General features: G+C 40.6%; 3 protein-coding genes across 5 annotated transcripts in view; 2 read left to right on the forward strand and 1 right to left on the reverse strand.

The window, feature by feature from the left end:
- Positions 1–11,030, forward strand: part of znf608 (zinc finger protein 608) — an 11,468-nt gene extending 438 nt beyond the window's left edge. The window contains exons 1-9 of one of the 2 annotated variants that reach the window (XR_013800488.1): positions 1–353; positions 1,093–1,228; positions 1,779–1,866; positions 2,741–4,997; positions 5,325–5,718; positions 6,516–6,655; positions 8,322–8,477; positions 8,693–8,755; positions 10,331–10,352. The exon at positions 1–353 is cut by the window's left edge and continues 269 nt beyond it. Coding sequence is in view for 1 of the 2 variants with exons in the window: in XM_079637819.1 (XP_079493945.1) it covers positions 1–353; positions 1,093–1,228; positions 1,779–1,866; positions 2,741–4,997; positions 5,325–5,718; positions 6,516–6,655; positions 8,322–8,469; positions 8,693–8,755; positions 10,331–10,350 (3,599 nt within the window). In the remaining variant the exon portion in view is untranslated. Of the gene's footprint in view, positions 354–1,092; positions 1,229–1,778; positions 1,867–2,740; positions 4,998–5,324; positions 5,719–6,515; positions 6,656–8,321; positions 8,478–8,692; positions 8,756–10,330 lie in introns of both variants that reach the window. The other variant, XM_079637819.1, reaches the window with a different exon arrangement.
- A 3,122-nt stretch (positions 11,031–14,152) lies between these two features.
- Positions 14,153–52,120, forward strand: cep120 (centrosomal protein 120). The gene is made up of 20 exons (XM_079638910.1): positions 14,153–14,374; positions 15,204–15,360; positions 16,997–17,111; positions 18,364–18,499; positions 19,534–19,682; positions 21,551–21,748; positions 26,720–26,944; positions 27,884–28,187; positions 29,024–29,186; positions 30,296–30,445; positions 34,258–34,440; positions 35,760–35,853; positions 36,078–36,209; positions 36,590–36,679; positions 37,488–37,580; positions 37,658–37,819; positions 42,838–42,960; positions 43,476–43,574; positions 49,334–49,479; positions 51,531–52,120. Exons 1-20 carry the CDS (start codon positions 14,326–14,328, stop codon positions 51,733–51,735), a joined length of 2,973 nt encoding a protein of 990 aa, XP_079495036.1. The 5' UTR covers positions 14,153–14,325; the 3' UTR covers positions 51,736–52,120.
- Positions 52,121–66,579: 14,459 nt separating this feature from the next.
- prdm6 (PR domain containing 6) overlaps positions 66,580–72,089 on the reverse strand; it is a 48,198-nt gene continuing 42,688 nt past the window's right edge. The window contains exon 7 of one of the 2 annotated variants that reach the window (XM_079636606.1): positions 66,580–67,229. In XM_079636606.1, the coding sequence (XP_079492732.1) occupies positions 67,115–67,229 (115 nt within the window). In that variant the 3' untranslated portion in view covers positions 66,580–67,114. The remainder of the gene's footprint in view (positions 67,230–72,089) is intronic. The other variant, XM_079636607.1, reaches the window with a different exon arrangement.

The raw sequence follows: 72,089 nt of genomic DNA on the forward strand, positions 1-72,089 counted from the left end.
TCTGCAAAGAGCCCAAGAAATTCAAGCTGAAACGGAGGAATTGTGAGAGAGAGATTGTGAGCGGAATTCCTAAAGTGTGCGTCGGAAAGCGTCGCGAGGCTCAAGGACGCGTCGCGGAGATGAATTCAGCACCAGTGGACAGCAGCCCCGACGCGGGCGCAAGAGCGAGCAGAGACGCGAAGAAAGGCAAGACCCAAAGCAAAGCAGTGAGGAGAGAGAAGGAGCAGGCGAGGACGCGCAAGGAGATGCACGGGGACGAGTTCGGCCCGCTCCCCGAGAACGGAACCGAGAGTCTCGTGTGCAGAGGCGGAATGGACGCGGCGATTGCAGAACACATTGACGACACGAGCACGGTAGGCACACATCTGTCCTTCAGACATGTCAGTAAAACAAGCTGACGATAACAGGCAAGCCGTGCATGTGTGCATCCACCGTGATATTGAACTGATGGCGGATTCGTGAGAATGAAGCTTCTCCTCATGCACCAAAGTGCTTCTTTATGAGCGGCATGCACGTCTTTACGGGCTCCTGAACACCCTGAACACCATCCGCCGCATCGGCTGGTTTGCTTTGCAATCTCAGGTTTTCTTTTGTTTGTCAGCCATTTCCTTTGTTGTGCATGCAGCCCTTGTGAAAACCGTCATGTCTGTTGCTATTGGAAACCTCAGCAACATAATTCCCCCTGTTTGTTTTGGACAAAGACATACTGGCTTGTTTGAAGGCGAGATGCTTTTCGTGTGTTATTTACAGTTTAAAACACCGGGAGAGGCTCCGCCCCCTTCTGCTCTATTGTCCCTGTACACTTATCTAGAGAAGTCTTTTTCATTCTGCATTGATTCCAGTGCCATCGCTCAGCATTCACAGGGACAGGATGATGCTGTCATCGCCATTTGTGTGTTTTCCATGCATGAGGAGCATTAAGTGATCAATTGGATATTGATCAACATTATCAGAGCGAGTTCCGATCAAATTGAGCATCAAGAAACTGCATTTTACTTCAGCTGGCACTGTGTTTTCTCTCTCTCTCTCTCTCTCTCTCTCTCTCTCTCTCTCTCTCTCTCTCTCTCTCTCTCTCTCTCTCTCTCTCTCCAGTTGAGTGTTAAGACACGGTCAGTCGGAACAAACACACACGAAGCCGAGAAAGCGCTCGAGTCCAGCTACATGGAGCCATGTCAACCCGGAACGAGTGTCAATCTGGAGGGTATTGTGTGGCACGAGACTGAGGAAGGTGAGAGCTTTCTATCCATGTTATTCTGTGCAATATTCATACAGAAATATGTCATCTCGCTTCTCTTTTCACCACATTATGGCTGGATACGTGAGGGCGAGTTTGTCATTAGCTCCACAGGACTGCGTTTTCAAAAGCAGCTGTGAGACTGAATCATTTGAAGGAAGAGGAGACACTGGTTGCATATTGATTAAGCAAATTAAAATTGCAGACCACCATCTTAACTTCCATCACCGAGATCAAACGCTGAATGAATCCATTCGAAAATACAATAAAAGACCTACTCTTAAAAATAAAGGTTCTTTTATTGGCTCCATGAAGAACATTTACATAACATCCATGGAATCTTCCCATTGCACAAAAGGTTCTTTCGATTTATTAAAAATTTGGGGAACCAAAAATGGTTCTTCCTTGGCATCTTTAGGAACCTTTATTTCCAAGAGTGCACTTTAGGCTAAACCTGAATGCTTTTATTTGGTGATTGTGTTTTTTGCCCCTACACAATATTTCAGAGGTACTCATTACTGTGAATGTTTCTCTTTGATTCCAGGGGTTCTAGTGGTGAACGTCACATGGAGAAAAAGGACCTATGTGGGAACTCTCTTGGACTGTACCAAGCATGACTGGGCTCCACCACGGTAATACACCTTCCTTTCTGTCTTTCTTCTTGAATGCTTGACCTGCAGTGTACTGAAGATGCCAGATTTACTAAAGAGCGCAAATTAGTGTGAGACCGCAATCCTATAAAAGCGCAGATAGGAAAGTTCTGTAAGGTCAATGTACTGTAGGACAATGTGCAAATTAAAGAACACAGATGCAGCAGCTCATTGACATAAGGACCAACACTATCTACCAAGAGCAACACTAAGTAACTATCGCAGCATGGCGAGCGCAAAATGGGTTAAGACATGCTTTTTCGAGTGTTAAAGTCATTAATTGTATCCACAAAATTGACACATATTTGAAAGTTTTTTCCTAAAAAAAAATCTTGCCTTGAATGTAATTCGACACCCTTGCCTCATTTAGTATGTGTGGTTCTATGAATATGCAAATGAGCCCCGCCTCCACTCACTCACTCACTCAGAGATCCACTGGTGGACGATCACACGTTGATCTGATTGGTCAAGGTAGTGTGTGACGTCAGAAACACCAGCGATTTCAAACCGTGTTTTTGAGACTGTCTTTGGTTCACTGCAGTTTTAAGCAGAAAATACTCAGCAATGCTGTCCACTTATGAACTTACACATGGTGTGTGTTAAAGCAGATTAAAAACACCTCATAGACACATAAACAACATTAAAAGCTTTGCGCACTTTAAATAATGGCGCAAATACCAGTAAAGTTCCAGTAAAATCAAGTTGCATGATTTATTTAAAGATTTAATTTAAACACCAAAAGAGGGTTAGCGTGACTCAAGCTGTTAGTAAATCTGACCCTTTTAAACCTGTTTAGATTATTAATTTGAAATGTGTTTATTTACCTACACTCATGACTCCTTGTTGTTTTAACTAGGTTTTGTGAGTCACCAATGAGTGACTCTGAAATGCCTTGTGGACGTGGTCGTGGTAAACGGATGCGTCTTGGCATACCAGATCAACCAACTGCTGACCCAAGTCTTTCCAAGATACGAGGACTAACTCACAAGAGGCGTGGTGTGGGAATCGGCAGCAAAGGAAGACGGGGGAGTCTGAACCTCAGTGGCTGTAGAACACCTGGATACTACGTGGAGGACATGAAATCCAATCCACTTATATGCGGAAAAAGAAAAAGCAAAGCCCCAGCGGATCTAGATTTGAGCTTGGTCTCGGAGGACATCCGGAATGGGAATGGGAAAAGGATACGAGCTAAATCCAGGAGCGCTCCTTCCACCCCTCAGGGTAAATCCGACCCGGTGTTTCTTGATCAGGTTTGTGCCTCCCCAATGCTAATAGACTGTCCACATCCGAACTGCAACAAGAAGTACAAACACATCAACGGGCTCCGTTACCACCAGTCACACGCTCACCTGAACAATGACAGCAAGCAAGAGTTTGAGGTGGAAAGCGAAGACAGACTTTCAGATTTTGATGAAGCACTCAGCTCTGTACCTTTTGATTCTTCTGAGAACATCGTCTCCAAGAAGCCCAGAAGCATTTATAAACTCAATGCAGTCGGTTCTCCAAAGAGCAGGAAAGCATTGCTCAACAATGATAGCAGTCCCATGGCCAATGCAAAAATACGCCAGAACTTGACATGTAAGGATGGATCCATAGACGATCTGAGCAACCTCCCACTCATTTCAAACATGTCTGTCGTCCTTGAGAACTGCCTCATGACGGATCGTAACACATCTGTCGAGATGCCTAAGCTCGAAGCGGAGGGGGCTATTGATAAGAGGGACATCTGTAGCAAAGTAAAGAAAGAAAGTGGGTTCGCTGAGAGATGCTCGGCTAAGTCTAGGACCAATAGACTCATCAACGCTGCTCCTGCTCCTCCGAAGCTGACCGCTATTCCCCCCGCTGCATTTTCTACTAAAATCCCAGATGTTTCTTCTCATCAGGCCTCTCCAACTGTTACCCTCACAAAAGCCAAGAACCTCTCCCTGAAACCCATTAAGCCAAAGCTGGACATTATTGCACAAGTTAACATGGCTAACACCACCGCAGTCCTGAGCAAAGAGAGTAAGAGAAAGGAAAAGCATCGATTAAAGGACAGGAATTGCAAGAGTCCGAAAAGCGACCCGATTTACACCAAAACGGACGATCCCAAGAACATCGGGAAAGACTTTCCTGTAAGCCTCTTGAAAGAGCACTTGAGCAAGCAAGATGTGGTGAACGGGCCAGGAGAAACGCAGGAAAGCCGAATGGCGAGTATCAGAGCCGAGGCCGACAAGGTGTACACCTTCTCAGACAACGCACCGAGTCCTTCCATCGGGAGCTCTGCGAGAATGGACTGTGGCCCTCTTACAAACGGTGATGGAGTTGGAGTGACTGCTAAAACAAACAGTCCTGCATACTCCGACATATCCGATGCCGCCGAGGACGGTGGATCCAACTCGAGATCTAGAAGGAACTCCACACAAGACTCGAACGCCAACATCATTCCCAAAATTCCCAATGCTGGCACGGTGACCCCAGGAAAAGAGGTCCAGTCCACATCTCATGGCCATGGTTATGAATCCCATTGTATCCCGGGTTACATGCACTCTGGGCAAGCCAATTCCACATCGTTCCATAAGGTGGCCTCACCTTACGGTCGACCGAAGGATGACTTGAGAGATTCAAGTGAGGATGTAAAAAGCTCAGAATCGTCTAGCCACTCGAGTTCCCAATCGCAGATTCCGTACGAAACGCACACCGCGCTGGCTCAGTCCTTGTATTACGGACAGTACAGCCGGGGTGTTTCCGTGGACCAGAAGGTTCTGATGATGCCCAGCTCCCACAGGCCGCTCGGTGAGGCGTGCTGTGAGGAAATACAGTATAGCAAGAGTAGAGGTCAAGTTAGGCGAGGATCCGAGCAAAAGGAACGAACGAAGGATGAGCAAAAACAGTTTATGAGCTCTCCTCAGTCGATTCATAAGGGGGCAAACTCTGTTAAGATTAACTGTGCGAAACCTGGCTTCATCTATGTGGAGTTGGACAAGCAGCTGTCATTTCAGCAGCAGCAAGGAAAGCCGTCTCATATCCACGCCATGACTAAAGAACAAGGCGTCCTCAAGGAATCTGAAGACCTCAGTTTGGAGAGTTCAAACTCAAAATCAAATGTGGACACAAATGTAACATTTCTAAATGTAAGTTACTGATGTTACTTATCATTTACTGAGGAAATGTTCTTTTAAAGACATTAACAGACTTCTAGAAAAGTCCTTGGTTATGCTGGGATAACAGTCCAACGCATGTTGTTATGAGTGGAAATTCTGTATGATCCTTAATCATCAAATGATCGAATTGCCAGGATTTTTTGATGATTGAGATCATATTGATCCTTTTGAAATTTTCAATGAACGCATTAAACACAGGGCTACTGTTTCATAACAAAGGGCTTCCCTGTAAGGTGTGTAATTTCATTGGTTGTCAGAGCAGAAACTGTTTGACGGTAGATGTTCCTCTGGGTTTAGGCTTCAGAGTCTCAGTCCTGGAGCCACTCTTATCAGTCCAAATATGTGAAGCAGCAAAATCAAGAGGTCAACAAGATCTCTGAGGAAATGATTCTCAGTCCAGACAAGGGGAAAGACTGGCACATGCCTGTAGAGTCCGAGTCCAGGCTGGAGACCGAACTCCAGAACGTCAAGTGTGAGGCGGCGGCCGAGGTCTCCGAGGAAAGTACCAGAGCGGATGGGGACGAGACTGTGGACGAGATGTCCGAAGACTCGCAGACCGCGAGAGGGCCCGCGTCGTCACCCCAGCAATCCTTCCTGCAGTTCCAACACTCCTACCCCTATTTGCACCTGTGCGAGGCGAGCAGCAATGCGTACAGGGTGATGTCTCCAGCTCTGGTGCACAATTACCCAGGTAATCATCTGTAAATATGACAACACAATTGTGACCATGGGTGGAAGGGTACACTGTAAAAAATTATTGTGATTTTAACGGTAAAAGATTGGTTAACAAAGTTTCCGTACTATATACGGTGAATAACTGTGATAGATCTAACCGTACATTTAACAGTAAAATACAGTTAAATTTACAGTTTTTGGAAGTGAAAAAGGACAAGTCATTGTGTAATGTACAGTGAAAAAACGTAAATTGACATTCCCACAATTCCCTGCATGAGACTTCACATTTGATGTATTTTTGTTGAAATAACCGTTTCTTAGTTTTTTCTAATCAGATGTGTATATTAGGGTTAATGGTGTTAAATTAATGGGATGGTGTTAGTGTGTGTGTGTGAATGAATCTGTGCAGCTTCTATATATATTACTATAAACTATCTTGTGGAAAAGCTGCTTGTGATGAGCTTTGATTGATCATGTGACTCTCATCTCCACTGTGATTGGTGGTTGTCAGTGGTACAAAACAGATATCAGTACTTCAATAAGACAGTAAATTACCATCATATCAGATAATGAAATATGGCTTTTTACTGTAAATTTAAGTTAAGTCTGTAAAACTTTAACGTTATTTTTTTTTACAGTGTAGTGTCCATAATTATGTGGGGTTAAAGCATGTGTTCGCATGGAAGAACGGGGGTTACCGTACAAAGCTTTACAAATAAAGCATTGGCGTGTCACAGAAGTGTTCTGTCACTCGGCTCCTCAGAGGTTCTGGATTGCTTTTATTGAGAGTAAGCTGTGTGTTTTCCTTTCTAGGTTTCCATTACCCTCTGTATGGAAAGACGGCTGGGAGAGAGGATTCAGAAGCGGCTCAAAGCAGCAAACCAGTGACCGATTCGACCGCGTTAGAGCTTCTGTCGCATCCTCTCCTGCCGTATCATGGCAAATCTCCTGTTGTATGTATCCCGCTACTAAACCGCGAGTAAAAGACGGTTGGATCATTTATAAGTAAGGCGAGGCTGGCCACCACAGAGTCAAATATGGACCTAAACGTGTGAAGCTGAAGTTGAATGGATGTATAGTTACTAAATATAGATCCTGAACGGTAGAGGACATGCTGGCAAATTGTTGGCAAAGTGTCATTAATTGATTTAAAGGCACTATAAACAATTTCAGCTGTTTTGATCATTTCCCAGCAAGCCATTTTGTGTTTAAAATACGTCTAATAGCCGTCTAAACACAGCCATGACGTCTAGGCTAAAACAAGGCATTTGTTTGACAAAAATTTAGGCTATCAGTGAAAATTATATAGACATCTAAACCATAGCCCAAGATTAGACTAGTCATCAATTAGACACGTCAAAGATATGAAGCCAAACACCTTGTCATCACTATTGACTTTGCGTGATGGAATATCATACATCTCGCAAACGACATATAACCAAATCCAAGGTTATTTAGCCAGAAGCGGGTTACTTAGCCGAGCGATATCGGGTTTATAGTTAACCGAGATGGTTTGCTTGCTGGGTTTAGGATACGATAAGCTTCTGAATTTCTAGACCTTCAAGGAAACACCTAAAACTTTGTCCTCCAAAGACTTGTTAGCCAACCCGATGTCCCCAAACCTGAAGACGGAGGACTGAAGACGATCTTTGATTGGCTTTAAAGAGCAGACTCTTGTAATTCCTCTTCCTCATGTTGTTCCCCGTCAGACTCTCCTTCATCTTCGGGACACAAATGAAGATATTAGTGATTAAATCTGAGAGTGTCTCACTCCTCCAGAGGCTTCTGTTGTGATTGAAACTTGCCGGCCCAGAAAGTTAGTAAAGACGATGTTTAAAATAGTCCGAGTGACGACAGCGGCTCAACCTTCAGTTTATCAAGCGACCAGAATACTTTTAGTGCGACTTTATTCAACTCTTGATGTTCTTCTGTGTGTGTCTCTGAGTGAGTTCTGTAGTGTCACAGCGCAGCGCTTCTGGGGTGTACGTCAGAACGGAGGCTCACGATTGGCCAGCATCACACACATGACCAGCGTCAGCCAATAGTGAGCCTCCGTTCTGACGTACAAGCTCTCAGATTTAATCACAAATATCTTCATTTGTGTCCCGAAGATGAAGGAAAGTCTGACGGGGAACAACATGAGGGAGAGGAATTACTGACAGAGTTTACATCTTTTTTTTGTAAATTTACATCATTAGAAGGGTGAACTAACCCTTTAATGTGGTGCCTCACGGTGTAAATGTGTGTCCTGTTCGGAAATGTGCACTCTTAAAAATGAAGGTTCTTCTAAGAACCTCTAACATCCATTCCACAAAAGGTTCTTTATAGTGGGAAATAAATATAAGAAAAAAAGGTTCTTTGAAGAACTGATCACTGTCAGGTTCTGTGGGGAACCAAAAATGGATCTTCTATCCCAGACAGCAACACAGATCCGGCACATGTGGGATCACGGCGCACCGGATCTGGGCCGGCACTGGTGCTGTCTGGGATCGCATCGCTGGGAAAACCCCTTTCAGAACCTTTATGTTTAAGAGCGTACGGCTTCAAACCACGTAAAACACATGAAGAATGTCGCTGTGTTGGCAGTGTGTCTATGTTGTCGCTGTGTCTCCTCCTCAGCCTGGAGAACGGGGATCTCCGGAGCAGGAGCGGGACAGTGAGCGGGAGAGGGACGCGGTGCCGTACGGACGCCACCTCCAGACGCACCACCTGACGCACCTGGGCATGAGCTACACGCTGGTGTCCGGCCAGTACGACCCCTTTCAAGGTGAAAAGGTCAACAACAACCGAACTACACTACTACTACTTATTAATAACACTATTAATACTGCAGCTGAATACTTGAGCTTACGCTGCTAAACATGCTTTTCTTACTCGGTATTTTTGTCTTGTTTCTTGTATTTTTGTCTCAAATATATACACAATGTAAAGATGAAGTGTGTTCACTGGTAAGAGTTGATAGTAATGTTCTGTGATCTATGATCCTGAAGGTCTGAGCTCAGCGGCTCTGGTTGCGAACCAGCAAGTGACGACAACACAATCCTGTTCCAGCGGTGAGCAAACGAACCCAGTACACCAGTGCCGCCCACCAGGGTTTCTACTTTCTCCCATAGGGATTTATGACTGTGTCTTAAATTCGGTGTGCGTCATATTTTTGACTGCATTTTTATGATGTCATAATTATTACTTAGTATGTCAGAATTCTAACGTTTTAAATATACTTTTTATGTAATAATTTTAACTTATGTCATAATTTTGATAAATTAATGACATAAGTCAAAATGATTACATAAAATAATTTATTACATTTTATGTCATAATTATGACTTAGTATGTCAGAACTCTAACCTTTTAAATATACTTTTTACGTAATAATTTTGACTTATGTCATTAATTTATCGAAATTATGACATAAGTCAAAATGATTACATAAAAAGTATATTTAAAAGGTTAGAATTCTGACATACTAAGTCATAATTATGACATAACATTTATTAAATTAAGTCATAATTGAGTTTTTCAACATCTCATAAACGTAATAAATTAGAATTTTTATATCAAAATTATTACATTAAAGTCAGCATTTTACCTTTTTAATATTCTTTTTATATCATAATTTTGGCTTAGTATGTCATAATTTTGAGCTTTTTTTAATTTAATCTCATAAATAAACATACTTCCTTTATTTTCTTCCTATATTACAAGTATTTCAACTTTATATTAGAATTTCGACTCTAATTATGACTTCATATTTAATAGTTTAGACTTTTTGTTATCATTTCAACTTAGTATGTCATCATTTAGTTTTTATGTCGTAATCTTGAATTTCTGTCGTAATTATGACATTAATGTTTGAATTTCAACTTTTTATTTAAGAATATGACCTTTTTAGTCATAATTGCGACTTTGTCATATTTTTTACAAATTATTATGATTTTTTATGTCATAATTATGACATTTAAGTCAGAATATTTACTTTTTAATATATTTTTTATATCATAATTTCGACTTGTGTTAATATGTCAGAATTGTAACTTTTTAAATGTAGTTTTTATGTCAAAAATTCTACTTTTTAAGCCTAATTTAGTTTTCAACTTCATCTCATAAACGTAATAAATTCAAATTTTTATGTAAAAATGACTACATTAAAGTCATCATTTCGACTTGTATGTCATCATTTTTATGTGTATGTCATATTTTTGTCTTTTTATGTCATTTTTATGATTTTTGTCATAATTATGACTTTTAAGTCAGAACTATGAGAAAAATCATAAAAATGACATAAAAAGACAAAAATATGACACACATCGTTTTTGTGACTTTATTACGTCAGAATTTCAATTAATATGATACTAAATTAATGAGATTAAATTATGACAAATTTTCAAAATTCTGATGTAAAAAAAAATTTTTTGTCATAATTTAATCTCATGAATTTAGTGTCATAATTTAAATTTTATAAGTTGAAAATCATTTCGAGTTTCCAGTTTTTAAAAGTAAAAAAATAATAATATTGGAGTGTCAAGGGAACATTCCATTTGATTATGGATTACGTTTATGAAATGTTTACAACTATAATTCTCTGAAAGCCATGATTGTGTTTCTGACCGTCAGTTTAATCTCCACAGAAAACGAGGGTAAGATGTGAGACGTTCCCGACGCACACGAGGACTCACGCGCGCGCACACACACACACACACACACACACACCGACTCCGTGTGTCCTCCTCTGGGAAGAAGCGGATGGTGTCATGAATGTAGACGGAGGAGTTTGCAGTGAAGGAAGCCTGTAAATGCTCCATCTTGCTGTTTGTATGCACTTATATCGTTGTGTGATCATAATGTTGAATGTATTTGCTCTCTTCACCTCTAAAGGACGGGTTGCAATAGATTATAAGTGACTGTAAGTTCGGTGGCTCGCTCTGCATTGACTTATTAACATGAATATACGGTTATTAACGGCCATTACTCTATTGTATCGTGTAAAGTGGATGTTCATCGACTGCTCATCTCAGTGCCACAGTATTATCGTGATGTACAGATGTATATAGTTTACCGAAGCGACTATAACTAGCTTATGTACCTTTGTATTGATGAGTGCGATGTGTGGCCGCGGTGTTCCTTCAGTAGAGTGATGAAGATGAAGATGATGAAGATGATGATGATGATGATGATAACTCATCATGTTTACGAGAGGCTTTCTGGACAGAACGTCACGGTTCCTCAGCTTTTCCTCATGTCTGCCGGTCATCAAAACTGCAGTTGCTTTTTATACTGTCTCTGCCTTAACATGTTTGGCAATCCAAATAAACAGTCAAGGTTGTTTTTATCCTCGAGTTCTGTGGGGAATTATTACAATGTGGAGATTATACTGTGTGTGAAGACTGGAAAAATAAAACGCCTCATAATTATGAGATATAAAGTCATACTCGTGATATATGAGGTCATAATTATGAGATATAAAGTCATACTCGTGACATATGAGGCCATAATTATGAGATATAAAGTCATACTCGTGATATATGAGGTCATAATTATGAGATATAAAGTCATACTCGTGACACATGAGGTCATAATTATGAGATATAAAGTCATACTCGTGATATATGAGGTCATAATTATGAGATATAAAGTCATACTCGTGACATATGAGGTCATAATTATGAGATATAAAGTCATACTCGTGACATATGAGGCCATAATTATGAGATATAAAGTCATACTCGTGACATATGAGGTCATAATTATGAGATATAAAGTCATACTCGTGACATATGAGGTCATAATTATGAGATATAAAGTCATACTCGTGACATATGAGGCCATAATTATGAGATATAAAGTCATACTCGTGACACATGAGGTCATAATTATGAGATATAAAGTCATACTCGTGACACATGAGGTCATAATTATGAGATATAAAGTCATACTCGTGACACATGAGGTCATAATTATGAGATGAAAAGTCATACTCGTGACACATGAGGCCATAATTATGAGATATAAAGTCATACTCGTGACACATGAGGTCATAATTATGAGATATAAAGTCATACTCGTGACACATGAGGCCATAATTATGAGATATAAAGTCATACTCGTGACACATGAGGTCATAATTATGAGATATAAAGTCATACTCGTGACACATGAGGTCATAATTATGAGATATAACGTCATACTCGTGACATATGAGGCCATAATTATGAGATATAAAGTCATACTCGTGACATATGAGGCCATAATTATGAGATATAAAGTCATACTCGTGACACGAGGTCATAATTATGAGATATAAAGTCATACTCGTGACACATGAGGTCATAATTATGAGATGAAAAGTCATACTCGTGACACATGAGGTCATAATTATGAGATATAAAGTCATACTCGTGACACATGAGGTCATAATTATGAGATATAAAGTCATACTCGTGACACATGAGGTCATAATTATGAGATGAAAAGTCATACTCGTGACACATGAGGCCATAATTATGAGATATAAAGTCATACTCGTGACATATGAGGCCATAATTATGAGATATAAAGTCATACTCGTGACATATGAGGCCATAATTATGAGATATAAAGTCATACTCGTGACACATGAGGCCATAATTATGAGATATAAAGTCATACTCGTGACACATGAGGCCATAATTATGAGATATAAAGTCATACTCGTGACATATGAGGTCATAATTATGAGATATAAAGTCATACTCGTGATATATGAGGCCATAATTATGAGATATAACGTCATACTCGTGACACATGAGGCCATAATTATGAGATATAACGTCATACTTGTGACACATGAGGTCATAATTATGAGATATAAAGTCATACTCGTTACATATGAGGCCATAATTATGAGATATAACGTCATACTTGTGACACATGAGGTCATAATTATGAGATATAACGTCATACTCGTGATATATGAGGTCATAATTATGAGACGAAAAGTCATAAAAAGTCATACGTGTGAGGTTTAAAAGTCGAAATTATGAGATTGACTTTTTGACAGTGATATTTTAAGACAATTGTGACTTTTTATTACATGCCAGAATTTCAACTTTTCATTTAAGAATGACTTGATAATATAATTTTTACTTTTTGCCATCATCTCGACTTTGTGATAATTTTGTTTTTATGTCATATGCTTGAATTTCTATGTCAAAATTGTAACATTAAAGTCAGAATTTAAACTTTTTATTTAAGAATATCACTTTTTAAGTCATAATCTAGACTTGTATGTCATAATTTCAGCGTGAGTCATATTTACAAGTCATTTTTATGATTTTTATGTCAATTATGGCATTTAATTCAATTATGGCATTTCATTAAATTATGGCATTTAAACCTTTTATTTAAGAATTTAGACTTTTTAATAACATAATAATGAGGTCATAATTATGAGATGAAAGTCATACTTGTGACATATGAGGACATAATTATGAGCAATTCATACTTGTGAGGTTTAAAATTCTAAATTATGAGATTGACTTTTTTGTGACTTTATTACGTCAGAATTTCAATTAATATGACTTCAATATAATTTTTCTTTTTGTTATTTTAATAATCTTTTAATATTTTTGTTTTTATGTCATATGCTTGAATTTATATGTCAAAATTATAACATTAAATTCGGAATTTAAACTCTTTATTTAAGAATTTAGACTTTTTAATAACATAATTATGACTTCATATTTCATCATTTCGACTTAGTCATAATTGTCTTTTTATGTCATAATCTTGAATTTCTATGTCATAAATATGACATGAAAGTCAGAATTTTAACTTTTTATTTAAGAATATCACTTTTTAATTTTCGACTTGTACGTCATAATCTCGGTGAGTCATATTTTTTGACTGTCATTTTTATGTTTTTTATGTAATAATCATGACATTTGAGTCAGAATTTAAACTTTTTAATATACTTTTATATCATAATTTCGATTTACTATGTCAGAATTTAAACTTTTTAAATATAGTTTTTATGTAATAATTTTGACTTTAAAAGTCATAATTTAGTTTTCAACTTTCAAATTTTTATGGTAAAATGATTACATTAAAATCAGAATTTGAACTTTTTATTTAAGAATATGACTTTTAAAGTCATATTGTCGACTTGTATGTCATAATTTCGATGTGTATGTCATATTAAAAAAAAAAATGAAATCATAATTATGACATTTAAGTCCGCATTTCAACTTTTTAATATACTTTGTATATCATATTTCGGTTTAGTATGCCATAATTTTGACACTTGTCAATTTCGAGTTTTTTATTTATTTAATCTCATAAATTAAGAGTCATTATTTCATCTCACAAACTTGTATTAAATTCGACATAATTATGATCTACACCTGCCTTTCATCTCATGTGGCGGAAAAATAGCCTCCTTTCATTTATTTATCTCAAATAATGTGTGCATGTGTGATGTGTTCATCCGTCCTGCAGGGGGAGCGCGAGTCACACACAAACACGCTGCTGTTTCCGGCGGAAGTGACGGAGCCTGACAGTTACCGTCGTTATTTGAACACAACAGACGCGCTGAAAATAAACAACAGATGAAATCATCATGAGTGTGTTTAATTAACAGAGAGATGACATGGCGTCGAAAGCAGAGCAGCTGCTGATTGTCGTTTCCATTCTCGAAGGTAACCGGCTTATTACTCAAGACTCCTGCGATAAACAGTGAATACGGTGTAAATATTAACGATGAATGGTGTTAAATCATATCAGTCACGTGATCTCTCGAGGCATTACTTCTAAAATTATGTAAATGTTTATTTTGATGATAAATATGTAATTAATACAAGTACAATCGATGCGGTGCAATTAATATAGTAATACCATGGTGGTGTTCTCTAAAGTACGCTGAAGTAACGTTACCATGACTTTTTGACAGTGACATTTAAAGACAATTTCGACTTTTTATGACATTAAAGTCAGAATTTAAACTCTTTATTAAAGGAATATGACTTTTTAAGTCATAATTTTGACTTGTATGTCAATTTCGGCGTGTGTCATATTTTTGACTGTCATTTTCACGATTTTTTTTATGTCAATGATGACATTTAAGTCCGAATTTTGACTGTTTAATATCATAATTATGACTTCATATTTCATCATTTTAAATTTTATCATCATTTTGATTTAATATGTCATGATTTTGAATTTCTAAAGTCAGAATTTCAACTTTTTATTTAGGAAAATGAGTCAAATTCATTCTAAAATCACTTAGTGTATTTTGCTGATAAACGTCATTAATAAAAGTACATTCGGTGTAATTAACACGGTAATACCGTAGTATTCTCTGTAGTATGTTGATATGACTGTAGCCCGCACGGACACAACAGAGCTGGATCTGCCGGTTCTGCTGCTGTGAGGAGGTCTGAGTAGCGCTGAGCACCGGTGTGTGTGTGTGTGTGTGTGTGTGTGTGTGTGTGTGTGTGTGTGTGTGTGTGTGTGTGTGTGTGTCTCCAGGCCGCCAGTTTCCCAGAAGTCCTCGGCTCGCTCTGGTCGTCGAGGCCCGTTTCGACGGAGAGGCTCTGGCCACAGACGCGGTGGAGCATCGAGAACATCCACAGTTCTGCACTGAACTAGCCTGGGAGCTCGACCGGCGGACGCTGCACCAGCACAGGTGTGTGTGTGTGTGTTTCTGCACCAGCACAGGTGTGTGTGTGTGTGTGTGTGTGTGTGTGTTTCTGCACCAGCACAGGTGTGTGTGTGTGTGTGTGTTTCTGCACCAGCACAGGTGTGTGTGTGTGTGTGTGTGTGTGTGTGTGTGTTTCTGCACCAGCACAGGTGTGTGTGTGTGTGTGTTTCTGCACCAGCACAGGTGTGTGTGTGTGTGTGTTTCTGCACCAGCACAGGTGTGTGTGTGTGTGTGTTTCTGCACCAGCACAGGTGTGTGTGTGTGTGTGTGTGTGTTTCTGCACCAACACAGGTGTGTGTGTGTGTGTGTGTGTTTCTGCACCAGCACAGGTGTGTGTGTGTGTGTGTTTCTGCACCAGCACAGGTGTGTGTGTGTGTGTGTGTTTCTGCACCAGCACAGGTGTGTGTGTGTGTGTGTGTTTCTGCACCAGCACAGGTGCAGAAATCACAGGTACTGTTTATTTGCTTTATTTAATGTCAAAAGCGTGTGATGTGACTTTGAATATCAACTCGCCGTGAGACTCCGCCCACACACTGTTCTGATTGGCTGTGCACTCGCCGCGAGACTCCGCCACACGCTGCTCTGATTGGCTGTGCACTCACCGTGAGACTCCGCCCACACACTGTTCTGATTGGCTGTGCACTCGCCGTGAGACTCCGCCACACGCTGCTCTGATTGGCTGTGCACTCACCGTGAGACTCCGCCCACACACTGTTCTGATTGGCTGAGCACTTGCCGCGAGACTCCGCCCACACACTGTTCTGATTAGCTGTGCACTCGCCACGAGACTCCGCCCACACGCTGTTCTGATTAGCTGTGCACTCGCCACGAGACTCCGCCCACACACTGTTCTGATTGGCTGTGCACTCACCGTGAGACTCCGCCCACACACTGTTCTGGTTGGCTGTCCACTCGCCGCGAGACTCCACCCACACACTGTTCTGATTGGCTGTGCACTCGCCGTGAGACTCCGCCACACGCTGCTCTGATTGGCTGTGCACTCACCGTGAGACTCCGCCCACACACTGTTCTGATTGGCTGAGCACTTGCCGCGAGACTCCGCCCACACGCTGTTCTGATTAGCTGTTCACTCGCCACGAGACTCCGCCCACACGCTGTTCTGATTGGCTGAGCACTTGCCGCGAGACTCCGCCCACACGCTGTTCTGATTAGCTGTTCACTCGCCACGAGACTCCGCCCACACGCTGTTCTGATTAGCTGTGCACTCGCCACGAGACTCCACCCACACACTGTTCTGATTGGCTGTGCACTTGCCGCGAGACTCCTACCACACGCTGTTCTGATTGGCTGTGCACTCACCACGAGACTCCGCCCACACACTGTTATGATTAGCTGTGCACTCGCCACGAGACTCCGCCCACACACTGTTCTGATTGGCTGTGCACTCACTGCGAGACTCCGCCCACACACTGCTCTGATTGGCTGTGGGTTTTGATTGATTTCGAGCATCTCGCAGTCTAGTGTGGACAGACACATTATTTGTCGCTGGAATCTCATCGCGTCTGGTTAGCACACAGTGTCAGTCTTTAGAAGTTTAGTCTAGTTTATTTTTATTGTTTTGAAAGGCTAATGAAGTCCCGGCTTCTGTCTCGTCCCGCAGGCTCCAGAGGACGCCCATCAAGCTCCAGTGCTACGCCGTGGACTCCGGCTCGGGTGCCAGAGAGAGCGTGGGGTACGTCGTCCTCGAGCTGAGGTCCGTGCAGGAGAACAAGCAGGTGCGCGGAGCAGACACCAGTCCAACTGTGCTCGAGTCTCTTCTGCTCAGCAGGACTTTATCCTGTAAAAACTGTGACATTATTATCACTGTGTGAATATACAGTAAAGCGTAATTTATTCCTGTGATCAAAGCTGAGTTTATCATCATTACTCCAGTCTTCAGTGTCACATGATCCTCCAGAAATCAGTGTAATATGATGATCTGATGCTCAAGACACATTTATGATTATTATCAGTGTTCATATTTATCAGGAAATTCTGATGCACTGCTATTCAGAAGTTTAGGATAAGGAAGATTTAAAAAAAAAAAGAAAAAAAAATTATTTAGTAAGAATGCATTCAGTTGATCAAAACTGACAATAAACATTTTATTTCTCATGATTCTTTGATGAATAGAAAGTTCAAAAGAACAGCATTTATTTGAAATATAATCTTTTGTAACATTATAAATGTCTTTACTGTCACTTTTGATCAATTTAATGTCTTTGATGAATATTCATTTTCTTAACCTCAGACTTTTGAACAGTAGTGTATCCTGGTTCTACAAAAATATTAAGCAACAAACTTAAATAATAATCATGAATGTTTCTTGAGCATCAAATGTATAAATAATATTTTTGTGCTAAAGTTTAGAGAACATTATATCGACGTCACTAGATGAACGTTTGTTCATACTTCCAGAGAATCTTCTTGGTACAGAACATCCCCTGTTCGCTGAGATATAATATAAAACACTCTACAGTTCAAAAGTTTTAGGGTCAGTAAGAGTTTTTTTAAATAAATTAATACTTTTATTCATCAAGAACACGTTAAATTGATCAAAAGTGACAGTAAAGACATTTATAATGTTACAAAAGATTATATTTAAAATAAATGCTGTTCTTTTGAACTTTCTATTCATCAAGAAATCCTGAAAAATAAAATGTATCACAGTTTCCACAAAAATATGAACACTGATAATAATCATAAATGTGTCTTGATCATCAGATCATCATATTACACTGATTTCTGAAGATCATGTGACACTGAAGACTGGAGTAATGATGCTGAAAATTCACAGGAATAAATTACACTTTACTGTATATTCACATAGAAAACTGATGATTTACATTATAATAATATTTCACTGTTTTACTGTATTTTTGATCATATAAACGCAGCTTTGATGAGCAGAAGAGACTCTCAGTGTGTGTGTCCCGTGAAGTTCTCCTGGTCTGTGTTTGTGATCGTGTGTGTGTGTGTGTTCTTCAGGCTCCTAAATGGCATCCTCTGCTCAGCAGCAAGTACACGAAGCTCAAGCCGGCGCTCCTGATCAGTGTGAGCTTAGAGAGCGACACCAAGCTAACCGCGGAGCCGTTCAAGGCTAAGCAAGCTCCGCCCAGAGCAGGTACTGGCGCTCATCTGATGCTCCTGGTGTGTGTGTCCTTCCCGTTTCCCTCATGTTCTCGGCTTCTGTTGATGGGCTGCAAAGCTTCATGTCCTACCAACCCTCACTCACACACATGTGACCCTGAACACAAACCCAGTCTGGAGCCGCACGGGTATATCTGTGGCAATAGCAACTATACATTGTATGGGCCAAAATTATCCATTTTTCTTTTATGCCAAAAATCATGAGGATATTAAGATCATGTTCCATGAAGATATTTAGTAAATGTCCTACCGTCAATATATAAAACATGTATTTTTGTGAGTGAATGCAGCACAATCGTGAACATAAATGCACAACTTTAAAGGAGATTTTCTCAATGTTTACATTTTTTTATTTTTTCTGTCAAAATAATGGAGTTAAATTGCAATTATTCAGCTTTTAAGAACAAGCAGAAGATATTCCTGTTTCTCCACTAGTGGGCGGAGCTAAAGCACAAACGGCAATCTCATTGGCTGACACTCGTCTATTACGTCCCTGTTCAGCAAATCAGTTCGAGCGAACGCTGACAACGTGATTAATATTCATGAACCCAACAGCTCATCCATCCTTAGTGCGTTGTATATTGTTATTAGTATCTTTTAATAATTACTATTATCAATTTTTTTCACAATAAAACTGAATGACCAACAATATCTTAAGCTCCACCAGCAGTCCTGACTTCAGTTAAAATGATAAATAGCCTATGCATTCATACATGGTTACCAAGTTCTAATTAATAAAGTTCTATCATAAATTAGTGCTTCATTATCATAATATAATGCTTGGTTGACTGATGTTAAAAGTGTACGTTGAAATATTTTAAAAGCTGTGCCATTTTACAAAGATAAGCTGATTTATATATATGTATATAATAAACATGATATATCATGAAACAAATCAACATGAAATTAAAATGTAATTGTGACTGTTTGGTGAAAGATTCATCAGTGCATTTATTCCAGAAAGTACAATAATTGTTTCTAAAATGTGAATGCTGGTTAATCCCGCAGGCTCTCCAGCGCCGGCTCCTCCAGAAGCTGCTAAGCTCACAGCGGTTCTGAACGAGGAAGAAGCGTTTCATCAGATCGGGCCTGCAGATCTGTGCGCTGACGTGTTCGTGCTGTCGGTAACGGTCGCGTTTGCTACTAAACTGGAGCAGGTACATGAATCATCACTGTATGTGATGTGTTAAAGAGGATCTATTGTGCTTTCCTCATGTTCATCTCTTCAGTGTGTGTGTTCCTGTTGATCATGTAAAGCTCCAGCTAGGGGGCGATATGGCAAAAATATCATATCACGATTTTTTTCAGGAAAATCACGTTTTTATCACGATTCCTTTTCATGTTGGTTTTACTATTTTGCAAGTGACTTGAGCATTACTGCCAAACTAATGTCCCTATTTTAAAAACAAAGCCTTAGGTAACAAAATATAAAATAAAAAAGAATGTCAGACATTTAGGCCAAAGTGGCGAAGATAAAAAATATTTGTCATTGTCTTTGTTATTAAAAATTAAGAACAAAGATATACATACACAACTTAATATACAAATAAAAAGGAACAGTGCTTTATTTTTTCAGCTACAGGTGTATTTAACAGCATTGAAGAAAGTAATTAAATGAACAAATATGAAAATAAAACAACTTAGACTTCACTGTATAAATTGTACATTGATTCTTATTAAAGCTGCTATTAAAGTTCTCAGTCAAGAGTGAGGGATTTGCTCTTTGTATTTTGTTGGGATAGTTCTCCCAAAACATTTAAAATTGTCATATTTTACTCTCTCAAGCCGTTTCAACCCCGAATAAGTTTCTTTCTTCTGTTGAAAATAAAAGTTATTTGGAAGACTGTGGGTAACCAAACAGTTGATGTACCCCAGAGACTTCCATAATAGTTCTTTCCTACTATGGTAATCAATGGGGACCAGCAACCGCCCGGTTAGCCACACTCCTCAAAATATCTTCTTTTGTGTTCAGCACAAGAAATACATTAATAAAGGAACAACATTAGAGTGAGTGAGTAAATAATGACATCATTTTTACTTTTTGGGTAACTATCCCTTTAAGGACAAGCGGCAGCATGTTACTATTAGGGCTACTGTCACTTTAAGATCTGCCCGCGACGAGTCTAATATACACGCATTTGACAAGCAGATTTTCTCTAAATTTGTTCTATTGTTCTTTCACTTTAGACATAACCAACTTTGTTTATGTAAACCTTGTGTGTATTTTACAGTATTAGCGCAGTAAGACTCGAAAGATAACTTAGTCCAGTAACAGCGCTGTTAGACAGGCTTTAGTGCATGTGCGCGTCGGGTGTAATCGCTCGTTAGAACAGCGCATCAGCAGCGAATGACATGTTTAATGGCTTTAAAGCACATGCAAATAATTAATTTTAATGAACTACAGAGTCCCGTTCCTCTGCATTTCATGTGGATATACGTCGCGCTGTACAGTATGTTGAGACGGAGGCGCCAGAACTGCAAACTAATAGAATGCACGATCCTACGATATTTCTTCAAAAGCAGATCGTGGAGACATTTTAATCGTCATTTAGACGATCAAAAATCGTGATATAGCAGTGATCGCACACCCCTAGCTCCAGCTCTTCTCTATATCAGTGTCAGTGTTTCTGAACTCCTGAAACGCCTCCGTTGTAGTCTCGAGTTTCTTCCGGGAACGAACACGTCAATATTCCTCATTATAATAATTAATGTGCAGAATAAAGGGGCGGGGCCTGGTTGAGTTAGTTAGTAGTGTGTTAAACTGGTGGTTATGGTAAGGGGCGGGGCATTTCCCAAACACACTCGACCAATCACAACACACTGCTCCAGCCGACCAATCAGAGCACAGTGTGCTTTTCATAAGGAGGGGCTTCGTAGAGACAGGAAGTAAACAGAGCGTTACTGACAGACTGGGAAGAGAGGAGCCGCAACAATGGAGAATATGAGGAGAATAATCAACATTCCAGCAGGAAAACCTGTTCTAGTCGAGCCTGAAACATAATACGACACATTTTCTGTCCTGCAGTTGATCTCCAGCTCGACTAAGCTGTCCGTTGAGGGGTCCGAGTTCTTCTTCTATTACACTCTACTGGGGAACGACGTCACCAGCGAACCGTTCCAGAACCTCATCAGTCCAAACTTCGAGCCGGAGCGAGCGTCCGTACGCATTCGCAGCAGCGACCGGGTCCTCCGACTCTTCCTCAGCCAGCAGCCGTGTCTCCAGGTGAGGATCATACACATTTACACCTGTGGGGTCGGGTATCGTTTCAGTTTTAACGATTCCTATTTCCATTCTGCTTATTGATTCCTAATTTCAATTCCAATGAGGAAAAGAAAAAACGTAGATATCATTCACTTTTAGTCTTATAGCTAAATATCATGAACACAAATCAACAGGCTAAAGAACTCTGTGGTTTAAAAACACCATAGAAAAACAACTAGCTGAACTAATGTAAATTTCAAGCATTATTAAAGTCAAGTAAACACTCAGTAATTAAAAACTAACTAATAAAAAATTAGCAACAAAGATTTGATTGAAATAAACTGTTTTAAGATTTTCAGGTTCAGAAACTGTAATCAAATGTAAAATAACACAGCACTTTATAAATAAAATACATTACAAATATAGTTATGGAAGTTATCTTCAAGAGTTGCCCAGTATTACACATGGAAACTCATATTGAAATGCTCACATAGAAATTGATAAGAGGAAGAGAAATTTTTAATTTTAATAATAACAATTATCCGATTCCTGACCTCAACTATTCGATTCCAGAACTGGAATAGATCTTCAGTTCCCAACCCTACAGACCTGGTGATTAATCACATCATATCTGTATCTCCACTACTGCTCGATGTTGAAGAAAAGAGTGATATGCGATAACTCATTTAATAGTGTGATATTCAATATGCGATACGATAATGCTTAAAGTGTGTCAAATAAGGTTAAATTATCTTTAACCCTCAGGGGTCTGAGGTGTTTTCTGGGTCCTGGAGGTGTTCTGACATGCTCTAACATTTGTGCTTATTTCTGTTACTTGTGACATTTTCATGACTAAAGTATTATTACACTGCATTCAGCACAAACTCTGCTACAATAATATGTCAGCAGCATGTATGTAAAAGTTTGTAGTTTTGAGATAATAACATTTATGCGTGGTTTGTGAAAATGACCAAAAAAAAAGTCACTGAAATAATGTCATGAAAGACAAACTAATTATTTTGTCGCAAGGCTTTTGAAAATTGTATCACGTAGCCTAGAATATTTGCTCCAAAACTATGTGAAAATCATCCTGAATACTCATTCAGATAAGACAATATATTGATTTAAAATTTGTATGACATGTTTTGTGTAAGAAAGCTTTATGCGAGGAGGCGTTAACCACCATGAATATTGAGTGTTTCACACCTGAGAAAAGACAAAGGCCCTCCCATAATGGCCCTATTAGGAGCTCTCAGGCACTATCATTACATTACCTTGCACAAAGAATGAGGAGATTTAAAAAAAAAATGGCTTTTTGATTGTTTGAATTTATTTACAACACAACATAATCCAAAGATACACAACAAATGGCAAAAAGCACATTATTTAACACACTGAACTAAAGACAGAGACTTAACCAGTCACACACCTTTCCTTTCCTGAAACAGTGCATACCTGTCATTTCCAAGGTGTTTGATTTTTCACTTTACCTCCTCATGCTCATGTTGAAGTCAGCAGGACGGGTAGCTACCTAAAAAAAATATATATATATATAAAAAAGCTGTGAGCATGCTGATATCAAGAAGAAACCAGGGCTGCATGATTGTGGGAATACATTTTAGATTTCTGGTGAAAATTCCTTTTTAAAATTTACAAAATACACACACACACACATATATATACCTGCACTGCAAAAAATGATTTTCTTACTTAGTATTTTTGTTTTGTTTCCAGTCCAAATATCTAAAAATTATTAAATCAAGAAGCATTTACTAGAGAAGTAAAATGACATAAGAAATTCTATTTTGTTTTAAGATAAAAAGAAAGTAATTTAAGTAATTTTTGCTTAAAACGAGCAAAATTATCTGCCAATGGGGTAAGCAAAAAAATCTGAATTCGAATAGAAAACAAGAAAAAAAATCTTAATTCAAATGGAAACCAAGAATTTTTTGCTTACCCCATTGGCAGATAATTTTGCTCGTTTTAAGCAAAAATTACTTAAATTACTTTCTTTTTATCTTAAAACAAAATAGAATTTCTTATGTCATTTTACTTCTCTAGTAAACACTTCTTGGTTTAAGAATTTTTAGATATTTGGACTGGAAACAAAACAAAAATACTAACTAAGAAAGTATTTTTTGCAGCAGGGCTGAATCAAATAATAAGAACAATAGTATAGCAGGCATAGTTAAAAAGGAACACTTCAGTAACACTACACTAGAGAAAAACATATTGATTATCATATGTTACTTCAAATGTTTACATCGATATGACGTTATGAAATGAGATTGGAGTAAAATCATGGTTTGCTTTTCAAACGCACGTCTCGCGACTGCGTTTTCAAACTCTCACAGCGCGTGCAGGGGACATTCACTGAAGCATCGAGCAACAGTTCAATGGCAATATGAAGTTTATGCAACAATAACACTAACTAATATAATTCAGGATTATTTCTTACCTTAAAATCGTTTGCCGCTTTGGATTTTACCTTAAAATCGTTTAAAAAGTTTGCCGCTTTGTTGTTGAGGTAATGGGGGCGTTCGCGCGACACGTGGACGATTTGCATCTCTATATGTTTTGCGCGTGTGGGTGTGGTCACATTAAAACTAATGAGGAAGGGTTAGAGAAACTGAATATCTTGTTGGTTTTATACAAATTACTTAAACAGAGAATATTTGTTTTCGTTTTGAATCAGATAATTTAAAACTACACACTTAAATGATTATAAATATATAGAGCTCACAAATGTGTGACAAGTATTCGCTGAGTATTTAAAATGTTTACTGACGTGCTCAAGAAAAAAAAGTTCACGAGATGGAGAGGCAGAAAGCACACCCTGTTTAATTTCTTTATTTTACAAAAGCACAACGTTTTGTTTTGATTGTAAGTGGACACATACAAAAGTAGACATCTCACAGATTCTTTTTTCATTTTTATTAAGTCTGTATGACCACAAATGACGGAGTATTTTAAGTTTATTCAGCTGCTATGTGAAAAAAAACGCGCAAATCACGCCGGCGTGATTGCCGACCCCAGGGGGTTAAAGGGGCTATGTGTAGTTTTCTACTAAAATGAATCCACTTTTTATTACCTGTGTGTGAAGGGGTTGTAGTCTCACAATAAAATGATCCACTTGGCGGGTTTTGCTATTACCTCTGAAAGCAAGTATTCCTATTTCTATGTGATGCTCCGGGTCGGATTTGAAGTGACTGAGACCTGCATGCGCTCCCGAGCCTCTCGCCTCGTCTACTGACTGTGCACTCAACAGCGACGACACTGCAACTTTATGACATGGAGTAGGGCTGGGCGATATATCGATATATTTGTAGATGCGATATGGAATTAGACCATATCGCATATATTGCGATATAGTTCAAAATTGCGCTGTGATCTTTGCTACAAGCTGCTGTGTGCTTTTGAAGCAGTCTGCGTCTCAACAGCCCAGTGTACAACGCGACAAATACTCACATTAAATGTTTACACAGAGGAACAGGACACTGCAGTTATCAAAAGTTCATTATTTGCATGTGCTTTAAAGCCTTGCCGGTTAAACATGTCATTCGCTGCTGATGCGCTGTTCTAACATGCGCTTATCTGAGCGCAAACACCCGACGCGCGCATGCACTAAAAGCCTGTCTAACAGCGCCTGGATACTGGACTAAGTTATCTTTCGAGTCTTTTTGAGCTAATACTGTCAAATACACTCAAGGTTTACATAAAGAAAGTTGGTTATGTCTAAACTGAAAGCAAACCGAGAAAATTGAGAGAAATCTGCTTGTCATATGCGTACATATTAGACGCGCGCTTTCAGGTCTTAAAGAGACAGTAGCCCTTATAGTAAACATGATGCCGCTTGTCCTTAAAGGGATAGTTCACCCAAAAATAAACGTTTTGTCATTCTTTACTCACTCTAATGTTGTTCCAAACCTGTATTCATTTATTTATTGTGCTAAACACAAAATAAGATATTTGGAAGAATGCTGGTCCCCATTGACTTCCATAGGAAATAAATATAGAAGTCACTGGGGAACATCAACTGTTTGGTTACCCACATTCTTCCAAATAACTTCAACAGAAGAAAGAAACTTATTCAGGTTTAAAACAACTTGAGAGAGTAAATGATGACAATTAAACATTTGGGGAGAACTATCCATTTAATGTAAATAAAACAACAAAACACAGAGGACATCACACACCGCTCTTGACTGAGAACTTTAATAGTAACTTTAATAAGAATCAATGTAGAATTTATACAGTTAAGTCCATATTTGGCTTTGACTTTGACTGAACATTTGCTCTCATTTTGCGGAAAAAATATCGAGATATATATCGCATATCGATATTCAGCCGAATTATATCGGGATATGACTTTTGGTCCATATCGCCCAGCCCTAACATGGCGTCTGCTAATACTAAGAAACGACCAGCACAACACAGACTCCAACACAAACTCCACATAATAATAAAAACAAACAAAAAAGTTGCTTGCTTGTAAACATATTGGTTGCAATCTGAAACGTCACCGATGTCGCTGAAAACTCCACATAGCCCCTTTAAGATATATTTTGAATGATGTAACCTACATATGTGTTTCACATTCTTTAGTGGCAAGAGGACGTCCTCCAGCTTCTGCAGTGAACATCAGTGTTTTACTGTAGATAAGAAGAGTTATTTTAACATCAGTGTAACCCACGGCTTCAGGATATCCTACATTACGGTTATTAACTACAGAAACTCTTTTATTTCAAAATTAAACACTGTTTAGTTTTCACTGAAATATATCCCGATTCTCATTAAAGCTGCTGAAGTTATTCAGCCGAGAGCACGAGTGGTTTTCTCTGTCTCATGACCCAGTTATTGCAAGCCGTTGTGATATACATATTGTGATATATACATCTGTAATATTTCGATCATTTTTATATATTGTACAGCCCTAATCTTCACTAATAGTGGTGACTGCACCGGTTGTGACGTAGCTTGTGTTTGGCACAGATCCATCTCTGCTGTGGAAACCAGTCTCTCGGCAGCACTGGCGTCAGTCTGGCCGGGCTGATAAAGAGCGGCGCGGATCTGACCAAACACTCGGCCACTATAGAGGGCGCTTTCATCCTCCAGCCGCCGGACCGCGTGAAGCCGGGCCTGAAGCCGGTCCCGCCGGACCTCCAGCCCACGGTGGGCGTCTCGGTGACGCTGAGAGCCGAGGACATCACTCATCAGGTGAGCATACGAGACGCATCATCTGCACGGGACAAACCTACATTACTCACATCATCAGTTTATTCACTATAGTTTATAAAATGGTGATAAAATATGAGCAGAACTCAGTTGATATTTGACAGGGTTTGTCCATCCTTCTGTTAGACTGTCACACACACACACACACACACACACACACACACACACTGTTAGACTGTCACACACACACACACACACACACTGTTAGACTGTCTCACACACACACACACACACTCACACACACACACACTGTTAGACTGTCTCACTCACACACACACACACACACACACTGTTAGACTGTCTCACACACACACACACACACTCACACACACACACACTGTTAGACTGTCTCACTCACACACACACACACACACACTGTTAGACTGTCACACACACAGACACACACACACACACTGTTAGACTGTCACACACACACACAGACACACACACACACACACACTGTTAGACTGTCACACACACACACACACACACACTGTTAGACTGTCTCACACATGAATTATGTTGAATATCTGTCAGCTGGTAAATTGAACTACATAATTAGATAATACCAGTTTAGCTCCACCAGTGACCAAGCAATGCTTCATGTGTTCAGTGTGTGTGTGTGTGTGTGTGTTCAGTGTGTGTGTAAGAAGAGCATTAGCAGTTACACACACACACTTCAGCAGAACATGACCAGCTCACAGTGTCCCGATCAGTGTTACTGGTAGTCTCTGTATGAAGAATATCTGGGTATAATATGTCCCAGTTTACTGTATTCTGCTCTCCTCACGTACAGAGATCAACTATAGTGTCCTGAGCACACTAGTGGAAACATATCAATAATCATATCTGGAGTCTGAATGATGTTTGGTTTGATAAATCTTATAATTTCAGTGTTTTAACAGATCTTTTTTTAAACAGTTAGACATTGAAAACGGACCTAAAACTCCAGTGAAGAAAGGCCCTGTTCCAGCCGGCCATCGTGAACGTCCCTCAGAGGAGCACAGAGTCCCGAGGAGCCCGTCACCCGACAGGAAGTCACATGACCGGCCTCTTCTGTCTCCGGCTGCTTCTCCTGAGCACTCGGAGAGCGAGGCAGAGAGTCTGACCAGTGATGTCAGACAGGCTCCGCCCACAACACATGACCGACAGGCTCCGCCTACAACACATGACAGACAGGCTCCGCCCACAGATCATGACAGACAGGCCCCGCCCACAACACATGGCAAGTTTTCACGCCAAGCGGCAACCTTCCGGTCTCTTGAGTTCAACACTGAGAGATTACACTGCAGTTCCTCCACTGGCCACTAGAGGCCGTCTAATTTTTTATAACGCATCCGTTTAAACTATATCAAGCCTTAAAGTTCTGCATAATTAAGGGCGTGGCCACTTGAGTGACAGGTGGATTGCCTCTGATGTCACTACTAGCTGTTTGTCTGCTGTGTGTTAGCGTCACGTCACCTCAGCGAATCCGCCTCGCCGCACGTTTACGTTTATCCGCGAGTGACGCGCTAACAAGATGGCGACGGCCGGCTCCGCCCACTTTGGGCTTCAGAAACGCTCTTCAGAAACACTACGAGTGATGTCACGCACACTACAAACATATTTATTTAGTCTATGGTTCACGCACGTGTCGAGTCTGGGATGAAATGGCATTACTTTACACCACAGTTTCAACTATACACTATTTCCTGCAAAAATAAGTTCATTTTAATCAAATTTAAGGTCATAGAATCCTATTGTGTGTTCTACAGGCTCATAGTTTCAGAGAGAGAGAGAAAGTGTGTGTGTGTGTGTGTGTCATCAGTGTGATCGTAATAACACCGCATCATTATGTGTGTGTGTGTGTCATCAGTGTGATCATAATAACACCGCATCATTATGTGTGTGTGTGTGTGTCATCAGTGTGATCATAATAACACCGCATCATTATGTGTGTGTGTGTGTGTGTGTCATCAGTGTGATCGTAATAACACCGCATCATTATGTGTGTGTGTGTGTGTCATCAGTGTGATCATAATAACACCGCATCATTATGTGTGTGTGTGTGTGTGTGTTCAGATGTTTCTGCTCGTGTTGCTGAAGCCGATGCCACGGACTCCTCGGTGTGTGTTTCTGCTCCGAAGATCTCGATCCCGGCCTCGGCTCATCACTTCTGCTTCTCTCTGGACCTGCGCAGCGTTCGGGATCTCCGGACCAGCGCCCCGGTCAACTGCGTCCTCAGGTCCACTCGAGTCTCCTTTATTTATACAGCACAGAGTGTGTGTGTGTGTGTCGCCTGTAACCCAGGTGTGTGTGTGTGTCGCCTGTAACCCAGGTGTGTGTGTGTGTCGCCTGTAACCCAGGTGTGTGTGTGTGTGTCGCCTGTAACCCAGGTGTGTGTGTGTGTCGCCTGTAACCCAGGTGTGTGTGTGTGTCACCTGTAACCCAGGTGTGTGTGTGTGTGTCGCCTGTAACCCAGGTGTGTGTGTGTGTCGCCTGTAACCCAGGTGTGTGTGTGTGTGTCGCCTGTAACCCAGGTGTGTGTGTGTGTCGCCTGTAACCCAGGTGTGTGTGTGTGTCGCCTGTAACCCAGGTGTGTGTGTGTGTGTGTCGGCTGTAACCCAGGTGTGTGTGTGTGTCGGCTGTAACCCAGGTGTGTGTGTGTGTGTGTGTGTGTGTTTGTCGGCTGTAACCCAGGTGTGTGTGTGTGTCACCTGTAACCCAGGTGTGTGTGTGTGTGTCGCCTGTAACCCAGGTGTGTGTGTGTGTCGCCTGTAACCCAGGTGTGTGTGTGTGTGTCGCCTGTAACCCAGGTGTGTGTGTGTGTCGCCTGTAACCCAGGTGTGTGTGTGTGTGTGTCGCCTGTAACCCAGGTGTGTGTGTGTGTGTGTCGGCTGTAACCCAGGTGTGTGTGTGTGTCGGCTGTAACCCAGGTGTGTGTGTGTGTGTGTGTGTGTGTGTCGGCTGTAACCCAGGTGTGTGTGTGTGTCGGCTGTAACCCAGGTGTGTGTGTGTGTGTCGGCTGTAACCCAGGTGTGTGTGTGTGTGTGTGTGTGTCGGCTGTAACCCAGGTGTGTGTGTGTGTCGCCTGTAACCCAGGTGTGTGAGTGTGTCGCCTGGAACCCAGGTGTGTGTGTGTGTCGCCTGTAACCCAGGTGTGTGTGTGTGTGTGTGTCGCCTGTAACCCAGGTGTGTGTGTGTGTGTCGCCTGTAACCCAGGTGTGTGTGTGTGTGTCGCCTGTAACCCAGGTGTGTTTGTGTGTGTGTGTGTGGTGTCGCCTGTAACCCAGGTGTGTGTGAACGGACTCTCCTGTTAACACTCGTGTCGTGACTGGTTTCCTCTGGCTGCAGATACGCGTACCAGTTCTTCGGCAGTGCGTCCCCCATCATGACGAGTCCCGCGGTGGAGGTGAAGAAGAACACGGAGGTGTTTCTCCCACAGTCCTTCTGTGCCTTCGACTTCGCCGCTCTGCCCAGTCAGCTCCAGGACACCTTCCTCCGGTGAGATCAGAAGCTTGACAACCGCATCACCACCAAAACTGTGTTTTTTGTCCATGAATGCGGTTTCACAAGAACATTATGACACGAGTGCAGCACAGAGCTGTGTTTACAAAAGAGATAATAAGTTAGCTTACATTGAAGCCAAGGAAACATTTGGATTCGTGCCGAATGCGAGAGGCCCGTCACGTGAGCCCATACATCTAAGCTTCGTCTGCTTTGTGTTATGTTGTGTGATCTGGTCACCCGATTATCAGCTAATTTAATAATATTCAATTCCAATATCTTGTTTCTTTCCCCAAATCTTCGCTCACGTCTCGCCCATTTTCGCAGGGAACCCCTCTTTTAATTTGTCCCACAGTGTTTTTTATTCTACTTTACCACAGTAAAACATGTGAATATAATAGGCCTGATATACCTTTTTGCCTGCACAGCAAATTCTATTTAACACAGTTTGTGCTTCTTATTATGGTGAGGCGCGTCCAGTTTATTTGTATATCGCGTTTCTCACACACACACACACACACACACACACACACACACACACACACACACACACACACTTGGAATTTGAGTTTCGCTTTCTGTGGCAACACAAAATCAAATATAATCGAAATGTCTTGAAACTGCAGAAGATCAAATTTGCATGTCAGACTTTTACAACAAATGTTGCTTAGAACATCAGGAGAAAACATGCAAATATTAGACAAGAGAACGACTGTCTCTGTCCTGCTCGTCACTATTACAGGGTTCCCACGGGTCCTTGAAATCCTTGAAAGTTTGTGAATCGGAAAAAAAGATTTCAAGGCCCTGGAAAGTTTTTGAAAACGATCATAATAGATACAAGTCCTTGAAAGTGCTTGAATTTATTTTGTGCAAGAAGTTTTCTGGGAAAAAATCCATATTATTCCCTCCGGTCCGCTAATGTGTTACTTCGGCAACACTTTGTGGCCTATACGTACTAGCTAGCTTGATTTACATTAGTTAAGGCTGATTTATACTTCTGCGGCGGGTGTACACCGTGGTGTACGTCGTAGGCGACGCCGTCGTGAGCATTAATACTTCTGCGTTTGTCTGCGTTGCTCTGCAGTTACATCGCCGAAACGCTAGTTGGCGGGGGCGGGTTTTAATGTTGCACTGTGTATAGATTCCTCGTGGCTGTTTTGATTTGGCTACTACAAGCACTGGCGCTGAAAGAGAGCGGATCATGTCGGAGATGGAGCTTATCGAGTTGGAAAAACAGTCAATTTTAGAAATTTCTGAATTAAAAAATGGCGGGCGGTGCAGAAGAACACGCCGGAAACGCGTAGGAGGAACCGCAATGCTACCAAGCCGACCAATCACAGATCTTGCGGTCCGCGTCGTTGCGACGTGTAGTTACATTTTTGAGGAGGTGCGCGTCAGGGTACGGCGAAGGGTACGGCGTATGGTACACGTCTATGCGTATGCTACGCCGTACCTACTGCGCGCACCCGATGCAGAAGTATAAATTGGCCTTTACGCGCATTTACGCGCTTCGTTAAAAGAGAAGTTCACTTGAAAATGAAAGTTAGCCCATGATTTACTTCTCCTCAAGCCTTCCTAGCCTTTATATAGGGAGCTATACAGTTGGTTACAGGACATTACAAGTTTTTATTTTTTTAACGCCTCCAAATGACACTTTTCTCACTTCAAACTTTTTTTTAAAGGCTTCCACTTTTAATGTGAATTGTGAAAATAAAAATATATATATTTTTATATATATATATATATATTAGTTCAAATGGAAAACAAATAGCTCATAACATTTTTATAAATATTGCGTAGTATCATAAAATCCCTTCAAAATTCTAAATAATCAAAAAATATTATTGAACAAAAATATATTACATTGGTTTTCCTGGGGGGGGGAAGAAGTTGCATGTCAAGGCTTCGGTCACTTTTGACCGCGACAGAGCCAAGTGTGACCCCTAAATGAAGATGACCAGAGGGTTAGGTCCTTGAATTTTAGGCTATTGGACCTGGAAAGTCCTTGAAAGGTCCTTGAATTTGAGGTTAACCAATGTGTGGGAACCCTGCTATTAAAGCGCAGAGCGGTGATGTATGACGCTAGCTTGGCTCCGCCCTCCTACGTACTTCCGTTCAATTTCCATTATCCTTCAGTACTAGGTCTGGGATTGTGGTGTATTCTCCAGTCAATTTTTTACCGGTCCAATCAGTGAACAGAGGGAGAGGTTGAGAACGATGACGTTGAGGTCGTGCGCTAGTTCGAGTCGTCATACATCACGACCAAACGTTAGCGATTGGAAGATCCAATAGTTTTAAACTTCAACAGATGCTTGTCAATGGAGAGAGGCCAGACTCTCTGTACAAATGACATGTATAAGAGTCTGGTAGAACCAGGCTAATGTGACGCATCTTTGTCGGGAAATATAAAACTAATATTTTTTAAATAATATGTAACTTCATATATTATTTAGGTTACCAACTAAACATTTAAATATCATCTTACTAAGACATATTATTGACAGAAATGTGTATTTATATGCATTTTATGTCAGTATTCTCCTATACTGTTATGAAGATCTCATTTATTTACATTACAAGCATCAGAATTTCATAAATATCAGGATCTGCAGCATATTTTTGCTCAGTTTGAGTCTGAATAAAACTAAGCTGTTTTTTCCTCATATGAGCCATAAAAACTAGGGCTGTGCGTTAACGCAAACCCATTTTAACGGCGTTCATTTTTTTATCGCGAGATTAACGCCTAGCAAACTTTGTCGTTTTTTTCACATGCTTTTGCAACAACTAGTAACGTTATTAAAACTACAACACCACACCGGATCTAGCGAGACCAGAAACAAAACAACAGGCGCCGCACACACTTGGGCTTGCGAACCGGCCAAAGAGCGGACGAGAAGCGCAGCGCCGCGTCTAGGACAACTCGTATCCCACATCGGACGCACACTTTCTCAGTTTATGGCCAGCAATAAGAACGCAGAATGGCGCCGCCGGTGTGTGTTCACTCATAGAGAATAAGCGCTTCTCTGTGCGTTTCCTTTAACGTTACGTTTTGAGTGGATGAGTGATGAGCGCGAGATGCCGAAAAAGATTGCCAATAAGATTCTGAATGGAAAGTTTACTTTTAAAAAGTTGACAAATGGTTCAATTGACAAGACCAAAGTGATCTGTGTGTGTTGTTGTGAACTGAGCTATCATCGTCCAGTCTAAACATCACTTGATGGTCAAGCACACACACACACACACACACCGCTGATGCGTTTCTACGCCCACTCGTCAATATCAGTAACGTCACCTCGTCAGTATTTCTTTCACCCTTTTATTGATGGACTCTGTTACATTGTGTGAGAGATTATTTGCTCAAGTGAGAATGTTAGTGTGAAATTGAACACAGTATATGTCAATGTCACACAGCAAGCCGATCCACTTTTCCATGTTGATAAGAGCATTAAAATGAGAAAAAAATAATTGAACAAAAAGGAATCAAGAGACATTTAGAATAGATAAAAATGTGCGATTAATCGCGAGTTAACTATGGCATTAATGTGATTAATAGCGAGTTAACTATTTTAATCGTTTGACAGCCCTAATAAAAACACATTGTTGATTGGTTTCAGTGTGAGTTGTTGATGTTCTCTGTGAAAAATATGATCTTTTTACTCTTTTAATTAATTTACTTGCTTTTATTTTGTGATTATTTGAATTCCTTTTTGTGTAAAGCACTTTGAATTGCCATAGTGTATGAAATAACTATAAATGAACTTGCCTATGATGAAAACACTGGATGTTTGAGTTGTGGTGTGTGTGTTCAGGGTTCCTCTGCTGGTGGAGATGTGGCACCGAGAGCCCAGTTCTCCGGATGTTCTGCTGGGCTCTGTCAGTATTCAGCTGTCTCGTCTCCTCAGCTCGGAGAAGAGCCGGTTCCTGGACGCGGCGGGCCGGCAGCACTGGAGGCAGAGCTGTACTGAGAGGATTCCCATCACTAAAGCACACGGGTCTGTGTCATCTCAATACACTTTATCCTCAGGGTCAGTTCAGCCAAAACTCTGTCAGTAATGAGTCTCTCCTCATGTTGTTCCCCGTCAGACTCTCCTTCATCTTTGGGACACAAATGAAGATATTAGTGATTAGATCTGAGAGTGTCTCACTCCTCCAGAGGCTTCTGTTGTGATTGAAACTTGCCGGCCCAGAAAGTTAGTAAAGACGATGTTTAAAATAGTCCAAGTGACGACAGCGGCTCAACCTTCAGTTTATCAAGCGACCAGAATACTTTTAGTGCGACTTTATTCAACTCTTGATGTTCTTCTGTGTGGGCCTCGCGAGAACTGAGAAGATGACAGAATTGTCATGTTTGGGTGAACTAACCCTTTAGTAGTTGTAATTCATGAATGCTTTGAGTACAGACCTAAGGTTGTGTGTAATTTATGCATGCCGATCAAGTTAAACATACTTGTATATCCACCGGGCGATTAATATGATGGTTTACAGGACTATGTTCAGTTGTTGCTCAGTCCCCGCAGCGCACGGCTCTCACCTCTAGATGGCGGCCTCGAAACACACAATGTGAAATATCTCAGTGTGGCTGCATTTCTCTTAAAGGGACAGTTCACCCAAAAATGCACATCATTTCTTCTTTTTCACGGCACAAAAGACAACGTTTTTGTATAATGTTGGCAGCCAGAGAACATTAGACCCGTTGACTTTCAGTGTATGGACAAAAACACTGATGCATTCTACTGGGTATCTCCTTTTGTGTTTAGCAGAAAGTAAGTCATACAGGTTTGGAGTGACATGAGGGCGAATAAAGGATGATGTTTTTGGGCGAATTATCCATTTAATTCCTGTAGTCAATAATTGGATCCCTTAAAACTCACCAATATGACATATTTAAGTTTTTTTCTTTGAAGAAAATTCCTTAAAATATCTTGAATGTAACTCGACACCCTTGCCTCATTTAGTATGCGCGGTTCTATGAATATGCAAATGAGCCCCGCCTCCACTCACTCACTCACTCACTCAGAGATCCACTGGTGGACGATCACACGTTGATCTGATTGGTCAAGGTAGTGTGTGACGTCAGAAACACCAGCGATTTCACACCGTGTGTTTGAGACTGTCTTTGGTTCACTGCAGTTTTAAGCAGAAAATACTCAGCAATGCTGTCCACTTATGAACTTACACATGGTGTGTGTTAAAGCAGATTAATAACACCACACACACACATTAAACGCTGGATTTACACCACAGGGGGACTTTAAACTGATCAGTGTATTTAGATGAAGTGTTTCCAGGCTGAACTGAACTCTGTCTGCAGATCTGAGAAGTTGGCTGAACTCTGCTATGTGAGCGTCCTTGAAGATCTGGGTTTTGTGAAAGCTCAAGAAATCCTCGTCTCTGAATCCTCACAGGTGATGTATCAGATTTACATTACATTTATGCATTCGGCAGACGCTTTTATCCAAATCATTTCAAGCTACACATTTACATTCTCATCAGTTCTTGCTTTCTCTGGGAATCGAACCCATGACCTCGGCGTTGCAAGCGCCAGCGCTCTACTGTCTGAGCCACAGGAAAGCTGTACAGTTTCTGGAGTATATTGAACAGGGGAATTCTGGGTAATGTTTGTGTGCAGGCAGCAGTGGCTCCTCCTCAGGGTCACGGCGGGTCAGACACACTCACGCGACCTCGAGAAACCCTGGAGTACAAGGCGGCGCTGGAGCTGGAGATGTGGAAGGAGATGCAGGAGGACATGTTTGATGATCAGGTATCAGTTCTTCAGTCACTCGCTCAACTTAAACCTTTAGTCTGTGGCTGTTCAAGTTACCGTCATGTGTCTGAGATCAGCACTGTAATGCTGAGGAGAAGCTTTTCAAACACTCGTTTAAATCATATATATGCATACGATAGATGAGAAAGAGTTATATAGTTTGCCTTTCTATTACTAATAATACGATATGATAAAAAAAATTATACCGTTTTGCACATGAGTATCACGTGTTTAGTCTATAGATATGTGCGTTTGAACTTTACAAAGTGACCTCAACAAATAATTTGTCTGGCTTTAATTTATAATACAGAATTTTTTTAGTACTTTACATTTACTTTACTAATACTTTTTTGTATACCGTGTGTGTGTGTGTGTAGCTGAAGCAGAAGGAGTTGAGTCACATGCAAGCGCTGGCGGAGGAGTGGAGAAGAAGAGATCAGCAACGAGAGGCTCTCATCAAGAAGAAGGTACACACACACACACACACACACACACACAGTTAGATCCACTGTTATGATCCTGCATGTGCTTCTGGCAGACGCTTTTATCCTTTGCATATCAAGCTACACATTTACATTCTCATCAGTTCTTATCAAACGCTATAATTATCTCTATTACTAATAATAGAAATGCAAACACTTTGTTGTATACCCGGTCACTTTGTTTAACCGTTGTCTAATATTTCATTAGATAGATTTGTTAAATGTTATGAAAGCTTGTTTCTGCCATGAAATAAAAAAAAGGAATTCCGACTTTTTAAAAATGAAAGTTCTGACTTTTGCAATTGCAAGTTTATATTTCACAAAGCTGAAAAGTCTGAATTGTGAGATATAAACGTGGAATTGCAAGGAAAAAAGTCTGAATTGTTAAATATAAACTCAGAAATACGAGGAAACATTTTGAATTGTGAGATATAAACTTTGAATTGTGAGGATAAAACTTGGAATTGTGAGATATAAACTCGTAATTGTGAGGAAAAAACTTTCAATAGTGAGATATAAACTCAGAATTACAAGGGAACAAGTCAGAATTGTGATATAAACTTGTAATTGCAAGAGAAAAAACTGCAATTCCCTTTTTTTTTGTATTTCTTCATGGTGGAAACAAGCTTCCATAAATCAGAGGCAGAAAACGAACCAAGATGGAGAAGCGTTCTCAGTGCTGTCAAAATAAAAGTCCTGCTTTTGATGCCGATAATTACAAAGATGCTCAATAATGACCTGAATGAAATGGCCAGTTTCGTCTCACTGAGGTCTCTGAGCTGCTGTGTCCTAGGAAGTGGAGTACAGTCTCCTGGAGGAGCAGCTGCAGAAAACCCTGTGTGATCTGGAGACGAGAGAGAAGGCGCTGGCTCACGCTGAGGCCGAGGTGAGGCGCCGCCGTCCTGTAAACCTGAGCCTGTGAGCTTCAGATACCTGAGTCTGACTGTGCGTGTGCTGCTGTAGACACAGAGACTGCAGCGCGAGATGCGATCCGAACACGAGTTCAGCATGCGAGAGCTTCAGGACAGCAGCCGGCGTCTGCGGGAGGACTGCGACCACCAGGTGGAGCTGGAGAGGTCAAAGGTCAGGCAGCTCGAGGATCAGCTGACCCGGCAGCGACAGCAGGTAAACGCAGCAGACGCGATCTCTGCCCTTCTGGAAGCGTGAGCTGGGAGGGGCCCGGTGACCCCTGGGGTCGTGAGGTCAAGAGGTCACGCCTGCTGATGTCAGCACTCGCTGATCCACCCTTCCTTAAGTGAAGTGGTTACTGGTAATCTAGTGGTATAGAGCTGTGGTCTTGAACTTTACACTCTGGGTCGGCGTTTGTCAGTCTTGTGATTTCTGAGAAGTGACGTGTAGCTACATTTACATTAGCCCCGCACAATATATCGAAATATCGCTATATGTATATCACAATGGCTTATGGGTCATGAACCACTCGCTGCTCTCGGCTGAATAACTTCAGCAGCTTTAATAAGAATCTGGATATATTTCAGTGAAAACTAAGCAGTGTTTTATTTAGAAATCAAACAGTTTCTGTAGTGAATAACCGTAATGTAGGATATCCTGAAGCCGTGGGTTACACTGATGTTAAAATAACTCTTCTTATCTACAGTAAAACACTGATGTTAAAATAACTCTTCATACGCCACAGTAACATTGTAAAATACGGCAGGCACAAATATATACACACATTTTTTGTGTTTTTAATCAAATAAATGCAGCCTTGGTGAACAGAAGAGACTTCTTTTAAAAACATTACAAATCTTTCCGATCAAACACTTGTGCGTGCGTGTGTGTGCGTGTGTGTATATATATATTAGGGATGTCCCGATACCACTTTTTCACTTCTGATACCAATGCCGCAGCTTTGGCTATTTGCCGATTCCGATATTTTATATATTATAACTTAATGTACTGATACCAGTTTTTTCCAGATCCGGTCCGACACCAAAAATTCTGAGTATCGACCGATACAGCGCAGTTTTTTTTTTTATCAAGTAGAATATCTATAACTCTGTGTGTTGAACTGATAATCACTCTTTTGTTTGTTAAACACAATCTACTTAATACAGATAACTTCATTATCAAGAAAAACAACAAATTAAAAAAATATGATCATAATCTATGAAATGATCTTATAAAATGCTTTATTATTAACTAGATTAGTGGATAATTCAGCTGTAAAAATTACATGTGCACAATAATTGTATAAAATCTGAACATTTAGTGGAAAAAACATTATTTAGTGGGGAACAATTAAGAGACACTGGGTCTCATTCATGAAACACGAGCAGAACTCATTCTTGTGTAAATCGTGTGTAAAGTGGTTCTGGCGTAAATTTTCGGATTCATTAAAATGTTCGTATTTTCCAAATGTTAGTCGGTATGAAAGAGACCTGCTCCCAGCCACGCGTGAATATGCGTTTAACATCCGAACGTTTGCTCATTAATAAGGCTGCATTTTAATTCCCCTTAATCGGGGACATATTTACACAGCATTTTGAAAAAATATGATATATAGTAATTACATTCGGTTTTTCTTTTTACTTTTATTATGAGAGCCAGTGATAGCATCTGCAAACGGAACACTTTAATCACATAATTAATTGCTCAATACGGCTGGATATATTTTTTCGAAGTGAACTAATTCGTTTTTTGCAGTCGAGCTTCATGTCGAACCATTTTCTGTTCACTTCTGGGACTGTTCGATTAACAGATGAAACTCCAGTAACTGCGTCTGTAATATCTGCCAAGCTTCCTTTTTTTAGGACCTGATACGCCACTATGTACGCTTGGAAATAAAATGTGGCGTTTTGAATGAACTTCTGATAATAAAACTTAAATTTATGCATCTGAGAAATTGTTCTTTTCCATTCGCTTTTGAGAAGACATGTTGAAATCCTGCGTTTGGTGTCATAATATGATGCCCATATATGGCTGTCAGTCGGATTTAATGGGCGGGGTTTATGGTCCCCTATCACATCTGACGTTTATGAAATATTTGTGAGTCAGGAGAAGAGTTTTCGGGAAGGTCTCTTTACACGCAGATCACTCACATATTTACTCGAAGATTTACGAATGATTCATGAATGAGACCCAATAAGTGTAGTACTAAATCTGTTAAACCATTAGACATTGCTCTTTGTATTGTTGTAAAATATACATTCATGAAAAACAAGATCAAAAAGATTTAAAAAATGTAGGCTATATATCCAGAATCCAGAATCGGTCTGTCTTCGCCGGCCAAAGATGGTCAGCGCAGACCACAACGATCTGCCCAGGTCTGTCGGTCCTGGGCCAGCCCCATCCAATTGTGTCCCAGATCTTGCCGTAGCGAGTCGCGCCATCGTGTTGCAGGGCGTCCACGTGGCCGCTTGATGTCAATCGGCAACCAGATGGTGACTTCGCGCGTCCATCTTTCGTCCGTCCGCCGCATCAGGTGCCCGGCCCAGCGCTTCTTGGCCTTGGTGGCCAGGTCCACCGCGTCGGCCACCCTGGTCATGGCCCGCAGCTGCTCGTTGCGGACGTGGTCGATCTGTTGGACCCCGATCATGCGGCGCTCGATTGCGCGTTCAGTCACGGCCAGCTTTAGCCGGTCGGCCGCCGTCGTTGTCCAGGTCTCGGCCCCATAGAGCATGGCCGGCAGGACGGTGCTGTTGAATAGGGCGGCCCTGATGTCTGGGTCAATGGCTCTGTTGGTGGCCGTCTCGGCAATTGAGCCAAAGCTGACCCAGGCTGCTCGGCGTCGTCGTGCCAGTTCTCGGCCAATCTTGTGGTCGGTGGTCAGCTCCTGGCCCAAGTAGATATAGCTGTCTACTTGCTGGAGCTGATACTGGCCGACATAAAGGGTAGTGTCGGCCACCTGGTCGTTGCACATCCACTTAGTTTTGGCCAGATTGATTTTGAGGCCAACCCGGGCGCCAGCCTGATTGAGCTGGTCGAGCCGCTTCTGTACATCGACCGCCGAACAGCCTATCAGCACGATGTCATCGGCAAAGCGTAGGTGATTGAGCCAGCGTCCGTTGATCTTGATGCCGACCTCGTCCCAGTTGAGCTGCCGGAAAATTTGCTCGAGGCAATATATAGCCTACTATATATATATAGCCTACTATAAAATTAAGAATCTTTTATTTATTTATTTATTTATGTATAGCGCTGCTGTTTAATGAGGCAGCAACATAAGAAAGGAGGACAGAACAAGAAAGGCTATTAATAATCTTTCATAGCGCAAAAGTATTATATATATACTGTATATGTATATGATAATAGTGAATGTTTGTTATTGGCATGCTTCAGACGTGTATAATGTTCCCAGAGGTTCTCGTTATCGCTGATGTAATTAATCACTGAACAAAAAGCTGAGTTTTCCGCCGTGAGATCCAGCGTCTGCTTCCTATATAATGTGTGTGTGGAGAACGTCTCCAGCGCTGCTCAGACAGCCCAGAAATACTTCAGCCTGCCGTCTCATTTCTTCCCAGAAAACATCTGGCCCGCCACAGCGCTAACAAATCAAGCAAAGTAGGTTTCTGACATGCGAAAGAGAAGATGAGAGCGCCCCGCCGTACGTATCGCCTTCCCTCCGGTGTCAGGAACGTGTAAACACACATTTGTCCCGCGTCGACACACACTAACCGGTTTATCCGGCAGAATCCTCCTCTTTCTGGACACACACTCCTCGTTTGCGAACACCAAACATGGAGTGTCAGATCTGGCAGCGTCTGCGTTCTGTCAGAGGAGCGGGGAATGGAGAGCGCTTGTAGGGTTTTAGTTGGACTCGACGCTGTCTAACACTCTTGAAGTGTTTCAGCGGTAGCGCTCGCGGGCTGACGGACGGAGACGTGCCACACACACACACACACACACACACGCTGCGGCCCTCAGTTTAAACTTCACCTCGGAGCTGAAGTGAGCCTGTGGATCATGTCTGAGGATTTCATCAGATTTTAACCACTGAACGCTATAAAGCTGCTGTATTATATTAAATACACACATTTCTACGGTCTCTAAATGATCTGATAAACCTGTCGCACACAATCTCCTCCAGTCCTCCTGTCTCTGATTGGTTAGACTCTTTTATCAAGTAAAAGTCTTTAAGTGTGACTGCACAAGCGTCCTCCTCCAGCTCGAGCTTCTCTGAACTGATTTTATCAAGTAAACGCAATAATAACGTTGATATTGTTAGTGATATTTTAACTCAACTGAAGCAACTTTACTTGATTATAGAGTAACAGACTGGTGTAAGGAAGGTTTATTTCTTTATCTCTCAATCATTGTTTTGCATTACATTATATTGTTTTACAGTAATCAATAATTGTATCCCTTAATACTGATCTTTGATCACCAAAATTACATATTTAAGTTTTTTTTCATTGAAGAAAATCTCTTCATGCCTAAAAAAAATAATATTGTGTGTGTGTAACTCGACACCCTCGCCTCATTTAGTATGCGCGGTTCTATGAATATGCAAATGAGCCCCACCTCCACGCACTCACTCACTCAGAGATCCACTGGTTGACGATCACACGTTGATCTGATTGGTCAAGGTAGTGTGTGACGTCAGAAACACCAGCGATTTCACACCGTGTGTTTGAGACTGTCTTTGGTTCACTGCAGTTTTAAGCAGAAAATACTCAGCAATGCTGTCCACTTATGAACTTACACATGTGTGTGTGTTAAAGCAGATTAATAACTCCACATACACACATAAACTACAGTAAACACTGGACTTACACCACAGGGGGACTTTAAAACTCAAGCATTTAAATATCTTACTAAGAGATATTGATATGCATTGTATGCAAGTATCTGCTGTACTGTATAAAGATCTCAATGATTTACATTACAAGCCATTAGAATATAAATATCAGCGTCTGCACCAAATTGCATTTTTTTGCTCGTTGCTATCTTTGCATATTATTCCTCTGAACATAACGAGATGTTTTTTCCTACATATTCTCACTATATCAAACAATATGAGCCATAAAAGCCTATCTTAATGTATTAAATATGATTAAAAAAAGATTTATTTGTTTATTAAGGTTGAGAAATAATGTTTTTGGACTATATGTCCAGCTTAACTTGTGTGACACTTTTCCCCGTTTGTCTTTTGCCGAATGCTCATGTTGTCTTCACTCTTAAAGCTGCAAGAGTCTGAGAATAAACACAAGCTTCTGGAGAAGGAGTTCCAGCAGTTCCGGGATCAGCAGAGCGTTCGGCCCGAGGCCCGTCTGCAGTCCGAGATCAGCCTGATGACCCTCGAGAAGGTCAGAGACACTGAGACACGCCACACACACGTGACCCTGAACACACACACGTGACCCTGGATCCCAAACCCAGTCTGGAGCCGCACGGGTATATCTGTGGCAATAGCAACTATACATCGTATGGGTCAAAATTATCCATTTTTCTTTTATGCCAAAAATCATGAGGATATTAAGATCATGTTCCATGAAGATATTCAGTAAATGTCCTACTGTAAATATATAAAACATGTATTTTTGTGAGTGAATGCAGCACAATCGTGAACATAAATTTTCTCAATGTTTACATTTTTTTGCTCCTCAGATTCCAGATTTTCAATAGTTGTGTCTCGACCAAATATTGTCCTATCCTAACACACCACACATCAGTGGAGAGATTATTTATTCAGATTTCAGAGGATGTATAACTCTCAATATCAAAAAATGTACCCATGTGTCTGGTTTTGTGGTCCAGGGTCATATATATGTATATACATAAGTCTGTTTTGGGATTCTACTCACACGTTTTTATTATCAAGGTGGAACTGGAGAGGAAACTGGAATCGGCAACTAAATCTAAACTCCACTATAAGCAGCAGTGGGGACGGGCCCTGAAGGAGCTGGCCAGGTTTAAGCAGGTAACACACCTGTAAACACACTGATGATGATGAGGTAACACACCTGTAAACACACTGATAATGATGAGGTAACACACCTGTAAACACACTGATGATGATGAGGTAACACACCTGTAAACACACTGATGATGATGAGGTAACACACCTGTAAACACACTGATGATGAGGATGATGAGGATGATGATGAGGTAACACACCTGTAAACACACTGATGATGATGAGGTAACACACCTGTAAACACACTGATAATGATGAGGTAACACACCTGTAAACACACTGATGATGATGAGGTAACACACCTGTAAACACACTGATAATGATGAGGTAACACACCTGTAAACACACTGATGATGATGAGGTAACACACCTGTAAACACACTGATGATGATGAGGTAACACACCTGTAAACACACTGATGATGATGAGGTAACACACCTGTAAACACACTGATGATGATGATGATGATGGGGTAACACACCTGTAAACACACTGATGATGATGATGATGATGGTCGATGTGTTCATGTGCATCACTAGAGAGTGTGTAGTCTAGTAGTTTGACAACTTTTGTAAATGATACATGAACACTATCAGACATGCTGTATTTTTAAACCCTCAGACGGGATCAGATTATTTTGTGCATAATTATGAAAATATGTATTGAACTGGGCCAATCTCATGACAATGTGTCCCCAAATCTCACACCAAAAATATATATATTTTTTTACTATTCAAGTTATTCTAAAAATAATTGTACAAAGAAATATATAAACACTTAAATTGTTTTAGTATAACTTGAATGTAGCGTTTTTTATTATACATTTATATTTTTTAAAGTATTCAAGCTATACTAAAAAATACAAATATTATAAATATATAATAAAAAATAATACATTCAAGTTATACTAAAAATACTTTTAGAATTTTACAAATATTATAAATATATACATGTATAAACTATTTTAGGCTATTTTAAGTTATACTAAAATACTTGACAAATATTTTTTAAATATTATAAATATATTCAGACATTTTTACTGTATTCAGGTTATACTAAAATACTTATATAATTTTTACTGCATTCAGGTAATACTTAAAAAGAATTGTAAACATATTATTATGCTTTTTTTACTGTATTCAAGTTATACTAAAATACTTAAAATATATATATTTTTTAATATAAATGTATTTAAATCTTATAAAATAAATATTTAAATCAGCATAAACTCATTACAAGAGTGTAATAGTACATTAATTCTTTAGCATTTAAATATGTTTTTCCCATTGATGAGAGGGTCATGAGAATTGGGTGTAAATGTGTCATGAAAATAATGTCCCGATGTAAAACATCTTAATGGCTCTAAAAATAGTCTTGCGTTTGAGCTCTGGATCCAGTCAGACCCGACGCGCTCCGAGGAATAATGCTCTAAACCAGACGTGAATGTGAGTTCTCATGGAAAAACAACACTGGGAACCGGTGAGCTGTCACGAGCCGCAGTGACACATCACCAGTGAACCCAGTGCGGGACCAGTGCAGTGTAAACAGAAGCGCTATCAGCCTGCTAATAACTGTTGCGGACACTAGCCAGCTGGAGCGTCTGAAGCCTCGCTCTCAACTGCCAGACATGTATAAAGAAAACATCTGATGATTCATGCCGCGCTCAGGCCTCATAACTTAATATGATATTGAGCTATAAATCAGGCCTGTATTATGCTCAACATTAAACATCTGAATATCCAGTTGGCCCGTTGGGAGATCGATGGGTGAGTTTAAGTGCGTCGTCTTTCACTCAGTACTAGAAACACTACATGTACACGACCAGTCGAATGTTTTTAATGTTTTTAAAAGAAAAAACTGTAATATTGTGGTATATTATTATAATGTAAGTCATCAGTTTTCTATGTGAATATACAGTAAAGTGTAATTTATTCCTGTGATCAAAGCTGAATTTATCATCATTACTCCAGTCTTCAGTGTCACATGATCCTCCAGAAATCAGTGTAATATGATGATCTGATGATCAAGACACATAATAATCAATGTTGAAAACAGTTATTTACATTTTTACTTCAGGATTCTTTGATGAATAGAACGTTCGAAACATTAAACACTACCGTTCATAAATTTGGGGTCAGTAAGAATTTTTATTATATTTTGGGGGGGAAATAAATAAAATAAATCAATACTTTTATTCATCAGTGATTAATTAAATTGATTGAAATCTACAGTAAAGAAATGTATAATGTTACAAAAAATTCAATTACAAATAAATGCTGTTTTTTGTACTTTCTATTCATAAAATGATCATGATTTTTTTTACACAACTTTTCAACACTGATAATAATCATAAATGTGTCTTGATCATCAGATCATCATATTACACTGATTTCTGGAGGATCATGTGACACTGAAGACTGGAGTAATGATGATAAATTCAGCTTTGATCACATGAATAAATTACACTTTACTGTATATTCACATAGAGAACTGATATTTTAAATTATTATTATTATTTTGTATTTTGAATCCAATAAACGCAGAAAATACTTATTTTAAAACCGTTTGACTGGTAGTGTGTGTGGCAGATGTGTGTGAGACGACAGCGAGCACAAGTTCTCATTAGATAAAGTTCTTCAGTGGAACGGCCCAATGTTCCCCGTCAGGACGAGTGCAGAAAACTGTTCTTGAGCCGCGCCGAGACGGGTCATTCACTGGTCACGCGTGTGTTTACACAAGCCATCCTCAGCCTTTATCTCACACACACACACACACACACACCTCGACGAGGACTCTGGGAACGGGTAGCGAAGGAAACTCTTCAGGATAGTTCTGTGTTTCCCTTCAGCAGATTTCTGGCTGTAAGTCAAGGCCACGTCTAAGTGTGTTTGTTGTTCTTGCACTTCTCCAATGTTTTGCTATGATGTAGCGCGTCAGGAAAACTGCTAAGCGAATGAGATTACCTCAAACACATCATCAATAACAGCAGATTTCACGTTTCCTATTAAAACGGGAGATTTAAAACCATTGATTGAAAAAAAATAAAAAAGTCCTATAAAAATAATACTCAATTATTTTAGGAGTTAAGGCCCATTCACACCAAGAATGATAAATACAGTGATGTAAGTTCTGTTATGAAACTCTAGATGATCGGTCCTTAACTCAACCAATTTGGACTAGGAACTCTTCTGGAGGAACTAAGAGTCGGTCTTTTGTACCGGGCAGTTCTAGGATCTGGAGAACTGATGGTTCCCTCAGGAACGTTTTCCTGGTTGCGTTCGCAGCGCCAGGAGGAACTCTGAGTGACGAGAGACTTTTATTGTGACGGCGCTGAGAACGCCACAGCCTGAGCAAACACACAGCGCTCACATTCTGCTGTTCAGTAGTGTACGATCTAACAGTCCTCTCTCATACGCGATTATATAGCACTGTTATACGTATAAAGTAGAGCGTGATGAAGAGTTATTAGCGTGTGGCGTGTGTGTGATGTCCAGTGTTGCGGAGCAGAAACACATCATCATGTGTCTCTCGGTCTCCTCAGTCGCGGTGGGTTTTCTCCTCAGCGTAGAGATTAAGAGCTTCATCTATCACTGTTTACATGTTAGTTTGTGGAGTAAATATATAGCCTATAATCTGTGCGTTTAGCCTTTTTTAAAATGGCAGGTTTTGGTGTTTCGCCAATCAGCGAACACCACCGTCATTAGGGGTTAGCATTGCGCGTTCGAGACGTGATACGCAGTTACGCTGTAAAGGTCACGCTTCTGTGAAAAGTAAAACATTTCTGTCCTGACGAAAATGTTCTTTTAGGCTTTTTAATATTCCAGCACCAGGATACACACGAGATGGGCATTTAAAACCATAAACTGACACATTTGAATATGTGTGTATGGTCCTCCTTCCGCACATCTGTAAACACTGACTCGTCAAGCGTGACCTTTACAGCGTAACTGCGTATCACGTGACGTCACGAACGCGCATCACAGAACAGAGCAAGGCGAGCGCTTGTGCTTATAAAACTTAAACTTGTTTATTTATGTTTGAAATGCCGATGGTTTCGCTAGATAAGAGCTGTATTCATCGTCTGGTGTCGTTTAAAGCCCGTTGAAGCGGCGCTGACACTGTCATCTGGACCTTGACCCGTTTGGGGCCCATTGACGTCCATTATATGGAGAAATGTGTTCATCAAAAACCTTCATTTCTTTTCCACTGAAGAAAGAAAGACATGGACATCTTGATGACATCGGGGTGAGGAAACTATCAGCAAAAGTTTTTTAAAAAGTGAACTAATCCTTTAATCTCTACGCTGAGGAGAGAACCCAACACAACTCTGAAGAGACCGAAAGAAACATGATGATGTATTTCTGCTCAGCAACACTGGACGTCACACGGCATACGCTAATATCGTCTACTTTACATGTATAACAGTTCTTTCTAATATCGTATTACACAGATCGTAAACATTAATGAACAGGAGAATGAGCTTTGGCGAACGCAACCAGGAAAAACGTTCCTCAGGGAGCCATTAGTTCTGAAGAAACGCCCTGGTGGCCAGTTCCTAGAACTGCCCGTGCGGAAGCTTATAGGGCACAGCTGATTGGTTCCTGCTGTGTCAGTAGCCAATGAGCTCTTCCCGTACCCTCCCCCTTCCCCAGCTCCACCTGTACAGGTCTGCTTCCGGTCATGCATGTCTGCGGTCTCGTTCACAACAGCGTGTCGTCTATGTATTGGAAGTAGGAAGTCCTGTACCACTTATAGACCCTTTTCTGTTAGTAAACATGGTGACGTTTTTTGTGGGCGGAGCTTAGTTGTTTGCAGAGCCTCTGGCCGCTTCACTAACGCTAGTTTGCCAGTTTTGTTAGCTTGTTTTTTAACAATGACTGGAGAAAATCCGATTTGATCTTAATGTGCACGCTCACTGTCCAGGAGCGCGACTGTTATCTGCAAAAGTTCATTTTAACGGCCGGAACCAGATTGGCCGAGCCGTACACGCTCACTCACTGATGGACGATCTGACAGGAGTAACGTTAACGCCGCCTCCGGTCGAGCGCCGGACTTCTACACCGACCCGAGAGAGAAACTGCGGTCACACACATCTTCAGATGCCCAAAGCTGTGTGCTGATTGGCCAAGGCCAGATAATGACGATGTAAAGAGTGACATTACGCTGCAATTTTAATCATGTGAATATTTTCTAGGAATAAAGGTTCCAGATACAGAATATTCAGTTTTTAACTGTGTTTCATGACCTTTCCCTTACCAGGTTCTTCAGAAAGTCTCGTGACAATCAATCAAATCTACAATCATAGACGATTCACAAATAATCACAATCATTTAGAAAACATTATGCGATAAAATGTAAAATTGGAGCCTGTACTCTGTCGATTCTAGCACCCAACAACACAACAAGAGGACATTTAATAATGATAATAATTTAAGCTCATTATGATGCTGAATCTGTGCTGGTTTCTATTGGCCGCCTCCAGTTTAACGCCGTGACGTCGGCGCTAAAGGGGTCCTATAGTAATGTTCGGTTTATTATTACAAGCGCTGGAGTTTAAATGCGCACTCTTTAAAGCAGGATGGATTCTGATTGGCTGTCCAGTTTTTTATCGTTCATCAGCTGGAAAGAGTCGCTCTGAAAGTGTTTCCAGTTATACGTTATCGTGCCGTTGTTGACTATTCTTTTATATTTTTAAAATCTCAATGTGATAAGATGGTGTTGGTTGTGCTGTTAGCTGAGTGTGTGTGTGTGTGTGTGTTCAGCGCGAGCAGGAGAACGCCATGACACGCCTGAGGAAGCAGCAGCAGGAGCTGGAGCACATGAGGCTTCGGTTCCTGGCGTCTGAAGAGAAGGAGGCCGTCAGCAGCGAGAAGCACGAGCTTCAGGACATACGCAACCAGCTCAACAGGTGAAAAACTCAATCATATTTCACAATATTACAGATTTTTTTTTGGTATTTTAATCAGATAAACGCAGCCTTGGTGAGCAGAAGAGACTTCTTATAAAAACATTAGAAATCTTACGTTTGACTGGTCGTGTACATGTAGAGTTTCTACTACTGAGTGAAAGACGACACTAATACTCACCCATCCATCTCCCAACGGGCCAACTGGATATTCAGATGTTTAATGATGAACAAAAGCATAAATTGTGATAATTCAGTATTTCAGATAATTCATAAATTGTGAGTCATTACAGACTAAGAGAAGAGAAGAGATTTAATAGCAGTTTCACATGGAAATACTGTAAAGTCATTTGACAGAATTAATGTATTGTAAAGGGTTAGTTAAATTAGCCCATGATTTACTCGCCCTATGACACTTTTATGATGGATAGACGCACTTTTATGATGGACAGATGCACTTTTATGATGGATAGATGCACTTTTATGATGGACAGATGCACTTTTATGATGGATAGATGCACTTTTATGATGGATAGACGCACTTTTATGATGGACAGATGCACTTTTATGATGGACAGATGCACTTTTATGATGGACAGATGCACTTTTATGATGGACAGATGCACTTTTATGATGGACAGATGCACTTTTATGATGGACAGATGCACTTTTATGATGGATAGATGCACTTTTATGATGGATAGATGCACTTTTATGATGGATAGACGCACTTTTATGATGGACAGATGCACTTTTATGATGGACAGATGCACTTTTATGATGGACAGATGCACTTTTATGATGGACAGATGCACTTTTATGATGGACAGATGCACTTTTATGATGGATAGACTCACTTTTATGATGGACAGATGCACTTTTATGATGGATAGACGCACTTTTATGATGGATAGACGCACTTTTATGATGGACAGATGCACTTTTATGATGGACAGATGCACTTTTATGATGGATAGATGCACTTTTATGATGGATAGATGCACTTTTATGATGGATAGACGCACTTTTATGATGGACAGATGCACTTTTATGATGGACAGATGCACTTTTATGATGGACAGATGCACTTTTATGATGGACAGATGCACTTTTATGATGGACAGATGCACTTTTATGATGGATAGACTCACTTTTATGATGGACAGATGCACTTTTATGATGGATAGACGCACTTTTATGATGGATAGATGCACTTTTATGATGGATAGATGCACTTTTATGATGGATAGACGCACTTTTATGATGGACAGATGCACTTTTATGATGGACAGATGCACTTTTATGATGGACAGATGCACTTTTATGATGGACAGATGCACTTTTATGATGGACAGATGCACTTTTATGATGGATAGACTCACTTTTATGATGGACAGATGCACTTTTATGATGGATAGACGCACTTTTATGATGGATAGACGCACTTTTATGATGGACAGATGCACTTTTATGATGGATAGATGCACTTTTATGATGGATAGACGCACTTTTATGATGGACAGATGCACTTTTATGATGGACAGATGCACTTTTATGATGGATAGACACACTTTTATGATGGATAGACGCACTTTTATGATGGACAGATGCACTTTTATGATGGATAGATGCACTTTTATGATGGATAGACGCACTTTTATGATGGATAGACGCACTTTTATGATGGACAGATGCACTTTTATGATGGACAGATGCACTTTTATGATGGATAGACGCACTTTTATGATGGACAGATGCACTTTTATGATGGATAGATGCACTTTTATGATGGATAGACGCACTTTTATGATGGATAGACGCACTTTTATGATGGACAGATGCACTTTTATGATGGATAGACGCACTTTTATGGATTTAAGGAACAGTCATTCACTGCCATTATAAAGCTTGGAAGCTCAGCCCGGTTGATTAATCGTGTAATTTGGTCAATTTTAGATCGTTTTGCTGTCAATGAATAATAATTGTTTTGTCTTCATCAATTTCTGTGCCTGTCTCAATAGCTGCCATTAAACTGTGTTATTGATCACTGATAGGCTGAAGCAGCAGGAGGCGGCGGCGCGCGTGTGTGTGAGCGAGAGCGCAGAAGAGCGTGCGTGTGTGAGCGCGGACGAGCACGTGACGCGTCTGCTGGAGGAGAGGGACACACTCCTGCGCACCGGCGTTTACACACACGACGATCGCATCATCTCGGAGCTCGACCGGCAGATCCAGCAGGCCATGAGCAGCCGGAGCACGTGACCCGCGCGATATTATTATTAATAAACCATATTCACCAGCCAAGACTGTTACAGGACGTGTGGATTGTTTGCTCGTGATATTTTTTTCATCTTTAGAACTTTTTTCATGACGTTTTTGCACAAAATTAATCAATGTGTGATTTAATGTTCAGCAGGTGGCGCTGTTTCTTAACAAATCACTCCAGGTTTATTAACACTTCAGATCTTCCTTTATATGTGACTTTATTTATAGTTTGTGTGTGTGTGTGTGTGTGTGTGTCTGGTACTAGATGTGTGAATCTTGGATGAAATAAATATTTTCTGGTGTTTTTTCCTATTCTGTCGTCTCGACTTTTTCTGATCGAGACTAACGTCCACAAGCTACACATAAACACAACATAAGGGATGTTTCCACGAACACTGCTTGTGCTGGAGCAAGAGTTGAGAACTAATCACTCTCTTTTACTCTAAAGGAAAGAGTTTTCTTTTTCTCTGCTCAAAGTACCGGCTCAATAAAGTGAATTGATGACTGAATAAATTCTAGTTTCAACGGTCAGACTCGGCATATTTCGTAAAATAAGAATAAATAATTGAAAGCAAGTTAAGTTTATTTTGAAGAGATATGAAATGTAATGCAAACACTTTTGTGCACACTAGCCAGAGAAGTAAAGTATGTGTCGAGACTTGTCAATCTCATCACTGGGAGGTTTTCTGAGAACGAGCCATAAATGTTCTGAAGATTAATGTGTTAAACAACCGAACATCTCTGGTCATCTCTGAAGCATAATAAGCTTATTACAGTGTTTTATGAACTAATATTATTGTAAGTGTTCCTCTTAACTTGAACTTTTCAACAGCAAGAATAACATGCGTGTGCTGACAGTGTAAGTGCTTTCATGTGGCCATCGGCCCTGTTATTCTAATGTGCTCATGATCTCCACGTCTGACAGTCCTGAGGCTTTTCATAACTGCTCTCCTGAACTCGTGAACTCGTATGAACACGGAGCCGCTGGAAACAGTTTCTGACGCTGATGGTGTTTCTCCTACTGTACGACCGATGCTCTACAGTCACACACGCTCCTCATTAATGTGGAAGCCAACATCATGCTCTGGTGCATCATAAATCACATTAACAGTCCAAATTATGACAATCATAATTATAGGGTTCAAAAGTTGAAATTATGCCAAAATTATGAAATACTAAATTAAAATTATGAGATTAGAAATGTAAAATTATGAAAAAAATAATCATGAAATTAAAGTAAAACTTGACATGTTAAAAAAAATATGACATACTAAAGTCAAAATTATGATATAATTAAGAGATTAGAAAGTTGAAAAATTATGAGAAAGTTGAAATTATGAGAAATATATCAAATAAACTACATTTTATTACAGTGCATACTAAATCAAAATTATGAGATTGAAAAGTTGAAATTTGATGACATACTAAATCATAATTATAGGATTAAAAAAAATGAATTATGCCAAAATTCTGAAATTCTAAATCAAAATTATGAGATTAGACATGTAAAATGATGACAAAAAATCACAAAATTAAAGTAAAACTTGACAAGTTTAAAAAAAATTATGACATACTAAAGTCGAAATTATGATATTAATCATAATTAAGAGATTAGAAAGTTGAAAAATTATGAAAAAGTCAAAATTATGATAAATATATCAAATGACAAAAATAACAAAATTTTATTACAGTACATACTAAATCAAAATTATTTGATTTTACGACATTAAATCAAAAATTTTAGATTGAAAAGTTTACATTTTATGACATACAATTTTTTAAATTATGTCAAAATTATGAAATTCTAAATCAAAATTATGAGATTAGAAATGTAAAATTATGACAAAAATAATCGAAATTATGACAAAAAAAATCATGAAATTAAAGTAAAACTTGACAAGTTAAAAAAATGATGACATACTAAAGTCGAAATTATGATATTAATCATAATTAAGAGATTAGAAAGTTACAATTATTAGAAAGTCGAAATTATGATAAATATATAAAATGACAACAAAACTACATTTTAGTACAGTACATACTAAATCAAAATTATGAGTTTAGAAAGATAACATTTTATCACAATAAATCAAAATTATGAGATTAGAAAGTTGAAATTTTATCACAATAAATCAAAATTATGAGATTAGAAAGTTGAAATTTTATAACATACTAAATCGTAATTATGAGATTAGATAATTGAAAAATTATGAGAAAATCGAAAATAAATTAACATTATAAATTATGTGATTAAAAAATTAAAATTTTATTACGTACTAGATCATAATTATGAGATTAGGAAGTTGAAATTTTATGATACTAAATCAAAATTGGGATTACTAAATTACTAAATCAGAGTTGGAAATAGACAAAATGTCGGAATTATATGACATACTAAATAGAAATTATAAGATTAGAAAGTCTAAATTATGACATAATTTGACATAATTATGACAAAATTATGACATAATTATGACAAAAGTCTAAATTATGACATAAAAAGTAAAAATTATGATATTCTAAATAATAATTATGAGATTAGAAATGTAAAATTATGACAAAAATTATCGAAATTATGACAAAAAAATCATGAAATTAAAGTCAAACTTGACAAGTTTAAAAAAATTATGACATACTAAAGTCGAAATTGTGATATTCATAATTAAGAGATTAGAAAGTTGAAAAATTATGAGAAAGTCGAAATTATGATAAATATATAAAATGACAAAAAAACTACATTTTATTACAGTACATACTAAATCAAAATTATTTGATTTTACGCATTAAATCAAAATTATGAGATTGAAAAGTTTACATTTTATGACATACTAAATCAAAATTATGAGATTAGAAAGTTGAAATTTTATAACATACTAAATCATAATTATGAGATTAGATAATTGAAAAAATATGAGAAAGTCAAAATTAAATGAACATTAAAAATTAAATGGACAAAAAGTCCACATTTAATAACGCACTAAATAAAAATGTAGATATATATAAATAAATATAAATATAAAGACATTTTATTACGTACTAGATCATAATTATGAGATTAGGAAATTGAAATTGTATGACACTAAATCAAAATTGGGATTACTAATTTACTAAATCAGAGTTGAAAACAGACAAAAAGTCGGAATTATGACATACTAAATAGAAATTATAAGATTAGAAAGTCTCAATTATGACATAAAAAAGTAACAAATTATGATATTCTAAATAATAATTATGAGATTAGAAGGTCGAAATTGACAAAAAGTTAAAAAAAAATTTACATAAAAATTATGACAAAAAGTAAAAATTATGATATGCTGAATCATAATTATGAGATGTGGATAATGAACATTTTGACATGCTAAATCAAAATTAAGGTAAGAAAGATTAATAAAAAAAAATCAAAATCATGAGATCATCAAAAATGTAATTTATGGTCATAATTCAACTTTGTCAGTTTCAACTTTTCAAGTATCAATTTTGACATTTGATCTCATAAATATGACTTAGAATGTAATTTCTACACAGTAATCACGCTTCACATGAGCTTGGTTGTGTGCCCGTGTTGCAGAAGTGCTTCAGAGCCGCAGCGTACCGGACGCGCACACACACTCGTCATGTGACCAGATCTCGACGAGCAGAGGCATTTCTCACAGACTCGATATGTTTCCAATTACACTTTTTGGAGACGTTTAAGAAAGTCTGACTTTAATGCTAATTGGTTGTGAAAACGTGACCTCAGGAAATTCCTCAGAAAGCCGAGGCGCTGGAAGCCCACGGGCGCGTTCACATGTGTGTTCGCAGAATCATAACTCTCGTCTGGTGATGTGTTTGGCCCGAGCGTTCACAGGTCTGCGTTCCCAGGCCGAGGGCCGTGATTGATGCCGCAAATCTCGAATATTTGTTTTACAAATGTGCGGCGCTCCCCTGGGAACAATACGCGAGAACTGGGAACGGTCCACTGTCTGAAGAACTATTAACATAGTTGAGCAAGAGAAAGCAGGAGACGATCACACTCTCTCCAGACACACACTGCGAAGTTTAATGTGACGTTTCCCTCGAGAGTGTAAAATAATTTATTAATATCTCACAAACAAACTCACAGAGAACGTTCCCTCAAAGTTATGAACACACGTGACCCAAACCCAGTCTGGAGCCGCACGGGTATATCTGTGGCAATATCAACTATACACTGTACGGGTCAAAATTATCCATTTTTCTTTTATGCCAAAAATCATGAGGATATTAAGATCATGTTCCATGAAGATATTTAGTAAATGTCCTACCGTAAATAATATATAAAACATGTATTTGTGTGAGTGAATGCAGCACAATCGTGAACATAAATGCACAACTTTAAAGGAGATTTTCTCAATGTTTACATTTTTTTGCTCCTCAGATTCCAGATTTTCAATAGTTGTGTTTCGACCAAATATTGTCCTATCCTAACAAACCACACATCTATGGAGAGATTATTTATTCAGCTTCAGATGATATATATATCTCAATGCAGGAAATGGACCCATGTGACTGGTTTGGTGGTCCAGGGTCACATGTGTTCTTCCAGTAAAGTTCATTCAAGGTTATCTGGTCTTTAATAATGTCCTCAACACATTAGAACAAAAACGTTATTTCTGAATAATTCAGTTTGATGTTCATCTAACGTTTTTAAATTTTATGCTAAATGTTTCAGAACGTTCAAGAGTAACGTTCCCGAGATGTTTGAAGATTGGAATGTGCCTTTAATGTTCACGCAACAAAAGAAAAACGTTTTTTTTTAAACTAGACATTTTCAGAGAACATTAAGAAATAACTTTTTCATAACTTAAAGCTGCAGTCCGTAACTTTTTTGGGTTAAAAATGATCTAAAATAAATGTGAGCATCTGTACACATCTGTACACATGAAGAAGGGTCTCGGCTTTTTTAGGGTCTTTTTAAGTCTTTAGCCTTTTCTCACAGCACTTGATATAATTAAACTTAGCAATTTGATGGCGGATCCAGAAAGGTTTAAAGGTACAATATGTAATATTTGTGCATATCCCAAAATCACAAGGCCAGTGTTATATATTTTGTTAAGTTGATTACTTCCAATATCCCAAATGTTTCCAACTATTTTTAAATCGTGAGAGAATGGTGATTTTAACCGAGGAAGTGGAGCGGGTGAGCTGGAGTCGCCAGTCAGTGACATCATATCCGCGTCACCTGCGCGAGTCCTGGACACATGCGGAGGCTGTAGTTCTAGCATCTATCAAGCTACAAACGTTAGCTTGTGTCGCGCAGTCGTTATGAACACGTTATTCTTCACCGACTGCTGCCGGTTCTGTCGACAAACACAAGTCCCATAAACGTACGGGTCAGTTTTATATATTCCAAATGTAGCATTCGGTAATAGTTATGCTTATGTACGGAAAGTATTATTGCTTTATGTGTTTAGTTTATTGACATTGTTTATCACGTCTGGTGTTTATGGCCATGTAAATAAATATAGCATGTGTTATACATGAAGATGAATCCGTCTTTTGGCGAATAATGTGTGTTTGAATGCACTTTTACAACGATGGTTTAGAACAGGTAAAACTGCGCAGCGTTATCACAACAATGAGTTCGACAAATACAGTCACATGATAACCAATTTAGTATTAAACCTTACTTTTCTTGCGGTTAATTCATTTTAATGATATAAAAGCATGTCATTAAACGCAACATTTATAATAATAGAACTTTTAATATTTTTCGATTCCCGTCTGATTTACATCCACGGTGGAGTTAAAAACGACAGTTCCCATCATTCCTTCACATCGTCATCAAGCTGCGCCGCTGGTGTTAGGAATGTAGCGCCTCTAGCGGCAGAAAATATTACATATTGTACCTTTAAAGTCCCACTCCGATCATATTTTGAGCTATTTTTAAACATTCCCAGTGGTCTTTAAATTATGATTATGCCATTTTTAGCCAAAATCTCAAAACCTGTGCCGTTTTCTGGGACTTCGCTTCAGCAGAGCGGCAGTAGCTCATTAGCAATTCGCCTCTGCGTTGTGGGCGGAGCCGTTGGCACGGAGAAGCATTACAGTATTATATAATACACGTTAATTATTATTATCCGAAGTTAATCAAAGTTATCACCGATCATTATTTCACTCCGAGACGTCGCGGTAAAAAACAGCTCGACTTCGCCTCGATATTTCATCCCTCCCACAGTGATCAATCAGGACATATTTAGTATCAGTGGATTGCTCGGAATTTCGGGATTATTATGATGCTAATGTCACCGCTCTATCTGAAAAACTGACTGACTCTCTCACGAGTGATGGGCTTGACACACGAGAGGACAAACGACTGCGACAGGCGAAACTCGTCGCCACCCGGCGTGTGCAAGTCTACTTGAACGAGCGCGGAATTTCACATGCACGAATGTCGCCTGTTGCTTGGCTGGAGGAGGCTGGCTGCCCTCTTTCTTTATGTAATGATGTAATTACTGACGGGATCAGTCTGTGCTCTCCAAACATTAGTTTTGACGATTGATAGACGGTGAAAAGTGACTTATTTGTGACATTATGTGTTCCAATATGACTATGAGCTCGTGGCCCCGCCCAGTGGAGTTACTACGTCACAACTCCAGTCTATTCTAGCGTCTGCTACTGATTCACAGACATTTGAATGTAGAAATACTCAGAAATACAACTTTGAGCTTATTTTTCTCAAGATATGTCCTCTAACATCAGAAAAATGCCACAAGAACATGTTAACACCTAGAAAAACATGATTTTCATCGGAGTGGGTCTTTAAACGAGTCACCAGTGAGGAGATTCACCCGATGTAAAATGCAAAAGACTTCGGACTCGGGCTACAGAAAAAGAGAGACTGCAAACGGGCAATGCGAAAACAAGGATAATATCTGAAGCGCATTAAATATAGTCACGCAATGCTGATGTTGTTAACATTAACAATTTGAGAACAAATTATAATTTGCATGGTTTGACGTGATATGATAAGCGATCGTTATTTAATCAGCGCGATATACTGCAATGCTTTTTCCCCTTAGTTGGTCAGAACAAAAGTGGATGTACTTACTTCAGAGACATTTTCCGGTGAAAGATCTTAAGTTGGTCAAACTGCACTTCCAAAAGTATAATCTGTGATTGCGAATGCCAGGATCCACACCGGCGGCCACTGACAGCCCATTCTCCTCAAAACACCGGATTCATCCGCGCTGTGCCGTGCCGAGGCACAACTCACGTAAAGCCGATCATTCCGCGAGTAACTGCAGTTGCAGATTTCCAGCAGAGATGGCGACAGAGGGAACACTGCGGACTGCAGCTTTAATGAGGAAATGTTTGAAACGTTCCCCTCCTTGAACTGCCACCCCTCCTTGAACTGCCACCTTAACGTGGTGGAGGGGTTTGAGTACCCGAAAGACCCTAGGAGCTATGTTGTCCGGGGCTATATGCCCCTGGTAGGGTCTCCCAAGGCAAACAGGTGCTAGGTGACGGGTCAGACTAAGAGCGGTTCACAAACCCCATTATGATGAGTAACAAATTGAGGACCGTGACGTCGCCCGGTATGGCGCAGCCGGGGCCCCACCCTGGAGCCAGGCCCGGGGTTGGGGCTCGTATGCGAGCGCCTGGTGGCCGGGCCTCCCCCCACGGGGTCCGGCCGGGCTCAGCCCGAAGGAGCGACGTGGGGCCGCCTTCCCGTGGGCTCACCACCTGCAGGAGGGGCCATAAGGGGCCGGTGCTGAGAGGATCGGGCGGCAGTCGAAGGCGGGGGCCTCGACAACCCGATCCCTGGACACGGAAACTAGCTCTAGGGACGTGGAACGTCACCTCGCTGGCGGGGAAGGAGCCTGAGATTGTGCGTGAGGTTGAGAGGTTCCAACTAGAGATAGTTGGTATCACCTCTACGCACGGCTTAGGCTCTGGAACCACACTCCTTGAGAGAGGATGGACTCTTCACCACTCTGGAGTTGCCCATGGTGAGAGGCGGCGGGCTGGTGTGGGTTTGCTTATAGCCCCCCAGCTCAGCCCCCATGTGTTGGAGTTTACCCCGGTGAACGAGAGGGTCGTTTCCCTGCGCCTACGGGTCGGGGATAGGTCTCTCACTGTTGTGTGTGCCTACGGGCCAAACGGCAGTGTAGAGTACCCGGCCTTCTTGGAGTCTCTGGGAGGGGTGCTAGAAAGTGCTCCGACTGGAGACTCCGTCGTTCTACTGGGGGACTTCAATGCTCACGTGGGCAACGACAGTGTAACCTGGAGGGGCGTGATTGGGAGGAACGGCCCCCCTGATCTGAACCCGAGCGGTGTTCAGTTATTGGACTTCTGTGCTAGTTACAGTTTGTCCATAACGAACACCATGTTCAAGCATAAGGGTGTCCATCAGTACACGTGGCATCAGGACACCCTAGGCCGTAGGTCGATGATCGACTTTGTGGTCGTTTCATCTGACCTGCGGCCGTATGTCTTGGACACTCGGGTAAAGAGAGGGGCGGAGCTGTCAACTGATCACCACCTGGTGGTGAGTTGGATCCGATGGCGGAAGAGGAAGCTGGACAGACTCGGCAGACCCAAGCGTACTGTAAGGGTCTGCTGGGAACGTTTGGCCGAGTCTCCTGTCAGAGAGATCTTCAACTCCCACCTCCGGCGGAGCTTCGACCGGATCCCAAGGGAGGCTGGAGATATTGAGTCCGAGTGGACCATGTTCTCCACCTCCATTGTCGAAGCGGCCGCTCGGAGCTGTGGCCGTAAGGTCTCCGGTGCCTGTCGAGGCGGCAATCCCCGAACCCGGTGGTGGACACCGGAAGTAAAGGATGCCGTCCAGCTGAAGAAGGAGTCCTATCGGGCCTGGTTGGCTTGTGGGACTCCTGAGGCAGCTGACGGGTACCGGCAGGCCAAGCGAACTGCAGCCCGGGTGGTTGTGGAGGCAAAAACTCGGGCCTGGGAGGAGTTCGGAGAGGCCATGGAAAATGACTATCGGCTGGCCTCGAAGAGATTCTGGCAAACCGTCCGTCGACTCAGGAGAGGGAAGCAGTGCCCCACCAACGCTGTTTACAGTGGAGGTGGGCGGCTGTTGACCTCAACTGGGGATGTCGTCGGACGGTGGAAGGAATACTTCGAGGATCTCCTCTATCCCGCCGTCACGTCTTCCATTGAGGAAGCAGAGGCTGAGGGCTCGGAGGTTGACTCGTCCATCACCCAAGCTGAAGTCACCGAGGTAGTCAAGAAACTCCTCGGTGGCAAGGCACCGGGGGTGGATGAGATCCGCCCTGAGTACCTCAAGTCTCTGGATGTTGCGGGGCTGTCTTGGCTGACACGCCTCTGCAGCATCGCGTGGCGGTCGGGGACAGTGCCTCTGGGATGGCAGACTGGGGTGGTGGTCCCTCTTTTTAAGAAGGGGGACCGGAGAGTGTGTTCCAACTACAGGGGGATCACACTTCTCAGCCTCCCCGGGAAAGTCTATGCTAGGGTACTGGAGAGGAGATTACGGCCGATAGTAGAACCTCGGATTCAGGAGGAACAGTGCGGTTTTCGTCCCGGCCGTGGAACACTGGACCAGCTCTATACCCTCTACAGGGTGCTGGAGGGTTCATGGGAGTTTGCCCAACCAATCCACATGTGCTTTGTGGATTTGGAGAAGGCATTCGACTGTGTCCCTCGAGGCGGCCTGTGGAGGGTGCTCCGGGAGTATGGGGTCCGGGGTCCTTTGCTAAGGGCTGTCCGGTCCCTGTACGACCGGAGCAGGAGCTTGGTTCGCATTGCCGGCAGTAAGTCAGACTTGTTCCCGGTGCATGTTGGACTTCGGCAGGGCTGCCCTTTGTCGCCGGTTCTGTTCATAATATTTATGGACAGAATTTCTAGGCGCAGCCAGGGGCCGGAGGGTGTCGGGTTCGGGGACCACACGATTTCGTCTCTGCTCTTTGCGGATGATGTTGTCGTGTTGGCCCCATCAGACCAGGACCTTCAGCATGCACTGGGACGGTTTGCAGCCGAGTGTGAAGCGGCTGGGATGAGAATCAGCACCTCCAAATCCGAGGCCATGGTCCTCAGTCGGAAAAGGGTGGCTTGCTCACTTCAGGTTGGTGGAGAGTTCCTGCCTCAAGTGGAGGAGTTTAAGTATCTTGGGGTCTTGTTCACGAGTGAGGGAAGGATGGAACGGGAGATTGACAGACGGATCGGTGCAGCTGCTGCAGTAATGCGGTCGTTGTACCGGTCTGTCGTGGTGAAGAAAGAGCTGAGCCGCAAGGCGAAGCTCTCGATTTACCGGTCAATCTACGTTCCTACTCTCACCTATGGTCATGAGCTTTGGGTCATGACCGAAAGAACAAGATCCCGGATACAGGCGGCCGAAATGAGCTTTCTCCGCAGAGTGGCTGGGCGATCCCTTAGAGATAGGGTGAGGAGCTCGGTCACTCGGGAGGAGCTCAGAGTAGAGTCGCTGCTCCTCCACATCGAGAGGGGTCAGCTGAGGTGGCTCGGGCATCTGTTTCGGATGCCTCCTGAACGCCTTCCTGGGAAGGTGTTCCGGGCACGTCCCACCGGGAGGAGACCCCGAGGAAGACCTAGGACACGCTGGAGAGACTATGTCTCCCGGCTGGCCTGGGAACGCCTCGGTGTCCCCCCGGAAGAGCTGGAGGAAGTGTCTAGGGAGAGGGAAGTCTGGGTGTCTCTGCTTAGACTGCTGCCCCCGCGACCCGGCCCCGGATAAGCGGAAGAAGATGGATGGATGGATGGATGTTTGAAACGTGCAGTTTTTGTCGTCTCGCTCTTTAGCAGAAATATGTTCCAAGAACGTTTGCTTAATGCTACATTTTTCTAAATGTCATAATCATCTGTTAACAAACAAGTATTCATTACTTCAGTGAGCTCATTGTTTCTGCCTTAAATTAATACATTGTTCAAATGAATACATTTTTCGGTAACTGTGATATACATTTCTGAAATACATAACTCAGTTTCCTCTGATGACAGAACACTGTGAACTGTAATGTGGACTCGTGCACTTCTGTAACGCTGCTGTGGAACGGTGTGTGTGTGTGTGAGAGGGAGAGAGAGAGAGAGAGAGAGTGTGTGTGTGTGTGAGAGAGAGAGAGACTCGTGCACTCCTGTAAAGCTGCTGTGGAACGGTGTGTGTCGTGAAAAGCGCTATACAAATAAATGTGAATTGAATTAACGTTCCCATGAAGTTATTTTTGAATGTTCTCTGCAACAAACAACATTTAAAAGTTGTAGATGGACGACGTTTGAAATAAAAAAAACGCTCCATGATCGATGTATAAATAATGTTTGTGTGCTAACGTTTGGAGAACGTTATTAAAGAGCAGATCACTCTGTACAAATGTTCTATTAATGTTCCTGAAGAACGTTTGATCATTGTAACAATGCAAAAAACAATGTTCTTCTTCAGTGTTTCTGTCTCGTTTTCCAGCAGAAATATCGAAACATTCATAAATCAAGACATTTACTGGAGAAGAAGTTTGTGTTTAAACCAGAGCAATATCTGCCGCTGAGGTCAGACAAACACACTTTTCACTTTGAATTAGGATTATTTTTCTGGCCTCACCGAAGACAAAAATACTGAGGATGAATATTGTCTAAGTTGTTAATGTTGTTGTAATGGCGATGTGTAACTGCGGAGGAACGCTGAGACTGTGAGCAGTTCTCCAGAACTCGGCCGGTCCTGTATTAACACTGGGAGTTTCGCTGTGATGGACGAGCCAAAGTACACACAACACCGCCAGGAGCGTCAGGAATAATGTTGATGTAATCCGGTCCAATCGTGTCCCCCGTTTATCAGCGCGCGGGAAACACACACACACACACTCGATCTCCACATCAGTGTGTTCTGGTGCGCGGGACACACACACACACGAGCGCTCGAGCTCCACATGACAGAAGGATCAGTGTGTTCAGTGTGTTCTGGTGCGCGGGATAATAAATCAGATGTTGTGGGTTCAGCTTCTCGGGTCACGTGTGTGTGTGACCCTCGACAGAAGCCCGAGACGCCGGCGCTGGGGGACGTGACCTGGACCCACAGGGGCCCGAGATACACACACACCACAGGGGCCCGAGACACATCACACACTGAAGACGGATCTCTCGCCTCTGCAGAACAGTGTGTGTGTGTGTGTGTGTGTGTGTGTGTGTGTGTGTGTGTGTGTGTGTGTGTGTGTGTGTGTGTGTGTGTGTGTGTGAGAAGAGGCAAACAGGAGCCAGGAAAATTCTGAACCCAAAAATCTGTTTTTACTTCATATTTTTGCTTTGTTGTCCATTAAAAATATTTGTAAAAAAATATTAAGAATTTTTTTTTTTTTTTTTTTTGTCCATTAAAAATATAGAAAAAATTGTTAACCAAATATTTTTTTTTTTACTTATTTTTGTTTTGCTGTCCAATAAAAAAATATAAAAATTCTGAAACCAAAAATCTTTTTTTACTTATTATTTTTGCTTTGTTGTCCATTGAAAATATATTAAAAAAATCTTAATCAAAAACATTTTTTTACTTCTTTTTGCTTTGTTGTTCATTCAAAAATATATAAAAATTCTTAACCAAAAATTTTATTTTACTAAGTATTTTTGCTTTGTTGTCTATTAAAAAATATAAAAATTCTTAACAAAATTTTTTTTTACTTAATATTTTTGCTTTGTTATCATTAAATAAACATTTAACCCCCAAAACATTTTTTACTTAGTATTTTCACTAATTTTACATTAGTGAGTTTGTGTTTAAAACAAGAACAAATATCTGCCAATGGAGTCGTTTGAAGTTCTCTTTGAATTAAGTTTATTTTCTGACTCCATTGTCAGATATTAGTTCTGGTTTTAAACACAAACTCACTTCATTTTTATTCATTTTACAGACTTAATATCTTCAGTCATTTTGTTTCTCCAGTAAATGTCTCTTGATTTAAGAAAACTCACACTTGTGCTTATAAAGAGGAGCCGAAAAATACCTTTAGATCCAGGAGAGTTATTGGACGCTGGAAAAAATGGTTATTAATATAGTTTTCCAAGAAAATACTATTTCAGTTTTTCGACAACATTTCCACTTCTCCTTCTGTTTCTCTGTAAATATTAGAGAAATGTACTTTAATTGTAACTGTAAATGTAATCTATCAGTGAAAATGATATTAAGTCCTGTACCATTGTTTTATTCTAACTTTAATTGAGAAGCTAAATGACTTCAGATATGACTAGAATTAAATCTTCAATGGAATCACGATCATTTAAAGTTCACAGAATACAATCAACCAGTTTAATGATAATCAAAGTTTGGTCTTTACTTTATTCACAAGAACATGTTTTGGCCGGTTGTTTATGTACAAAAATGTTGAAATCATGCAAACAAAAGCTGGATTTGAGCCGAACACATCTGGAAATACAGCACAGAGTTTCACGATTCATCAAAACTCAAAAGATTCTGTGTGTTTAGAAAAGCGCTCATCTCCATTCAGTGACTTTGGTTTGAGTGAATATCATCATAACGCTTCTGGACAGAAAAGTGTCTGATGATCATATTAAAGCTCTGAGAAACAGAAGATATAAAGTTCAATAACAAAGTAAACGATCAACATTCAGTCGCTGTGATTCTCTGCTTCATACAGAGCTGAAATATTAAATAATAATAATAATAATAATTAATTGTCAAAAGTGCCAAACAGCATGATATGGGAGAAATATAATATTCATAATTTACATTTTATACAAAGAAAAGTCATTTTTGGTGATGCAGTCGCTGCCCTCGTAAGTCATGCTGTCGAATACACACACGCTGAGCTCTTCACACACACGTCCTCATAAAGCTCTCAACACACAGCGAGAGATACACACACACACACACACACACATATGTGAAGACTTCAGGTGCAAAAGTGCCAAATTTTCTTCTAAAATGATCATTTGTATCAAGCGTGTCTGTTTATGTTCAGTTATCTCACTTTGATGGAAATGAATACTTGTCATTAAAGTGAAATTTCTAAACTTAAATATAAGAGCTTGATAAAAAATGATCATTTTAGAAGAAAATGTGGCACTTTTGCACCTGAAGTCTTCATATATATATATATACATGAGTGAGTGTGTGTGTGCCGGGCAGAACATCAAGCTCTCCGTGTCTGTCTCTAGTTTTACACAACAGACATCTCATGAAAGTTTGTCTGTACACTCGAAAAAATGCTGGGTTGTTTCAACCCAATTTTGGGTAAAATATGGACAAACCCAAACGTTGGGTTAAAAATGTCATTTAAAAATGTAACCCAACGGCTGGGTTTGTCTATATTTTACCCAAAATTGGGTTGAAACAAGCCAACATTTTTTAGAGTGTACATAATATATGTGTGTGTGTTGCGTATAATTATTTTGTATATATAAATACGCACATATGCATGTATATATTTAAGAAACTGTATATATATTTTTACTAAATATTTTTTGCTTTGTTGTCCATTAAAAAATAGAAAAATTCTTAACGAAACATTTTTTTTTGACTTAGTATTTTTGCTTTGTTGTCCATTAAATATATAAACATTTAACCCAAAAACATTTTTTACTTAGTATTTTCAAAATCCTTAGTGAGTTTGTGTTTAAAACAAGAACTAATATCTGCCAATGGAGTCAGAAAAATAATCTTGTTTTCTCTTTGAATGAAGTTTATTTTTCTGACTCGTTTCTCACTTCATTTTGAGGCATTTTACAGACTTTTATTATCATTTATATTTAATTTATGTTATATATAAATAAATACACATTCTTAAATATATACATGCATATGTGCGTATTTATATATACACAATAATTATACACAACACACACACATATATTATGCAAACTTTTTTTTTGGATGCGATTAATCGTTGCACAGCCCTAATATATATATATATGAAATAATCTTGTTTCCCTTTGAATTAAGATTCCATTGGCAGAAATGAGTTTATCTTAAATCTCCAGTTAATATATCTTAATTTAAGAATGTTAGATATTTTGCTAACACTTTACAATAAGGTTCCAGTTGTAAGCATTAGTAAATGACATGAGCAGTTGTGTTTTATTACCTAATGTTAACACAGATGAATAAATCCCGTATTGCTCGTGGTTAGTTAATGCGCAGTGTTAGTTGTGTAAAAGCGAGACACAGAGAGCGTGAGTTTCTGCAGTCTCAGTTCACCAGCTCATGAATAAATAATCTCCCCGAACCCTCGGCCCCGCCCCCGGCCACGCCCCCATCCGTGCCGGGGTCAATAACTCTGAACATCTCACTTATGTTATTACTGCTTCTGGTTTTCTGCGCGTGATTGAGCGCTTCTCTCAGGAAATCTTTGGTTTTGCTTAAGTGTCCGTGACATTTAATCATGATTCTCTCTGGCCGTGTAATTGCGGGCCGGTCAATCAGTTAATCCACCTGGATTGATTCGCTGCTCTCGCTGATGGGCTTGCACTCGTTGGGCATCCGCTGGTGTCGGCTGAGCTGAGTGGCCTGTGTGAAGCTCCGGTCGCATCTCTCGCACCTGCACACACACACACACACACACACACACACACACGCGAGTCAAACAGAGCAAACCTCATCTGACACATGAAAGCGTGAGGAACGCGAGGTGTAATTGCGAGTCCTGATGACGAGGAACTGAGAGCCTGTCAATAATGTGAGCGGATGAGCGGCCCCTGGGGACCCGGATCGGATTCACTGTCACTCAGAGATACAGAATAAAAGCGGATCGGATTCACTGTCGCTCAGAGATACAGAATAAAAGCGGATCGGATTCACTGTCGCTCAGAGATACAGAATAAAAGCGGATCGGATTCACTGTCACTCAGAGATACAGAATAAAAGCAGATCGGATTCACTGTCGCTCAGAGATACAGAATAAAAGCGGATCGGATTCACTGTCGCTCAGAGATACAGAATAAAAGCGGATCGGATTCACTGTCACTCAGAGATACAGAATAAAAGCAGATCGGATTCACTGTCACTCAGAGATACAGAATAAAAGCAGATCGGATTCACTGTCACTCAGAGATACAGAATAAAAGCAGATCGGATTCACTGTCGCTCAGAGATACAGAATAAAAGCGGATCGGATTCACTGTCACTCAGAGATACAGAATAAAAGCAGATCGGATTCACTGTCGCTCAGAGATACAGAATAAAAGCGGATCGGATTCACTGTCGCTCAGAGATACAGAATAAAAGCGGATCGGATTCACTGTCGCTCAGAGATACAGAATAAAAGCGGATCGGATTCACTGTCGCTCAGAGATACAGAATAAAAGCAGATCGGATTCACTGTCGCTCAGAGATACAGAATAAAAGCGGATCGGATTCACTGTCGCTCAGAGATACAGAATAAAAGCGGATCGGATTCACTGTCGCTCAGAGATACCGAATAAAAGCGGATCGGATTCACTGTCGCTCAGAGATACAGAATAAAAGCAGATCGGATTCACTGTCGCTCAGAGATACAGAATAAAAGCGGATCGGATTCACTGTCGCTCAGAGATACAGAATTAAAGCGGATCGGATTCACGTTCACTCAGAGATACAGAATAAAAGCGGATCGGATTCACGTTCACTCAGAGATACAGAATAAAAGCGGATCGGATTCACTGTCACTCAGAGATACAGAGTAAAAGCGGATCGGATTCACTGTCACTCAGAGATACAGAATAAAAGCGGATCGGATTCACTGTCGCTCAGAGATACAGAATAAAAGCGGATCGGATTCACTGTCGCTCAGAGATACAGAATAAAAGCGGATCGGATTCACTGTCGCTCAGAGATACAGAATAAAAGCAGATCGGATTCACTGTCGCTCAGAGATACAGAATAAAAGCGGATCGGATTCACTGTCACTCAGAGATACAGAGTAAAAGCGGATCGGATTCACTGTCGCTCAGAGATACCGAATAAAAGCGGATCGGATTCACTGTCGCTCAGAGATACCGAATAAAAGCGGATCGGATTCACTGTCACTCAGAGATACAGAATAAAAGCGGATCGGATTCACTGTCACTCAGAGATACAGAATAAAAGCGGATCGGATTCACTGTCACTCAGAGATACAGAATAAAAGCAGATCGGATTCACTGTCGCTCAGAGATACAGAATAAAAGCGGATCGGATTCACTGTCGCTCAGAGATACAGAATAAAAGCGGATCGGATTCACTGTCGCTCAGAGATACCGAATAAAAGCGGATCGGATTCACTGTCGCTCAGAGATACAGAATAAAAGCAGATCGGATTCACTGTCGCTCAGAGATACAGAATAAAAGCGGATCGGATTCACTGTCGCTCAGAGATACAGAATAAAAGCGGATCGGATTCACGTTCACTCAGAGATACAGAATAAAAGCGGATCGGATTCACTGTCACTCAGAGATACAGAATAAAAGCGGATCGGATTCACTGTCACTCAGAGATACAGAATAAAATCAGATCGGATTCACTGTCGCTCAGAGATACAGAATAAAAGCGGATCGGATTCACTGTCGCTCAGAGATACAGAATAAAAGCGGATCGGATTCACGTTCACTCAGAGATACAGAATAAAAGCGGATCGGATTCACTGTCACTCAGAGATACAGAATAAAAGCGGATCGGATTCACTGTCGCTCAGAGATACAGAATAAAAGCGGATCGGATTCACTGTCGCTCAGAGATACAGAATTAAAGCGGATCGGATTCACTGTCACTCAGAGATACAGAATAAAAGCGGATCGGATTCACTGTCGCTCAGAGATACAGAATAAAAGCGGATCGGATTCACTGTCGCTCAGAGATACCGAATAAAAGCGGATCGGATTCACTGTCGCTCAGAGATACAGAATAAAAGCGGATCGGATTCACTGTCACTCAGAGATACAGAATAAAAGCGGATCGGATTCACTGTCACTCAGAGATACAGAATAAAAGCGGATCGGATTCACTGTCGCTCAGAGATACAGAATAAAAGCGGATCGGATTCACTGTCGCTCAGAGATACAGAATAAAAGCGGATCGGATTCACTGTCACTCAGAGATACAGAATAAAAGCGGATCGGATTCACTGTCACTCAGAGATACAGAATAAAAGCGGATCGGATTCACTGTCGCTCAGAGATACAGAATAAAAGCGGATCGGATTCACTGTCGCTCAGAGATACAGAATAAAAGCGGATCGGATTCACTGTCGCTCAGAGATACAGAATAAAAGCGGATCAGATTCACTGTCGCTCAGAGATACAGAATAAAAGCGGATCGGATTCACTGTCGCTCAGAGATACAGAATAAAAGCGGATCGGATTCACTGTCACTCAGAGATACAGAATAAAAGCGGATCGGATTCACTGTCGCTCAGAGATACAGAATAAAAGCGGATCGGATTCACTGTCGCTCAGAGATACAGAATAAAAGCGGATCGGATTCACTGTCACTCAGAGATACAGAATAAAAGCGGATCGGATTCACTGTCGCTCAGAGATACAGAATAAAAGCGGATCGGATTCACTGTCGCTCAGAGATACAGAATAAAAGCGGATCGGATTCACTGTCACTCAGAGATACAGAGTAAAAGCGGATCGGATTCACTGTCACTCAGAGATACAGAATAAAAGCTGATCGGATTCACTGTCACTCAGAGATACAGAGTAAAAGCGGATCGGATTCACTGTCACTCAGAGATACAGAATAAAAGTGGATCGGATTCACTGTCGCTCAGAGATACAGAATAAAAGCGGATCGGATTCACTGTCCCTCAGAGATACAGAATAAAAGCAGATCGGATTCACTGTCACTCAGAGATACAGAATAAAAGCGGATCGGATTCACTGTCGCTCAGAGATACAGAATAAAAGCGGATCGGATTCACTTTCACTCAGAGATACAGAATAAAAGCGGATCGGATTCACTGTCACTCAGAGATACAGAATAAAAGCGGATCGGATTCACTGTCGCTCAGAGATACAGAATTAAAGCGGATCGGATTCACTGTCGCTCAGAGATACAGAGTAAAAGCGGATCGGATTCACTGTCGCTCAGAGATACAGAATAAAAGCGGATCGGATTCACTGTCACTCAGAGATACAGAATAAAAGCGGATCGGATTCACTGTCGCTCAGAGATACAGAATAAAAGCGGATCGGATTCACTGTCGCTCAGAGATACAGAATAAAAGCGAATCGGATTCACTGTCGCTCAGAGATACAGAATAAAAGCGGATCGGATTCACTGTCGCTCAGAGATACAGAATAAAAGCGGATCGGATTCACTGTCGCTCAGAGATACCGAATAAAAGCGGATCGGATTCACTGTCGCTCAGAGATACAGAATAAAAGCGGATCGGATTCACTGTCGCTCAGAGATACAGAATAAAAGCGGATCGGATTCACTGTCACTCAGAGATACAGAATAAAAGCGGATCAGATTCACTGTTGCTCAGAGATACAGAATAAAAGCGGATCGGATTCACTGTCGCTCAGAGATACAGAATAAAAGCGGATCGGATTCACTGTCGCTCAGAGATACAGAATAAAAGCGGATCGGATTCACTGTCGCTCAGAGATACAGAATAAAAGCGGATCGGATTCACTGTCACTCAGAGATACAGAGTAAAAGCGGATCGGATTCACTGTCACTCAGAGATACAGAATAAAAGCTGATCGGATTCACTGTCACTCAGAGATACAGAGTAAAAGCGGATCGGATTCACTGTCACTCAGAGATACAGAATAAAAGCGGATCGGATTCACTGTCGCTCAGAGATACAGAATAAAAGTGGATCGGATTCACTGTCGCTCAGAGATACAGAATAAAAGCGGATCGGATTCACTGTCGCTCAGAGATAGAGAGTAAAAGCGGATCGGGTTCACTGTCCCTCAGAGATACAGAATAAAAGCGGATCGGATTCACTGTCACTCAGAAATACAGAATAAAAGCGGATCGGATTCACTGTCGCTCAGAGATACAGAATAAAAGCGGATCGGATTCACTGTCACTCAGAGATACAGAATAAAAGCGGATCGGATTCACTTTCACTCAGAAATACAGAATAAAAGCGGATCGGATTCACTGTCGCTCAGAAATACAGAATAAAAGCGGATCGGATTCACTGTCGCTCAGAAATACAGAATAAAAGCGGATCGGATTCACTGTCGCTCAGAGATACAGAATAAAAGCGGATCGGATTCACTGTCACTCAGAGATACAGAATAAAAGCGGATCGGATTCACTGTCACTCAGAGATACAGAATAAAAGCGGATCGGATTCACTTTCACTCAGAGATACAGAATAAAAGCGGATCAGATTCACTGTCACTCAGAGATACAGAATAAAAGCGGATCGGATTCACTGTCACTCAGAGATACAGAATAAAAGCGGATCGGATTCAC

Source organism: Phoxinus phoxinus (genome assembly GCF_949152265.1).
Source record: "Phoxinus phoxinus genome assembly, chromosome: 15".
Lineage (NCBI taxonomy): Eukaryota > Metazoa > Chordata > Actinopteri > Cypriniformes > Leuciscidae > Phoxinus > Phoxinus phoxinus.

Coding starts and splice junctions, on each gene's coding strand:
- cep120 (XM_079638910.1), top strand. CDS start 14,326: ATGGCGTCGAAAGCAGAGCAGCTGCTGATTGTCGTTTCCATTCTCGAA. Junction 29,187..30,295: donor CCGGTCAACTGCGTCCTCAG/GTCCACTCGAGT, acceptor CTCTGGCTGCAG/ATACGCGTACCAGTTCTTCG. Junction 34,441..35,759: donor CCCATCACTAAAGCACACGG/GTCTGTGTCATC, acceptor CTCTGTCTGCAG/ATCTGAGAAGTTGGCTGAAC.